We start from the raw sequence: 72,089 nt of genomic DNA on the forward strand, positions 1-72,089 counted from the left end.
CTGCTAGCCCCAGCACCTCGCAAGAGTATAGCGTGGTTTATCATTGCAAGTCTTCCACTAGCCAGCAGCGTCGCTCTCTACAGCACCTCAAGCGTCGGTTCTCCTTGACTACGGAAATGTGTGGCTTATGAGGAGCTGCTCGACCACTGCATCCCGTTCTTTTAAACTTACGCGGAGTCATTATGCTAGCTGGACTGGCGGTAGTAGTTTGGAACTCACGAAAGATTCCTTCCGCTGATTCAGTGCGATTTTCGACAACCACTCTTCACAATAGTAGAAGATTCCGTCCGTCAGTGTATGAGATGTATGAGATCTACCTGGTCTTGGTTCAGCTGTGGTTTTACAATGTTACTAATAATCCGTCTTGATAGCAAAAATCTTTATTCACATGACCGGTTTCGGTTCCTCTAGAACCATCTTCGGATCTTCAATTTAGGTCACAGGAGTTGTGAAGGTTGCTGTGTGTGGACGGGTTACTCCTGTAACAGAAATTGCATATCCGAAGATGATTCTAGAGGAACCGAAACCGGTCATGTGAGTAAACATTTTTGCAATCAAGACGGATTATAAATAACATTGTATAACCAGTGATTGCGGTATCCCATCAGACATTATGTCTGTTTCAGCAGCTGTGGTTTTTCCTTGGAGTTTCCACTTCACAACCGCAAGACTTTATAAGCGTTAAAATATCCCTGATGGGCTTGTTACTCGGGTGACATATGTGGCGAACCTTCGCCACATATGGGTCTTCGCAGCCCGGGCACACTCCGAATGTGCCTAGCCCGCTACGGGATTCTGATGATGCAGCGAGTTTCCTCCTTCGTGCACCCACTTCCGCCAAAAGCTCTAGATTCTGGCATGCAGGGGGAGGCCCATCTACTACGGTGGCTGACTGCTGGGACCTAGACAATATCTCCAGACATATCTAGGCTTCCTCAAGCCTAGCCTCGCCCTCACTTCTGATCTTCTTTTCACGCTGACAACATCGGATTTCCACCCTGCGCTCGCGCCGCGCAGGACACGGCACGTGACAACGCATTTCGTATCCGAGGCGATCGTCGCAATGTAGTGAAACGCAGCCCGGAATTTAAAACAGGGCTTCGCGCCGCGAGGCATTCCTCCGATCGGTAATCGAACGTGCCCAGGTAGACGCTAACCGAGTTTCAAGCTCCCGCCCGCCACGGCCGGTACGATTGCGTGACATTCGTGTTGTATTCCTTTGGATCTTGTTCTGACCACTTCTGTCACGAGAATCGTGCAGTTCCGCGCCTCGTGTCGACAAAAATCATGTTCGTGCTGGCGAATACTCGGCGAAAAGGTAGTGAATTTTTTCTATGTCTCATAATAAAGTGGACGTGTGTAGAACGTTTATTTTTGGGGCGAGTCAGCACTAACAACGCTAGCTTCACCGTCCATATTTTCTATTCAGTGCTATATCAGCAACTGGCTTTCGGTAAGAACTACGTTACTGGCCATTAAAATTGCTACACCAAGAAGAAATGCAGATGATAAACGGGTATTCATTGGACAAATATATTATACTAGAACTGCCATGTGATTACATTTTCACGCAATTTGGGTGCATAGATTGTGAGAAATCAGTACCCAGAACAACCACCTCTGGCCGTAATAACGGCCTTGATACCCCTGGGCATTGAGTCAAACAGAGCTTGGATGGAGTGTACAGGTACAGCTGCCCATACAGCTTCAACTCGATAAGTTCATCAAGAGTAGTGACTGGTGCATTGCGACGAGACAGTTGCTCGGTCACCATTGACCGGACGTTTTCAATTGGTGAGAGGTCTGGAGAATGTGCTGGCCAGGGCAGCAGTCGAACATTTTCTGTATCCAGAAAGGCCCGTACAAGACCTGCAAAATGCGGTCGTGCATTATCCTGCTGAAATGTATGGTTTCGCAGGGATCGAATGAAGGGTACAGCCACGGGCCGTAACACATCTGAAATGTAACGTCCACTGTTCAAAGTGCCGACAATGCGAACAAGAGGTGACCGAGACGTGTAACCAATGGCACCCCATACCATCACGCCGGGCGATACACCAGTATGGCGATGATGAGTACACGCTTCCAATGTGCGTTCATCGTGATGCCGCCAAACACGGATGCGACCGTCATGATGCTGCAAACAGGACCTGGATTCATCCGAAAAAATTACGTTTTGCCATTCGTCCACCCAGATTCGTCGCAGAGTACACCATCGCAGGCGCGCCTGTCTGTGATCCAGCGTCAAGGGTAAGCGCAGCCACGGTCTCCGAGCTGATAGTCCATCCTGCTGCAAACGTCATCGAACTCTTCGTGCAGATGGGTGTCTTGCAGACGTCCCCATCTGTTGACTCAGGGATCTAGACGTGGTTGCACGATCCGTTACACCTATGCGGATAAAATGTCTGCAATCTCGACTGCTAGTGATACGAGGCCTCTGGGATCCAGCACGGCGTTCCGTTTTACCCTCCTAACCCACCGATTCCAAATTCTGCTAAAAGTCATTGGATCTTGACCAACGCGAGCAGCAATGTCGCGATACGCTAAACTGCAATCGCGATAGGCTACAATGCGACCTTTATCGAAGTCGGAAACGGGATGGTACGCATTTCTCTTCCTTACGCGAAGAATCACAACAACGTTTCACCAAATAACGCCGGTAAAATGCTGTTTGTGTATGAGAAACCGGTTGGAATCTTCCCCCATGTCAGCACGTTGTGGGTGTCGCCAGCGACACCAACCATGCGTGAAAGGTCTGAAAAGCTAATCATTTGCATACACAGCATCTTCTTCCGGTCAGTTAAATTTCGCGTCTGTAGCACGTCATCTTCGTGGTGTAGCAATTTTAATGGCCAGTAGTAAAATTAACATACGCAATATCCAGTGCTCCTTGTTGTAGTTTACTTTGAATAAACCTCTTTTTTTTTCTTAACCACTTATGAACATTACTTGTGCAGTACCCATCACACCTATTCTCACGCCGTGAACATCAGCTAAAATTCTGTAACGATTTTAATAAGTTAGGCAAGGACACAGATAGTGTACTTTATTCGCTAATGAAGATAGAAACTTGGGTTGAATTTTAACTTATTAATCGAAACCAAAAGTTTACCTTGTCACTGTTTGTATGTTGCGGGTTCATACCTACCTGCTGCTGCCAGCTTGCTCGTTTCCTCAATAATCAGTTTAACTACACAGGCTTTTATTCTTCAGTAAATGTCAGTTATACCTGTCTGTCTATTTGACAGGACGCATAGTATAGATGTAAATAGCATCCCCTCCTTTTACCTCTCCATAATGTCAAAGACACACTGTGGAGTCTGCCCCACTGGTGATGCGTTTCACGTTCTGCACCTGATAAAAAGTGACCATCTGACGCTGGAAAGTACGAACCATGTGGGTTCTAACGCCCGTTCCACCATCCAGGTAGGGGTTTCCTGTGTTTTCCGCAAATCATGTAAGGCAAATTCTGGGATGGTTCCCTTGAGAAGGACACGGCCAATTTCCTTACTTCTGCTTCACCTATCAGAGGAAGTGCTACATATCTAATGACCTCGACATCGACGGTACGTCAGACTCTTTTCTATCCTACAAAGGTGGCTACGAAGCTATACTGGCAGTTGACTCGATTCATGGGAGATATGTAGTGATTTTCGAGTACCTTGATGGCAACTCACGAACAGTATTTAGTGTTTGTTTCCCACTTTCTAACCTAGGTCGTTTCTTTTGGCTAAATTATAGCGAACTGGCCATGAGGTAGAGGGTTTGCCAACTGGGAAACATCTAGTGGGGTAAACACTTCCGGTATTTGCCGCACACACGAAAGCTTGATCAGAAACTTGGGACTGGAAGCTGATATTGCTGTAACCAGTGACATCTATTATACTACGCTTACACTTTTTGTATATACTTTTAGCCAAATCTTAGCAGTTTGGTCGTGGGACAAACGGGTTTCCAAATGGGCAAAGTGGAAGAGGATTTCTATTTCTGGCCTTTGCTGGTACCCAAGGAAAAACAATGAGAAACTTTGGTCAGAAAAAGAATATTTAAAGTATTTTAATTTTTATCTAGGCCATGAGTGTAAAATGTGTGGGTTTGCTTGTGAATTTGAGGACCTAATTGGATACTCCATGTGGTGAATAAATTCACCTGAAATACATTCATGAACAACAGCAGTGCCCATGATGAATACGTTTGGACCAACTGTACATCTGAAAACATCTATATTCACATCCACATGGATACTTTGCAAATCACACTTAAGTGCCTGGCAGAGGGTTCTTCGAGCAACCTTCAGAATAATTCGCTATTATCCCACTCTCGATCTGCGTGCGGATAAAAACAGACACCTGTATCTTTCCTTCGGATCTTGTATTTCCATTATTTTGTTATGAAGATCGTTTCTCCCCATGTAGGTCGGCGTCAACAAAATATTTTCGCATTCGGAGGAGAAAGCTGTTGATTGAATTTTCGTGAGAATATCCCGCCGCAACGAGAAACGCCTTTGTTTTAATGATGTCCACCTCAAATCCTGTATCACTTCAGTGACACTCTCTCCTCTATTTCTCGATAATACAAAACGTGCTGCTCTTCTTTGATCTTTCTAGGTGTACTCCGTTAATCCAATCTGGTAAAGACCTCACACCGCCCACCAATACCTCAAAAGAGGACAGACAAACGTAGGAAGCAGTCTCTTTAGTATATCTGTTGCGTCTTCTAAGTGTTCTGCCAATAAATTGCAATCCTTGGTTCGCCTTCCCGAGAACATTTTCTATGTGTTATTGCCAATTTAACTTGTTCGTAATTATAATTCCTAGGTATTTCCAACTCCAACAAGAAATAGAAACTCTAACATTTACCGCAATAAACAATGGATATGATCCTTCATTAATTAATACCATGCCGCCACATGAAAAAAATGCTAAACAAACAACAACAAAATACACTCGAAACCGACAGTGTCCCAGCAGTCAAATATGTAAAAATGCCATATCTTGGAATAGTGTCCGACAAATTAGCAAGACTATTCAAAAACACAGATGAAATAATCAGCTTCAGCACCAACAACAATCTAAATAGGAAGCTTATTCACACCAGATACAAGTCTTGATGCATCTGGAAATTACAAAATTACCTGCAGCCAACGCAATAAATATTATATAGAACAAACAGGCAGAAATTTCAGAACTCGATTCAAAGAATATTTAGACTGCTACAGACTTGATAAATGTAACAAATCAACAGTAGCAACTCACATTAAAGACACAGGCCACCCTTTGAAAATAGAAGACAAACTAGAAATTTTACACAAAATAGGAAAAGTAAAAGAATGGGTATCGTGGAAGTAATAGAATTCTTCATTCACAATACAAACCATTGAGATAACATTCTTAATGAGGTAGACGAATTAAAAAACCCAAAATTCTTCAACAGTCTTAAGCCAGTACTAACTCAACAGATTCAAGATGTGTTGATGTAAATAAAGGACTACAAATCTGACAGTACCAAGAGTATCGATACAAAATGCCGGTAATCGATACTAACTCACATGCCACATGTCTGCCAACTTGAATTAAGTGCATAATGTTTACATGTATGTCGAAAAAATTTGTGCAGTGAATTACGTCGGGGAACAGTGACAAATTACAAAGTGCAATAGCTTAATGTTACTCAACAGCTCCGTCATTACACCAATGGTGCAAGTGAAGCTACAAGTCGATAAAATCGTAAGTGATCAACTTTCATACAAAAGCCTTTCACACGATTTCGCAACACACAACTGATGCAAAACTACCTGCATCCTATACAGGCTATGATGTCATACATAACCAACATCAAGAAAAACCAGTAGAAGACATCACTGACATCGATTTCTGGCCATCCACTGCTCCCCTCCCCCCCCCCCCCCCCCTAATGCCACACCAGCCACTACAGACCTTTTAGAAAAACTAGAACGGCGCTCTTTTATACGGAATATGAAAGTTAAAAAAAGTGATGTGGGTCTTTGTAGGCGAGGAGAGGAACGTGTCGAAAACATTTGACGAGAACGAGGGACAGCACGAAAGGACCCGTGTTATGACATCAAGCAGTATCTTTCACTTTACTTGATGGATCTTTACACGTAAAAGCTGTAGGAGAGAAGTCGGAGATCGGAAGATATCCAACAAATAATTGAGGACCTTCGGAGCAAGTAAGAGGAATTCGTGAGGTCTCATCAAACCAATCAGAAGACTCATGGAAAAATATAAAAGTACAGTCTGTTAAATAATATCATGGTCGAGTTAATCAGTGGAAAAATGTTTTTGACAACAAACTGAAACATATACATACATGATATAGGAACAAAAGAAAAACAGCATTTACATTTCAGAATGAGATTTTCACTCTACAGCGGAGTGTGCGCTGATATGAAACTTCCTGGCAGATTAAAACTGTGTGCCCGACCGAGACTCGAACTCGGGACTCGGGACCTTAATCTGCCAGGAAGTTTCATATCAGCGCACACTCCGCTGCAGAGTGAAAATCTCATCCTGGAAACATCCCCCAGGCTGTGGCTAAGCCATGTCTCCGCAATATCCTTTCTTTCAGGAGTGCTAGTTCTGCAAGGTTCGCAGGAGAGCTTCTGTAAAGTTTGGAAGGCAGGAGACGAGATACTGGCAGCAGTAAAGCTGTGAGTACCGGGCGTGAGTCGTGCTTCGGTAGCTCAGATGGTAGAGCACTTGCCCGCGAAAGGCAAAGGTCCCGAGTTCGAGTCTTGGTCGGGCACACAGTTTTAATCTGCCAGGAAGTTTCATATCAGCACACACTCCGCTGCAGAGTGAAAATCTCATTCTGGAAACATCCCCCAGGCTGTGGCTAAGCCATGTCTCCGCAATATCCTTTCTTTCAGGAGTGCTAGTTCTGCAAGGTTCGCAGGAGAGCTTCTGTAAAGTTTGGAAGGTAGGAGACGAGATACTGGCGGAAGTAAAGCTGTGAGGACCGGGCGTGAGTCGTGCTTCGGTAGCTCAGCTGGTAGAGCACTTGCCCGCGAAAGGCAAAGGTCCCGAGTTCGAGTCTCCGTCGGGCACACAGTTTTAATCTGTCAGGAAGTTTCAGCATTTACATTTAATGATACCCCCAGTGACCTCCAACGTCAATAACTGGATGCCAATTCCGAGGCATGCTTGAAACAAAGTTTTCCACGTATTCACGAATTCCAAATACGTCGAATCTATGTTGGTAGCTATTTCAAAATGTAAAAGAAATAAGGGGATATCTTTTACCATCTGTTTGTAATGCAGACCAGGCTCTTAACAGAGTTTTATAAAATGGCATGTAGAAAAGGTCTTTGAAAAAGTTCTTTTATAGTGTTATACGTATCTTAGGGCTGCTTTTCACCCATTTTTGGACTGTTGAGCTCTCTTTCTGCAACACGATATTCTAAGTAAGCACGTTATAGTCTTTCTGCATCAATATACGAAAAACTGATTTTGTACCACCGATATGTGCCATTGAGGCTCAAAATTTAATGTTGTTTCTCTTCATTTTGTCCTCAGATCCTCACAAATAAACCGAAATTATGAGTAAATCGATTACTCAAAGAGTCGCTTGTCGAATGCGACGAATTTAGTTAAATATGGACTCATAAGGTTCTGAGCACTATGGGACTCAACTGCTGAGGTCATTAGTCCCCTAGAACTTAGAACTAGTTAAACCTAACTAACCTAACGACATCACAAACAACCATGCCCGAGGCAGGATTCGAACCTGCGACCGTAGCGGTCTTGCGGTTCCAGACTGCAGCGGCTTTAACCGCACGGCCGGGCTCATAAGGCGTCATAAACAAAATACGAAAAACAGCTTTAGTTTTTAAAAAAAAAATGAGAAATGTTTTTACGATACACAATATTTATCGTGAGTACAAACGAATGTGTCAGTTTGGAAAAGCAGGAGTACCCCAGTAGTGCCTTGTACCCTGCGTCCAATGAAATCTGCGCTCAGAAAACGTCGACTACAGGTGCACTAATCCCCCAATCCGAACTCTTCAACTTGCCCCACAGCTACAAGAACCGAGGCCTCTTGCGTATTTACTGCACTGACCAAGGCCTTACAATATATAGTCCACAACCCACTAACAAACCACCGAACTACAAACAATCTACCAGACAAATACCATATCAGGTTTCCATAAACATTGCAACCAAAACCTGCCTTAATAAAGGTAACAGATGACGTGAAGCTTGCCATGGATGCACAAGAGCCAACCGCCATGTTCTTGTTAGACTTCAGCAAAGCATTTGACACTGTCGAATATGACATTTTATTTGACAAACTTAGCAACCTAAATTTCTCGTCATGTGTAGTGCAATGGACTGTCTATCTTAAAATGACTTACGTAATAACAAACAAGTTTCTAAAATGGTAATGGTTCAAATGGCTCTGAGCACTATGGGACTCAACTGCTGAGGTCATTAGTCCCCTAGAACTTAGAACTAGTTAAACCTAACTAACCTAAGGACATCACAAACATCCATGCCCGAGGCAGGATTCGAACCTGCGACCGTAGCGGTCTTGCGGTTCCAGACTGCAGCGCCTTTAACCGCACGGCCACTTCGGCCGGCTAAAATGGTAATGCATAATATGATTTTTCACATTAGGACATAAAGGAAGCAGAATATAAAAGTTTACTAAGACCAGTGCAATATGCTTATGTAACAGGGCACGTTGCACAAAATTGTGAAGTTGGTGTCGCTCTTCTTCTTGCAGTAAGGTGTCTACATTGCTGGTTATTTGCACAGAGGCATCGACACGATATGTATAGCTCGTCTCAGATCCTCACTGCGGGCATACAGAGGGCTCCTAGAGAGCAAGTGGGCTGTGATTTGGTGAGCACGTAGTTTCCAGGAGATTTTTATGTGCGGACAAATTTCACTAGGCACAGTTTTCATGCCAGTACGGGGTGTCACTGATCTGCGCAGCAGTACAACTCGAAGTAAAATGCGACAAAAAACAGGAGCCTAGACCAAGTTACAGTCACGGCCTATGTCATCCCACACTGGACCAATACTCCAGTACGCAGTCCAAGCGTGGCTAGAACATGAAGCACCAGTCAATCGAATCATGTCATCAGATAAAAGGATGCTACACATTGCAGATAAAGTAACTCTCCACACAGTGCCAGACGTAGAACCCATCCTGCTCGTAAAGCAGGCTGGGAAATATGAAATGAACAGACTAGTACACAAATAATAGCTGAGGTGCTAACACAAACCCCAGTAGTAATACCAGTACCCTGACTCAAAATCCAGTACCTGCCGCACATCATCACCCAAAATAGTCAAGATCGAGTAAATAGCAAAAGGCATTACAACACCAGAACACCTAAACATCAACAACAGCAACAAGAATAAATGAAAATTAAACAACAGTAGAAGGAGATGTACAATAGAAACATAAGAAGATGCTAACAGTGGAACAGTGCACCCAACGCCAGCTGAGGTTTTTGAGAGCGTTTCAAATTCAAATGGCTCTGAGCACTATGGGACTTAACTTCTGAGGTCATCAGTCCCCTAGAACTTAGAACTAATTAAACCTAACTAACATAAGGACATCACACACATCCATGCCCGAGGCAGGATTGGAACCTGCGACCGTAGCGGTCGCGCGGTTCCAGACTGTAGTGCCTAGAAGCGCTCGGGCACCCCTGAGAGCGTTTCCCTCAGCTGTAAGGCGGATACCGGGTTGTGAATTACCTCTCAAAACAATCTTCAAGGTAATCAAATGAAATTAGCCAACTGAATCAATGAATTACGTGAAGCCAGCGTAGCTAACGGATCCGTTCGTTGAAATGTTAGCTCCAATTCTATTATGAATTGAGTCTTCTCGCATGATTTTTATTACTGTGTTAAAGCAATAATATATAGCAGAATCGCTGGCTCATTTTCCGGGCAAAGATGGCACTCACAGCCGTGCGTTCACTGCAAACTTGGGTCGATCATTAGGGTGGTATGAGGGCGGACATTGACCTGTCTTTGTGAATGGTGAAAGCGCTGACCGGTCTTTGTGAATGCTGAATGCGCGCCAGTTCTCCCTTGGGAGCGTTGCTACCCTGCCGTGACAGCCTGAATTCTAACGGTACGAGTCGAGGGTAAAAGCGGTGCCTACAGAAAAGAAACACGCATAGCGTGGTCGAGCGAGACGGAACAAAGTGTGATGCTCGAGCCCTTTAACTGGAAGTTTGTGCTTGTAGATTTTTACTCTATTAAGAATGTGCAATTCTTAAAAGTCTACGGAACTGGTGGGACGACGATTTCAGTCTTCTGGTGTGGCACTTGGCTTGTGGAGTCAATAGTGTGTGGACGCACGATTTAACTTGCATATAGTGCAGGTAGAATGAGAAGATGATATTCTGTATAATCTCTGTTTGGGCTCTGTGAAACCTTATGCTGTGTCTTGCGGGTTCCTGAAGTTAACCACTAATCGGGGTTGATTATTACTGCGAACTTGTAATGGGTCCGTAGGCCCTTACTATAATTTTGCACTAGGCACAGGTCGATAGGGTGAACAATCGATTGTGACGTGTTGCGAGAGCGAGTGTCGAGATGCGCCAGAGTGGTTGGCGGGAATGGTGTGTGTGTGTGTGTGTGTGTGTGTGTGTGTGGAGGCCATTATTGGAATACAGGGTTTTTAACCGAGAGGAGTGTCACCATCGCCGTGGTTAGACCCCTAAATAATAAATGAATACCGCGAAAGTGATGAAGTATCTTTATAAAAGTGAGCAGTGACGTTACTAGTGCCGATATTAAGCTTCGCGTCTACCGCGTCGGCCTAACCTTGGATTGCAGTGTTTGATGCAGCGATGGATTAGCGTGTGACGATAATGGCAAATGAAGAAAGCCTGTGCTGAGATTAGCCGTAATTAGTTATGTGTGACGAAGGCAGTGGCTGTCTCCTTTTTGTGTTTTGAGAAAAACGTAAGCTCGTAATTACTAAAACTGTGTTGGTGTTCCTTATTACCATACATTCAGTATTATAGTATTGAACCGGACGAACTGGAAAGTAACAACTTCCGTAGCAGTCAATTCCGATTACCAACACCATTAGGTTCACACTCATGTTAATAATAAATATTGGGCTGCTATTCGATGAGATCAGGTCGGGATAAAAACGGAGGTGTTACAAACTCCTCATGTATAAAGAATAGGGTTGCCATGACCACACATGGAGAAAATACACTCAGCTTTATATTTAGCCAGACATTTTCTCCTAAAAACAGGGCTGCCTATTTTAAGTACAAAAAGAGTCAGTGCCTACTTTCAGTCATTTATTAATGATCAGTTACAGTCAGTTTTTTGCTAGCTAAACCTTAAAAGTGCTTAAACTAAGAAAAAAAAATCAGTGAAGAACCTTATAATGAGGCAATTATAATGCCAAATACGTTCTCAGTCTTAACTGCTCAGTGTTCTTCCTGAGATAATCTGACGTCAAAATAAAGTAAAAATACTCTAGTAAACAAAATAAATAGTAATGTGGGGCGGAAAATGAAAAGCTATCGAATAACTTTGGTCATTGGGTCATTTCAATTAGACTTTAAAGAATTAACAATAATTTGCAGTTTATTATTAATGTATCTTATTTGAAAAGACATTATCAAGAATTATATTTTTCCTAGAAATCGTTCATTTCAACTAGACTTTAAAGAATTAACAATAATTTGCAGTTTAGTATTAATGTCTCTTATTTGAAACGACATTATCAAGAATTTTATTTTTCCTAGAAATCAATTCGTGGAACTCTTGGGACGGTAACTTTAAATTTGTAGAAGAAGAGCATCATCACTGTTCACTTTGCAGTTTATAGCGTTCCTTTGTCCATTGGGCGTTGATGAAGAGAAATCGCTTTCGGCGTTGGCGTTATGACATGGAATCGCAAAATAATATTCGCCATCTTTCAGTAATTCCGAATAAAATTCTGTAATCATATTGTGATTTGAAATATGCTGTCCATTCCATTTGTCAAAAGGCTTTTAAATGGAGAGTTGCCTTTTTTTTGTTGCACGAACTTCGTGAAATTTTAGTGGTTCGGCGGGGCGGGTTGGTAACTGATCGACACATTCACTGTGCTTCGTCATGCTCGCTTTGCGCATATCGCGGTTGTGACCTTGTGTGTTACGCTTATAACCGAAAATGCAGATAAAATACCATCTGCACCATGCAAAAAAATGCCGTTTAATATACGTTGATAATTTGTACTGTACTTCTGATTCTGAATCTGCAAGCTTTATTACAGAAACTATATTTAATAAGTAATCGATGTAATAGTGTATTTATTTCTGACTGTATGTAATTGATTGTACTTGTAATGAAAATACTGTAAACTGCTGGTTAATAGCCAAGGGAACTTTTTTAAATGTATCGAGAGCAACGACGAAATGGCAGTAGCTGTGCCGTTGTTTATCTTTGCGTATGGAGACTGTCGCATTGCGAGCAGAAGTGTTTGTTGGGCGCCCCTGCAGCCGCGGGGTGCAGCTAAGATCGCGCAAGTGTGGGCCCGCCTAATTTGTTAGCACGCGAGTATTGAGAGCTCTGTAGGAGTGGGTGGGCAGCCAGAGGAAGCTGCAGTTCTAACTATTGTCTGACCCATAATTATCTGTGTCTCTGGAGACGACTCGGCGTTCTCATGCAGCACCAGCGGCAGCTCAACATTGTCGTCGGCTACATTATTCGTCGTCCGTACAGCTACAACATCGTAAGACTGTTATCTGACAGATACAGGAATGCACAGGCTTTACTCAGTTACATTTCTTTCACAAAGTATGATTAACTTGAATAATAGCTTCCAATAATTAAAACGTGCAGGGCAGCTGTGTTATCATTGTTCGCCGGCCGAAGTGGCCTTGCGGTTAAAGGCGCTGCAGTCTGGAACCGCAAGACCGCTACGGTCGCAGGTTCGAATCCTGCCTCGGGCATGGATGTTTGTGATGTCCTTAGGTTAGTTAGGTTTAACTAGTTCTAAGTTCTAGGGGACTAATGACCTCAGAAGTTGAGTCCCATAGTGCTCAGAGCCATTTGAACCATATCATTGTTCTCAGACATTACAGCCAGGCACTGTTCCTTCCCTTTCTATGCCATCACCGAGTGTCGTAAAAATATGAAAACTCATTAACTGTTTACTGCCAGGGTTGTGTGTTTTCTAATGACCAGCTTCAGTCTAAATTTTCTGCCTCATTTCTGTTCATTCTTGTACTGCATAACAGAGCCTTCACTAATTTGCAATTTTGCATAATAACTCTAGTCACTTAAAGTAACGTAAAATTTCACTGGGAAAACTAATAACTAAAGATAAGGCGCAAATTAAGAGTATGTATCTCATTTATTATGTATTTAGCTCAGTGAGTGACTTCTGCTGGTATGGTATATATCTTATTGTTTCCATATTAAAAGTGAAATTCAGATATGTGTGAAATCTTATGGGCCTTAACTGCTAAGGTCATCAGTCCCTAAGCTTACACACTACTTAACCTAAATTATCCTAAGGACAAACACACACATGCATGCCCGAGGGAGGACTCGAATCACCGCCGGGACCAGCCGAAAAGTGAAATCAGTTGCCTGTTTCTGTAAAGTAAATTCACTTCAATCTTTCAATAATCAAAAGTAAACTGCTTGCCTTTTTCTAAATTTTGCATTACGTTACACTGAGGTTCCTGAAATACTTTTTTTACTTTTTTTCCTTTGGTCTTATGTCAAAGCGGTAGGTAGATCAAAACAAAATGTGCAGACACTCTGTGACCAAAATGGTACTGAAACAGAGGATGACAGACTAAAGGCCGAAATACTAAATGTCTTTTTGCAAAGCTGTTTCACAGAGGAAGACTGCACTGTAGTTCCTTCTCTAGACTGCCGCACAGATGACAAAATGGTAGATGTCGAAATAGACGACAGAGGGATAGAGAAACAATTAAAATCGCTCAAAAGAAGAAAGACCGCTGGACCTGATGGGATACCAGTTCGATTTTACACAGAGTACGCGAAGGAACTTGCCCCCTTCTTGCAGCGGTGTACCGTAGGTCTCTAGAAGAGCGTAGCGTTCCAAAGGATTGGAAAAGGGCACAGGTCATCCCCGTTTTTAAAAAGGGACGTCGAACACATGTTCTGAATTATAGACCTATATCTCTAACGTCGATAAGTTGTAGAATTTTGGAACACGTATTACGTTCGAGTATAATGACTTTTCTGGAGACTAGAAATCTACTCTGTAGGAATCAGCATGGGTTTCGAAAAAGACGGTCGTGTGAAACCCAGCTCGCGCTATTCATCCACGAGACTCAGAGGGCCATAGACACGGGTTCCCAGGTAAATGCCGTGTTTCTTGACTTCCGCAAGGCGTTCGGTACAGTTCCCCACAGTCGTTTAATGAACAAAGTAAGAGCATATGGACTATCAGACCAATTGTGTGATCGGATTGAAGAGTTCCTTGATAACAGAACGCAGCATGTCATTCTCAATGGAGAGAAGTCTTCCGAAGTAGGAGTGATTTCGGGTGTGCCGCAGGGGAGTGTCATAGGACCGTTGCTATTCACAATATACATAAATGACCTTGTGGATGACATCGGAAGTTCACTGAGACTTTTTGCAGATGATGCTGTGGTGTATCGAGAGGTTGTAACAATGGAAAATTGTACGGAAATGCAGGAGGATCTGCAGCGAATTGACGCATTGTGCAGGGAATGGCAATTGAATCTCAATGTAGACAAGAGTAATGTGCTGCGAATACACAGAAAGAAAGATCCCTTATCATTTAGCTACAATATAGCAGGTCAGCAACTGGAAGCAGTTAATTCCATAAATTATCTGGGAGTATGCATTACGAGTGATTTAAAATGGAATGATCATATAAAGTTGATCGTTGGTAAAGCAGATGCTAGACTGAGATTTATTGGAAGAATCCTAAGGAAATGCAATGCGAAAACAAAGGAAGTAGGTTACAGAACACTTGTTTGCCCACTGCTTGAATACTGCTCAGCAGTGTGGGATCCGTACCAGATAGGGTTGATAGAAGAGATAGAGAAGATCCAACGGAGAGCAGCGCGCTTCGTTACAGGATCATTTAGTAATCACGAAAGCGTTTCGGAGATGATAGATAAACTCCAGTGGAAGATTCTGCAGGAGAGACGCTCAGTAGCTCGGTACGGGCTTTTGTTGAAGTTTCGAGAACATACCTTCACCGAGGAGTCAAGCAGTATATTGCTCCCTCCTACGTATATCTCGCGAAGAGACCATGAGGATAAAATCAGAGAGATTAGAGCCCACACAGAAGCATACCGACAACACTTCTTTCCATGAACAATACGAGACTGGAATAGAAGGGACAACCGATAGAGGTACTCAGGGTACCCTCCGCCACACACCGTCTGGTGCCTTTCTGAGTATGGATGTAGATGTAGACGTGATGAAAGCTGGTCACAACAATGTATAGGTTGTCAAATACGTATTACAGTTTGTTAATGTTTATTCACCACACACATTGTCAGCCTTATGTGTCTTTCATACGTACTCGTAACCTGTAACACGACGACTTCTACATAAGACCACATGACCGAGCGAGGTGGTGCAGTGGTAACACTCTGGACTCGCATTCGGAAGGACGACGGTTCAGTCCCTAATCCGGCGATCCTGATTTGAGTTTTCCGTGATTTCCCTAAATCACTCTAGGTAAATGCCGGAATGGTTCCCTTGAAAGGGCACGGCCAACTTCATTCCTGTCCTTCCGTAATCCGACGAGTCCGATGACCTCGCTGTCTGGCCTCCTCCCCCAAACAACCCAACCATAATACCACATGTATGTCATTTCGACGACGACATCCCATTTGGCGTATCGGACACATTGTGACATTAAAAATTTCGCTTGAGAATGGCTATAAAGCCAGATCATGACTGTGTAAAATAAATAAATAAAATGTCGTGTGACTGGGGCCTCCCGTCGGGTAGACCGTTCGCCGGGTGCAAGTCTTCAGATCTGACGCCACTTCGGTGACTTTCGCGTCCATGTGGATGAAATGATGATGATTAGGACAACACAACATCCAGTTCCTGAGCGGAGAAAATCTCCGACCCACCCGGGAATCGAACCCGGGCCCTTAGGATTGACATTCTGTCGCGCTGACCATGCAGTTACCGCGGGTGGGGTATGTACGAGGGCAGTTCAATAAGTAATGCAACACATTTTTTTCTGAAACAGGGGTTGTTTTATTCAGCATTGAAATACACCAGGTTATTCCCCAATCTTTTAGCTACACAACACTATTTTTCAACGTAATCTCCATTCAATGCTACGGCCTTACGCCACCTTGAAATGAGGGCCTGTATGCCTGCATGGTACCATTCCACTGGTCGATGTCGGAGCCAACGTCGTACTGCATCAATAACTTCTTCATCATCCGCGTAGTGCCTCCCACGGATTGCGTCCTTCATTGCGCCAAACATATGGAAATCCGACGGTGCGAGATCGGGGCTGTAGGGTGCATGAGGAAGAACAGTCCACTGAAGTTTTGTGAGCTCCTCTCGGGTGCGAAGACTTGTGTGAGGTCTTGCGTTGTCATGAAGAAGGAGAAGTTCGTTCAGATTTTTGTGCCTACGAACACGCTGAAGTCGTTTCTTCAATTTCTGAAGAGTAGCACAATACACTTCAGAGTTGATCGTTTGACCATGGGGAAGGACATCGAACAGAATAACCCCTTCAGCGTCTCAGAAGACCGTAACCATGACGTTACCGGCTGAGGGTATGGCTTTAAACTTTTTCTTGGTAGGGGAGTGGGTGTGGCGCCACTCCATTGATTGCCGTTTTGTTTCAGGTTCGAAGTGATGAACCCATGTTTCATCGCCTGTAACAATCTTTGACAAGAAATTGTCACCCTCAGCCACATGACGAGCAAGCAATTCCGCACAGATGGTTCTCCTTTGCTCTTTATGGTGTTCGGTTAGACAACGAGGGACCCAGCGGGAACAAACCTTTGAATATCCCAACTGGTGAACAATTGTGACAGCACTACCAACAGAGATGTCAAGTTGAGCACTGAGTTGTTTGATGGTGATCCGTCGATCATCTCGAACGAGTGTGTTCGCACGCTCCGCCATTGCAGGAGTCACAGCTGTGCACGGCCGGCCCGCACGCGGGAGATCAGACAGTCTTGCTTGACCTTGCGGCGATGATGACACACGCTTTGCCCAACGACTCACCGTGCCTTTGTCCACTGCCAGATCACCGTAGACATTCTGCAAGCGCCTATGAATATCTGAGATGCCCTGGTTTTCCGCCAAAAGAAACTCGATCACTGCCCGTTGTTTGCAACGCACATCCGTTACAGACGCCATTTTAACAGCTCCGTACAGCGCTGCCACCTGTCGGAAGTCAATGAAACTATACGAGAAGAAGTGGGAATGTTTGAAAATATTCCACAAGAAATTTCCGGTTTTTTCAACCAAAATTGGCCGAGAAAAAAAATGTGTTGCATTACTTATTGAACTGCCCTCGTAAAATAAATCGACAGTGTCTGGTTTTTAAATAACTTCGTAACGGTTTTCCCTAAGTTTAATAAACACTACAGATACACATGACACTTAAGTCATCAATGGTATGTTCTTCTTCACTATTTACAACAGTCTGCCAACGCTGAGGAAAGTTCTCGACTTCGCGACTGTAGAAATCGAGTAGTTCTGAGGTGAAGAACTCGCCGCGCCATATTCGGAGCTCATTTTCATCCTTGAAGGCTGTTCGATAGAAAGCGGAGAAGGTGAAAATCTGAGGGCGCAGATCAGATGAATAAGGTGGGTGCGGAATGACTTCTCAACCGAACTCCTGTATAGTGTGTTTTGTCAGTCAAGCAGAATGTGGGCGGGCGCTACCGCGGAGCAGCTTCACTTGACGCAGTCTTCCTGGACGTTGTTTTTGGACTGCGTCTGCAAGACGCCTCAGTTGTTGAGAACGGATGTCATCAGTGATGGTTACACCTCGGGGAAGCAATTTGTAGTACAGCACACCGTCACTGTTCCACCAGATACATGACATTACCTTTTGTGTATGCGCACAGTCCTTATATTGGGATTTGCTGCTTTGTTTTGGCTCAAACATTCCTTTCTTTTGTTATGCTAGCGTAAAGACACCATTTGTCGTTTCCAGTAAAGATAGGAATGGTCGGTGTTGTTTACGAGCCAATTGACGACGACCAAGCAGAGATACACGTATGGACTAAAAACTGAAACTAAACTCTGTCCGAATAGGCGTCGGAAGGCCCAACGACACTGACCGACCGCCGCGTCATCCTCTGCCAATAGGTGTCACTGGATGCGGATATGGAGGGGCATGTGGTCAGCACACCGCTCTCCTGGGCCTTGTCACACACGATGGTTTTTGCAAGTTTGCTTAGAGCGTGAACTTTTCACACTGCATACAAATGCCACACGATGGTGCCATGATCGCAGTTCATCACATCTGCCAGTTCTCGAGTACACCGACGAGGATGATTGTGGGTTTTTAAATCTGTTTAAACGACCTTCATCAAACCCAGTAGGTTTTCCTGAATATGGAGTCACTGATGTCAAAATGATCCTCCTTAAAACAAGAAGATCATTTTCTTGTCGTGCTCTGTCCAATGGCATTATTCCAATAGGGGGCGCAAACGTTTTTGGCTACCTCCGCTGCTGTCACACAGGTGTGCGAACTTTTGCCACGCTCGACATTTGCCACGCCGGACATTTGCCACGCCGGACATTTGCCACGCCGTACATTTGCAATTTGCCACGCAGGACATTTGCCACGATTTTACCTGCTCCGAAGGGTTGGGTTCCTCGTCTCTCCCCCCCTCCCCCCCTCCTCCTCCTCCTCACTCGTCACCTGACCCGCAGTAAAGGTACCTACTGAGCCTTTCCGCTGGTTTTCTTAACATAGGACCAGAATCTCTATGGATTTTCCGCCACATTTCTAGAGAGAGTTTCGTTGTGGATACTATTAAATGCATCTCGCATTGTAATCTGCACTAAATTTCGAGCCTCAGTAAAACTTCGCCAATCTTGGAGATTTTGCATTCGTCTGAATTATACGTGCCTTTTTCGGTGCTCCTGCAGCAGCTTTCTGTCGTGTATTGTGTACCATGGGGGATCAGTTCCGTCTGATATTAATTTATTTGGTATGAATCTCTCGAGTGCTGTTGATACTATTTCTTTGAACTTAAGCCACATATGGTCTTCACTTACATAGTTTGGAAGGATTGGACAATTTTTAGTTGCTTTTATAAATAGACATATTTCGTGTTTAGGTTTAGTGAATTTCTTTGTTACGGAATTGAGCCTCGCCGCGACTATGTGTTCACTAATCCCTGTATCCGTCGTGATGCTCACGATTATTTGTGGCTAAGAGGTCAAGTGTGTTTTCGTAACCATTTACAATTTGAATGGCCTCGTGAACTACTTGTTCAAAATAATTATAAAAAAGCATTTATAACAATTACGGAAGTTGTTTTCTATCTACAATAGGGCCTGAAAATGTATTTTTGTCAACATACGGAAGGTAGATTGAAGTCACTGCCAACTGTAATTGTATGAGTAGGGTACCTATTTGCGATGAGACTCGTGTTTTCTTTGAAATGTTGAGCAACTGTTTCATCTGAGATCGGGGGTCGGTAAAAGGAGCCAGTTATTAATTTATTCCGGTTGTCGAATATAACCTCTGCCCATACTAAGTCACAGGAACTATCTGCTTCAATGTCGCTTGTGAGCTGGAAAACACATTACATTATTTTTCCTTAAGTTGTGCCTCTTGTTTCTGTTGTACTCCAGATGATTACAATTACGGCTTTTCCTTCAAAAATCGGATGCTCTCTCTGTGACCCTGTCAATACTAGAGCTAAACAATGTAGAACAACAACGTACGTTCCAAGCATAGCATTCTGTATTACTTCATTTCCTTATCTGTAACATTTTAAAATTGTACGTCGACTTTAGATGACACGTCAATCATAGATGTTCTTATCTCTGTTTATGAACGTACTTTCAATCATGTTTTGAACATTGCCTCGCTGCACTTTATTAACTAATGTTTCGCCGCAAGGGATATCGGATTTTAGAGAGTAAATTAATATGGAGTATGTCGTTCTTCTTTTCACACATTCACATACCCATTTCTTCTTTCCTCATTGTCTTTTGGGCATGCAGTTGTGGTAATTAAAGTAGGCACAAATACAGTGATAAAAAAGAAATGATTAGCGTACATTCGCATTCTCTTTACATCGTTCCTTTCTTGTTGCTCTCATGGCGATGGACTGTTTCTATCGCAATCAGTAAGCGTGAAAGGAAGCTACCGTACAGACAGAGGGATCTATAATTATACTTCACAGAACTAATTACAAACTGACATAATCGTCGGAATTTACTTCGTTTCCCAAAAGCTATAAATACACTCCTGGAAATTGAAATAAGAACACCGTGAATTCATTGTCCCAGGAAGGGGAAACTTTATTGACACATTCCTGGGGTCAGATACATCACATGATCACACTGACAGAACCACAGGCACATAGACACAGGCAACAGAGCATGCACAATGTCGGCACTAGTACAGTGTATATCCACCTTTCGCAGCAATTCAGGCTGCTATTCTCCCATGGAGACGATCGTAGAGATGCTGGATGTAGTCCTGTGGAACGGCTTGCCATGCCATTTCCACCTGGCGCCTCAGTTGGACCAGCGTTCGTGCTGGACGTGCAGACTGCGTGAGACGACGCTTCATCCAATCCCAAACATGCTCAATGGGGGACAGATCCGGAGATCTTGCTGGCCAGGGTAGTTGACTTACACCTTCTAGAGCACTTTGGGTGGCACGGGATACATGCGGACGTGCACTGTCCTGTTGGAACAACAAGTTCCCTTGCCGGTCTAGGAATGGTAGAACGATGGGTTCGATGACGGTTTGGATGTACCGTGCACTATTCAGTGTCCCCTCGACGATCACCAGTGGTGTACGGCCAGTGTAGGAGATCGCTCCCCACACCATGATGCCGGGTGTTGGCCCTGTGTGCCTCGGTCGTATGCAGTCCTGATTGTGGCGCTCACCTGCACGGCGCCAAACACGCATACGACCATCATTGGCACCAAGGCAGAAGCGACTCTCATCGCTGAAGACGACACGTCTCCATTCGTCCCTCCATTCACGCCTGTCGCGACACCACTGGAGGCGGGCTGCACGATGTTGGGGCGTGAGCGGAAGACGGCCTAACGGTGTGCGGGACCGTAGCCCAGCTTCATGGAGACGGTTGCGAATGGTCCTCGCCGATACCCCAGGAGCAACAGTGTCCCTAATTTGCTGGGAGGTGGCGGTGCGGTCCCCTACGGCACTGCGTAGGATCCTACGGTCTTGGCGTGCATCCGTGTTTCGCTGCGGTCCGGTCCTAGGTCGACGGGCACGTGCACCTTCCGCCGACCACTGGCGACAACATCGATGTACTGTGGAGACCTCACGCCCCACGTGTTGAGCAATTCGGCGGTACGTCCACCCGGCCTCCCGCGTGCCCACTATATGCCCTCGCTCAAAGTCCGTCAACTGCACGTACGGTTCACGTCCACGCTGTCGCGGCATGCTACCAGTGTTAAAGACTGCGATGGAGCTCCGTATGCCACGGCAAACTGGCTGACACTGACGGCGGCGGTGCACAAATGCTGCGCAGCTAGCGCCATTCGACGGCCAACACCGCGGTTCCTGGTGTGTCCGCTGTGCCGTGCGTGTGATCATTGCTTGTACAGCCCTCTCGCAGTGTCCGGAGCAAGTATGGTGGGTCTGACACACCGGTGTCAATGTGTTCTGTTTTCCATTTCCAGGAGTGTATTTCGACTTCGGAAAAGAAGCTCTGTATTTCGCCAAGATGTCGAAGAAGAAGGTCCCTTACGTACTGGTTGTATCGAGTAAGATGTGGAGACGGCGGTTTGAAAGCGGACGGAAGTAGTACGAGGAAGGGCGACCCTTACCTGAGGGATCGCTACTCAAGCTACCTGACGAAGGGGCAAGTGTGGCAGATGTCCGGCGTGGCAAATGTCCGGCATTCGTCACACCTCTACTGAACTCAAACAGAAAAGTTTGTCGGAAATGATCCGGTTTCTCCACTTAGCACTTCATCTTCTAGCGTCCACCGCTCCACTCATTATCTCCAAATGACGAAATGACGCAGTGTCAAACTCAACAGTGAACAAAAAATTAAAAGAAGTGGCAATCGACTCCTAAATACACCGTAGCAACCGGAATACCAACATGCAGTATAAGAACGGTACGAACTTTTACATCAATCTAATAATTTGAAGTCAAATGACAGAAATGTCTTTAAGAAAAGTCTCTTATCTTTCCTTCATAGTCTTTCTGCGAAATACGTGTAGGAGGAAGCAATATACTGATTGATTTTTCTAGGAACGTATGTTCTTGGAACGCTAATAGCAAATAACGTAATCATGCACAAACGCCGCTATTGTAGCGCCTACCACAACAGCTAGATAAGCATTTCCGTGACGCTTTCACTCTTACTATACGAATTTGTTGCAAAATGCACTGCTCTTCTTTGTTTGGTCTCTATTTAACCTATGTGTGAAATCTGGTAAGGGGCCCAGACCGACGATCAGTACTCACTCATCGACCAAACGAGGCTTTCGTAAGGTACCTTATCGGGGATAGACCACATTTCATGGCCGGCCGGGGTGACCGAGCGGTTCTAGTCGCTACAGTCTGGAACCGCGCTGCCGCTACGGTCGCAAGTTCGAACCCTGCCTCGGGCATGGATGTGTGTGATGTCCTTAGGTTAGTTAGGTTTAAGTAGTTCTAAGTTCTAGGGGACTGCTGACCTTAGAAGTTAAGTCCCATACTGCTCAGAGCCATTTGAACCACCACATTTCCTAAGAACTCTTCTTGGATCAACATTTACTATGATTAATTTTATGTGTTCTTTCTACTTTAAATCCATCCGTACACCCACTGCCAGCTATTTAAATGATATGGCTGCTCGCAAATTGGGAAACCATACATCAACGGGTCTTTCTGTCTAATATGCGCAGTTTGTTTGTTTATAATAAATGAAAAGCACCAATTTGCGTTTGTTCTACAATATTAATTTTATTGTTAACCGGTTTTTCGGCTTACAAGGCCATCTTCAGACATTTACTGAGTATTATCACCAAAGAAGTTTGTTTATGTTGAGGATCAAATGCCAATTCCCATACCACATCGTCGATGCTCTGCAGGTCTTCCTTCATTTCGCTTCAGTTGCGTTGCGACTTCACTGTACAGGATGTTAACTAATATGTGGGAAGCCTCTGAAGATTAGATATCTTACTTAAAAAGAAACAAAAGAGTTCATATACAAGGTGTTCAAAAAAAGTGCCGAATACTTTTAAAGACGGTACTACTCATCGAAACAAGAAAAATAACTTCAGTAAACATGGGCCCGGAAACTCATACTTTCCGAGATAAGCCAGTTTTTATACGATAGGCTACGCGACTCTTGGTTGTGGAAATTAGCACATTCGTTGCACTGGCGACCAGTCACCGAGCGAGGTGGCGCAGTGGTTAGCACACTGGACTCGCATTCGGGAGGACGACGGTTCAATCCCGTTTCCGGCCATCCTGATTTAGGTTTTCCGTGATTTCCCTAAATCGTTTCAGGCAAATGCCGGGATGGTTCCTTTGAAAGGGCACGGCCGATTTCCTTCCCAATCCTTCCCTAACCCGAGCTTGCGCTCCGTCTCTAATGACCTCGTTGTCGATGGGACGTTAAACACTAACCACCACCACCACCACCAGTCAAATTTGTCGGCAGGGTATTGTGATGTCTTACTCACAGTACTCTACATACCATTAAGTGGTGTGCCGTCAGTTGTGTGGTTCGAGTCGTTTTGTAGGCTACGTCAGTTTTCGTCGTGTTTGTGTGCCTTATTGTATAGTACTGTCAAACCTGAGTACGCATCATGGTCATTTACGTTCTTCCAAACGCGGATTCATTTATGTGTTTACTGTCATTGCTCTGTTTTTATGTACAAATGGCCTAGTACATTTACACTTTCTCTTTTCCACCACTTGTTAACAATGGAAGCCTACAACTCGACAATAGAAATTGCTGATATGATATTCTGCTATGGTTTAGCAAATGGACGTAGGCTGCCAGTCCGTGCCCTTTACGCTGAAATATATGCACAGCGCAGATTTCCCTCTCCTCTGATAAGCTGTCCGAGATACTTTTAGAGCGTCTGAGAGACACAGATAACCTTGCTGACAGTGGAAGGCCCCACACAGTAAGCTACATTCAGTTGAAGAAACTTCTGGGCCATCGTGTGAAGATTAGCAGAAGGCATGTCCCACTCTCTTACCTGACGAGGGTACTTCATGAACAGTTGCTGTACCCTTATCGTCTACAGCGTGATCAGGCCCTAAGACCACAGGATTATCATGGCAGACGGCGGATCTGTCAATGGCGCTGTTACAGAAGTGTGCGACAGATCCACTGTCCACATCCAAGATTTTATTTACCGATGAGGCAGGTCACACAAGAAACGGTGTTGCGAGTTTCCACAGCCAGCATGTATGGGCAGACGTAAATACCCAAGCAGTTCAGTAAAGAAGGCATCAGCATCGATTCTCATCAACGTATGGACGGGCATACTTTGCGATAGATTAATAGGGCCATACATGTTACCACGAAGATTAACTGGGGCTCATTATCTGGACTTTTTCTCATTAAGTTATTGTTTACCTTGCTGGGGGCCTTGCCACTGCACCAACGAGTAGAAATGTGATCCAAACACGATGACGCTCCAGCACACTTTCGTCACAATGTGCGCAAACTCTGACGCAGAAGATTTCAGGACCATTGGATTAGTCGGAGAGGGAGAGGAGGGGGGCAATCTTGGCCTCCTCGTTCCCTGGACCCCCATCCCCTACAATTTTGGTTATGGGGACACTTGAAGGAATTGATCTGTGCCACGCCAATCAACGATGTGCGGACATTACAGGGTCGCATCTTCAGTGCGTGCCAGCAGGTATAATAACTGGGTGTGCTTCAAAGGGTAGGTCATGCCTTAAGATGGAGGGCAGAGGGGTGCATTGCCGTGAATGGACGCCACTTTAAACACCTGTAAATACGTTTCTACCGCAGAAAGTATGCATTTCTGGACCAAAGTTTATTGGACTTATCTAAGAAAGTATGCGTTTCTGGACCCAAGTTTATTGAACTTATTTTTCTTGTTTCGATGAGTACTATCACCTCTCAAATATTCGACACATTTTTTGAACAGCATGTGTATACATATGGAATGGATATGAAGTCCCATGCTTCTTGACAGAGCGTAGTGGAACGATGCGGGAGACCCGCACAGCCGCACTAGGTGAGGTCCTAATAGAGGTGATTTGCGGTTGCTTTTCTCCGACCGCAATGGGGATGAATGATGATGATGAAGACGACACAACAACTCCCAGTCATCGCGGTGCAGGAGAAAATCCCTGATCCCGCCGGGAATCGAAACCGGGACCCCGGGCTCGGAAAGCGAGAACGCTACCACGAGACCACGAGCGGGGGACTATATACAGGGTGTTACAAAAAGATGCGCCCAAACTTTCAGGAAACATTCCTCACACACAAATAAAGAAAAGATGTTATGTGGACATGTGTCCGGAAACGCTTAATTTCCATGTCAGAGCTCATTTTAGTTTCGTCAGTATGTACTGTACTTCCTGGATTCACCGCCAGTTGGCCCAATTGAAGGAAGGTAATGTTGACTTCGGTGCTTGTGTTGACATGCGACTCATTGCTCTACAGTACTAGCATCAAGCACATCATTACGTAGCATCAACAGGTTAGTGTTCATCACGAACGTGGTTTTGCAGTCAGTGCAATGTTTACAAATGCGGAGTAATGGGCAGATGCCCATTTGATGTATGGATTAGCACGGGGCAATAGCCGTGGCGTGGTACGTTTGTATCGAGACAGATTTCCAGAACGAAGGTGTCCCGACAGGAAGACGTTCGAAGCAATTGATCGGCGTCTTAGGGAGCACGGAACATTCCAGCCTATGACTCGTGACTGGGGAAGACCTAGAACGACGAGGACACCTGCAATGGACGAGGCAATTCTTCGTGCAGTTGACGATAACCCTAATGTCAGCGTCAGAGAAGTTGCTGCTGTACAAGGTAACGTTGACCACGTCACTGTATGGAGAGTACTATGGGAGAACCAGTTGCTTCCGTACCATGTACAGCGTGTGCAGGCACTATCAGCAGCTGATTGGCCTCGACGGGTACACTTTTGCGAATGGTTCATCCAACAATGTGTCAATCCTCATTTCAGTGCAAATGTTCTCTTTGCGGACGAGGCTTCATTCCAACGTGATCAAATTGTAAATTTTCACAATCAACATGTGTGGGCTGGCGAGAATCCGCACGCAATTGTGCAATCACGTCATCAACACAGATTTTCTGTGAACGTTTGGGCAGGCATTGCTGGTGATGTCTTGATTGGGCCCCATGTTCTTCGATCTACGCTCAATGGCGCACGTTATCACGATTTCATACGGGATACTCTACCTGTGCTGCTAGAACATGTGCCTTTACAAGTACGACACAACATGTGGTTCATGCACGATGGAGCTCCTGCACATTTCAGTCGAAGTGTTCGTACGCTTCTCAACAACAGATTCGGTGACCGATGGATTGGTAGAAGCGGACCAATTCCATGGCCTCCACGCTCTCCTGACCTAAACCCTCTTGACTTTCATTTATGGGGGCGTTTGAAAGCTCTTGTCTACACAACTCCGGTACCAAATGTAGAGACTCTTCGTGCTCGTATTGTGGACTGCTGTGATACAATACGCCATTCTCCAGGGCTGCATCAGCGCATCAGGGATTCCATGCGACGGAGGGTGGATGCATGTATCCTCGCTAACGGAGGACATTTTGAACATTTCCTGTAACAAAGTGTTGGTACGTTCTGTTGCTGTGTGTTTCCATTCCATGATTAATGTGATTTGAAGAGAAGTAATAAAATGAGCTCTAACATGGAAAGTAAGCGTTTCATGACTGGTTGCCTCATTCACCGAGTACCATTACTGTTGAAAGTTCCTGGCAGATTAAAACTGTGTGCCGGACCGAGACTCGAACTCGGGACCTTTGCCTTTCTCGGGGAAGTGCTCTACCAACTGAGCTACCCAAGCACGACTCACGCCCCATCCTCACAGCTTCACTTCTGCCAGTACCTCGTCTCCTACCTTCCAAACTTGACAGAAGCTCTCCTGTGCAGGAGGTACTGGCAGAAGTGAAGCTTTGAGGACGGGGCGCGAGTCGTGCTTGGGTAGCTCAGTTGGTAGAGCACTTGCCCGCGAAAGGCAAAGGTCCCGAGTTCGAGTCTCGGTCCGGCACACAGTTTTAATCTGCCAGGAAGTTTCATATCACGCACACTCCGCTGCAGAGTGAAAATCTCAGTCTGGTATCCTTACTGTTGTTTTCATACAAACACGGACCAATGGAAGAGTTTCAAGATAAAACGAATTTTCTTCTCTTTACGTCTTCCATCCCGTCTTTAGAGGCTTCTCACGTATTAGGTAACACCGTGTACACAACGGCATCGTCCACTAACAGCGTGAAGTAGTTTCCGACGTTATCGATACCATAAAAACTGGGTGGGTTTGACGCGCGAGAGAGAGTCGTGGAGTCAACATTCCGACGGCCCTGTTCCACAATGCGCGGTTGCATTGAAGAAGTCCCTTATTGTTGTCCGGGATGGCCATGGTGAAGAGGGGAGGCGGGGTGGGGGAGGGTCTGTAACTTTACGGAAGACGACCGGCGGGGCCCGCAGGCTGGATAAACAGCGGGCACCCCGCGGCGGCCCCTGGGACCACCCTGGCTGTCGGGCAAGGGTGCGCTTTCCTTCCAGCGACCACCCCTGGTCCCGCCCGGTCCGGTGCTGCTGTGACCACCCAGCGGTCGCGCCGCGCCCTTTGTTTGTCACTCAGACCGCCGGCCTGTCCCTCCTTCTTTGTACTGTGACTTCTCCACTGTGACGTTCCCTACCCGGAACTCTCAATAGAGTGGTCGGCGAAATTCTTCACAGCGGTAGGAACAAGTTGTTCGGAATGAGCCGCTAGATTTAAAGAACTCGGGAAGTCAGGTAGACACAACACGTGGCACTTCTCAAGAGCTGACAGCTTTCCACGAAACCGTAGGGAAGCTCAGTAGGAACACTATAGGACGTTCCTTTCCGGTTCATATTCTCTGTGTGGTTCTCCTTCCCTGCAGAGCTAACAAAGGACAATATTACACTACTGGCCATTAAAATTGCCACACCAAGAAGAAATGCAGATGATAAACGGGTATTCATTGGACAAACATCTTATACTAGAACTGACATGTGATTACATTTTCACGCAATTTGGTTACATAGATCCTGAGAAATCAGTAACCAGAACAACCACCTCTGGCCGTAATAACGGCCTTGATACGCCTGAGCATTGAGTCAAACAGAGCTCCGATGGCGTGTACAGGTGCAGCTGCCCATGCAGCTTCGACACGATACCACAGTTCATCAAGAGTAGTGACTGGCGTATTGTGACGAGCCAGTTGCTCGGCCACTATTGACCAGACGTTTTCAATTGGTGAGAGATCTGGAGAATGTGCTGGCCAGGGCAGCAGTCGAACATTTTCTGTATCCAGAAAGGCCCATACAGGACCTGCAACATGGGGTCGTGCATTATCCTCCTGAAATGTAGGGTTTTGCAGGGATCGAATGAAGGGTAGAGCCACGGGTCGTAACACATCTGAAATGTAACGTCCACTGTTCAAAGTGCCGTCAATGCAAACAAGAGGTGACCGAGACGTGTAACCAATGGCACCCAATACCATCACGCCGGGTGATACGCCAGTATGGAGATGACGAATACACGCTTCCAATGTGCGTTCACCGCGATGTCGCCAAACACGGATGCGACCATCATGATGCTGTAAACAGAACCTGGATTCATCCGAAAAAATGACGTTTTGCCATTCGTGCACCCAGGTTCGTCGTTGAGTACACCATCGCAGGCGCTCCTGTCTGTGATGCAGCGTCAAAGGTAACCGCAGCCATGGTCTCCGAGCTGATAGTCCATGCTGCTCCAAACGCCGTCGAACTGTTTGTGTAGATGGTTGTTGTCTTGCAAACATCCCCATCTGTTGCCTCAGGGATTGAGACGTGGCTGCACGATCCGTTACAGCCATGCGGATAAGATGCCTGTTATCTCGACTGCTAGTGATACGAGGCTGTTCGGATTCAGCACGGCGTTCCGTATTACCCTCCAGAACCCACCTATTGCATATTCTGTTAACATTGGATCTCGACCAACGCGAGCAGCAAATGTCGCGTTACGATAAACCGCAATCGCGATAGGCTTCATTCCGACCTTTATCAAAATGATGGTAGGCATTTCTCCTCCTTACACGAGGCATCACAACAACGTTTCACCGGGCAACGCCGGTCAACAGCTGTTTATGTATGAGAAACCGGTTGGAAACTTTCCTCGTCTCAGCACGTTGTAAGTGTGGCCACCGGCGCCAACCTTGTGTGAATGCTCTGAAAACCTAATCATTTGCATATCACAGCATCTTCTTCCTGTCGGTTAAATTTCGCATCTGTAGCACGTCATCTTCGTGGTGCAGCGATTTTAATGGCCAATAGTGTATTACTTTTCTTCTTTTCAATAGTTGTTCCAAATCCAGTTATGAAAAGTGTTTAGCTTTCTCTCACCACCATCTTCATCAATAGCAGCAGCTGCATCATCATCAGCCAATTGATATTCACTCCTGCTAGAGGCCACCTCAAGATTGCTCCATGCCTGACGGTCTTCAGATATTAACATCCATGTTGCTACTAAATGTTTTCTAATGTCACTTAAGTGTCTTACATTCGGTTGTCACCTAGGTCTTTACTTGTCTATTGGAATATAGCATGCAACTTTCTTCGTCCACTTACCATACATTCCCCTGGCTACATCACCTAATCCATTCATTTGTTTTCCATGTTCTAGTTTCTTCACATCAGGCATCACCTCGTGGTCCTCCGAGATTACGTCTATTTTTAAAAGATTTTCGCAGAATAACAATAATAATAATAATAATAATAATAACAACAATAATAATAATGTCTCTTCCAAATGCTGAGAGAACAAGGTCTGGATCTCAAAACAACTTCACTTATTAGTGAAACACTAGATGGTACATAATCTAAAGCAAAATTAAGGTGAGAAAATTAGGAAACTTTTGAAATCGAAACATGAGTCACTAAAGGTGATGGAGTGTCTATTACTTTTCAACTGTGACTTGGGGAAAGTAGACTAAAAGTGGCGAAAACTGAAATCGGAGCTTAAGATTGAGGAACATATCAAATCAGGAAGAACCTGTATTGAGACACACCCCTTACGTTTTGCCGACGACGTGGCGATTCTATATCAGGACACTGAAAAATCGCGAAGACAAATAGAAGTTCTTAAGGAAACAGTAGAAAGTGCAGAGCATCAAATATCATTTGAAAAAACAAAACTCATGTCTAGCAACTACCTGGGACCCAAAACTGTAAATACTAAACGCAGAAAAATCAAGAGAGTGTACAAGTTCAAATACTTAGACGAAAATATTAAGGAAAATAGCCTAGGAAAGATTGGTTACGAATGTTTTTGTCATAAAATGCAATTAACTTTCACGCTTACAAAATACAACCATAAAAAGAGCATCTCTCAACATACAACACTGCTATCAAACTAGAATGTCTAAATGGCTCTGAAACACTCATTTCGAACAGAAACAGAGGTACTGAAGAAGACCAGAAATGAGAACGAAAGAAGTAATCGGAAAAATTTTAGGTCCAAATCGTACTGAGGAAGGAAAATATAGACTAATAGCAGATAAAGAAATTGGAATGTGCACCAACTGTTATGCGGATATGAAACAATGCAGGATAAAATTCTATGGGTTGTTACTATGAAATAGATTGGTGCAATTAAAGCTGTTTTTCACAACGTAAATATTGCGACTCCATTACATTGTGAAAAACAGTGTACGACGAAATAGTTGTATCGAGTGGCAAAAGAACAATAATCCACCACAAAAAAGAGTGAGAAACGTGGCGAACAGTGTGTGGGAGGCGAGAACACAAAGAGGTGATTATACGGCAGTGATAAAAGTGGTAGTGCGACCTCCAGACCACATGTGAGGAAACGCAGATCAGCAAATCGTAAGTACTTTTTTTTACAAAAAAATCGGGAAAGTGAACTGTTTGATAATCTATAACTAACAAAACTGTATCATTATAGATCCCAATGATGATGCCTTAGAACAGGAGAAGGTGAAACGTGTATGGGGTAAATAAAGTAACTAGCAGCAGGAAAAGGCAGCTTTATTTACAAAACAAGTATTTATATGTTTGCTGCGGAGGATGGCCACACAAGCAAACTTGTCACATTTAGTGTATCTGTTGTTCCATGTGATGTAAACATGACAAGAAAATGAGTTTGTGGTTACTGAAAGAGAGTGCCATAGGTTACCCTACGCGTAAATGAAATACATACATACCATATTAAACTACGTGACTCCATCTAATGATGAGGTTTCACGCTCGGAAACACATAATAGAAATAAAAATAAATCGTGATTGGTTACAGTAGCGTTAAGTTTCAGCTAATAAAAATACAGTTGGTTTACTATTTTAGACCACATTTTGGTTCCTAAAGAAGCAAAATGGTAAAAGTGAAAAGGATCTGCGTTCTGTCTTCTAAATACAGGGTGAAGAAAGATTCATGCACTCTGACTTCGCAGCGCGATTCCTAACGCACTAGCAACGCGTAAATGTATGTCACAAAATTTTGTCATGCTCATATTTCGGGCAGTAAATGGACGTTAAAGATTGGCATTCTGGTAACATTGTAATCACATGTACGGTAACTATTTCTGTCTATTAAGTAGTCTGTGTTGTAGGGTATCTGATGTCTTCGTCGTCACATAGCGATTACAGTGGGTCTTCTACAAAACATTTGCATTTACGTACTGCGAACACAGAAATGGAAATACAATTGTTTTCATTGGTCAGCCTTTAAAGAAGGCTTTCGCACGTCGTGGGACGGGAAGTGTTTTGCACCACTGCATCTACAGGATTCCAAACTTGTTTTGTATGTACCCTCCCACAATGGTCCCATCGATTAATGCCAGCTATTATTCTTGCGACGTTCAGGTCCATTACAATTCGTTAGGGGCCTTACGTCACCAGGAGGGCTAGAAACATGATTTTTAAATAATTTCGACGGGACCGTTGAGGGAGGTTACACAGAAAATCTAGTAGACGCAGTGGTGGGGAGCAATTCGCGTCCACAACGTGCAGTAGCCTTCTTTAAAAGCTGACCAATGTAAACGATTGTTTTTCATTTCTCTGTTCGTAGTACGCAATTGCAAATATTTTGTAGAAGACCCACTGTAATCGCTGTGTGACACTGAAGACGCCAGATACCCTACAACGCAGCGTACTTTAAGAAAATAAAAACAAATTAGCTTCGAGTCAGAACCGACCCCACAACGTCTTGCCTGCTAAACCAGATCCGCTGCACCAACTGCTACATGCTTGTTAAAAGAGGTAATTACCGTACACGTGATTACAGTGTTGTCAGATGGCCGAAATATGCGCCGACGAAATTTTATGAGAGACGTTTTTGTATCGCTAGTATGTGAGGAATCGTGCAGCGAAATCCGTGTGTGCGAATTCTTCTTCACTCTGTATATCTTATCTTCTAAGTATATATAGGTGTGTCTGTGTGCATATATTTTCTGCAGTAAATAAATGTCAAAATGACGAAATGTTTGGGCGACACTTGTCCTCTTCTGTCACTCTTCAGCAGTTTGGAAGATTTTCCACACAACATTTGTCCAAAACGTCTGTTATGAATTTTGCTTTGGCTATTAACACGTTACTGAGACAAAACTTTATGACAACGTGTTTGATCCCTTACTAGCCCATCTTTTGAACGGAATACAACAGAGATTCAGCGACGAGTCCTGTTTGGAAGTACAGGCCACCAGTTGTCCACACGCAGATCACGTAGTTCCCGTAAATTAAAGGCCGGTGGTTTGTGGGTGCGGAGATGACGCCCGATAGCGTTGAAGAGGCGTTCCATAGAGTTCAGATCAGGCAATTTGTTGGCTAAGACATCAACGTGAGTTTACTTTCATGCTCCTCAAAACAGTGTAGCGCGATTCTAACAGTGTGGGTCGGCCCCTGTGGCCGAGCGGATCTAGGCGCTTCAATCCGGAACCGCGCTGCTGCTACGGTCGCAGGTTCGAATCCTGCCTCGGGCATGGCTGTGTGTGATGTCCTTAGGTTAGTTAGATTTAAGTAGTTCTAAGTTCTAGGGGACTGACGACCTCAGAAGTTAAGTCCCATAGTGCTCAGAGCCATTTGAACCATTTTCTAAGATTGTGACACTGATAGCTATTCTGCTGGAAGCATAGATTGTTGCTGAGGAAGATATCAATCATGCTGGTGGTCCACATAACTGTTCAAGTAGTCTACAGCTGTCACGGTGTCTTCTGTTACTACCATGGGTCGTATGGAATCTCATGTGAATGTCATCCATTGCGTAATACATTTTTTTTTAAACTGGCCTACCCATGTGGCGCAGTGCATGTTTTGAGCAGTCGTTTGTCTGGATGAGAGCAAATCCGGACACGACCATCGACCTGGTATAACAAGAGACGTGATTCATTCCGCAAGGCAACACCTTCCATTGATTCACTTTCCACACTCGATGAACCCCTAAGCACTTCATGCATAATTGACGAAGTCCTTTGCTCAGAATAGAAACGGGTAGGGGATGTCTTCCGCAGACCCCATGTTCAGCGATATCTGCGGAGCGGGGTACGCTGGAACACTCGCCACATTCACCAGCAACGTACTCTGTCATCATATCTGCCCCAGGTCGCCGCCTACCCTGCTTTACAGAGCGCGCAAGCCTCCGACTTCATGTTCTGTGAGGAGGCGTGGGCGTCCAACATCCTGCGCGCCTTCTCGTGGTTTCACCATACCCCTGCCAGTCCATAGATGCCGGCGACAGCAGCCGGTGAACAGCTGACCAGCTTTGCAATTTCGCAGATGCGCGTTCCCAGCCGCGGCGCCATAACTGTCTGCTCTTTTTCAGAGTCGCTTATGTCAGTTTCACATTTCTTCTCGAATGATTTTCCCCTTTCGTCTCTCCTCCGCTTTCCGCTTTACTTTCCTTACCACAGCACGTGCCGGCAACGGCCAGGAGACCATTTAATCTCGCTGTGGGCAGTGGTCATAATGTTTTCTACATCTACATCTACATGATAACTCAGATATTCACACTTAAGTGCCTGGTAATGGCTCCTTCGAACCACAATCAGACCAACTCTCTGTCGCTCCACTATCTAGCAGCACGTGGGAATAATGAACACTAAAATCTTTATATAGGTGCTCTGATTTCTCTTTTTTTTTATTGTGATGATCGTTTCTCCCTATATAGGCTAGCGACAATAAAATATTTTCACATTCACAAGAGCAATACGACGATTGAAACTTCGTGAAAATATCTCACCGCAACGAAAAAGGATTTTGGTTCAAATGGCTCTGAGCACTATGGGACTTAACATCTGAGGTCATCAGTCCCCTAGAACTTAGAACTACTTAAACCTAACTAACCTAAGGACATCACACACATCCATGCCCGAGGCAGGATTCGAATCTGTGACCGTAGCGGTCGCGCGGTTCCGGACTCAAGCGCCTAGAGCAGTTCAGCCACAACGGGAAAAAGGATTTTGTTTTAACGATTTCCACCGAACCCACTTATAATATCCACTACACTCTCTCCCCTATTTCGCGATAATACAAAACGAGCTGCCCTTGTTTGGGCTTTTTTTATGTCCACCGTCAATCTTATCTGGTAAGGATCCTATACTGCACAGCAGTACACCAGAACAGGATGGACAAGCGTAGCGTAGGCAATCTCTTTAGCATTTTTAAGTGTTCTGCCAATAAAACGCAGTCTTTGGTTTGCCTTCCCGAGAACATTATCTATGTGATCAATAGGTTTGTTTATAAATAAATAAATCTTCTGCTACCAGTCACGATTTTCTTTATTTTACTATTCGCACAACGCGTTTCGAGAAATAATTCCCATTTTCAAGTGCGTTTTTTTGATGTGTGTTAAGCCATTTCTTTTGATGATGTCAGTGTGTGTGAGTCTGCTTCATTTTGTTGACTTTTACTGTAATACATAAGAAACGCGATTTTTAGTTGGGTAGCAATTCTTTCTGTGAGGTTAGTGGCTAAAGTTTGAGAACAATTTGTACTACCAGTTTTCTAGTGGTCCATTTGTGTAGAGAGTCACACACACTTAACATCACACACAACTTGTACATTTTACACATGGAAAATATCTTATATAAACAAAACAGTTACAAATATCTTCTTATAGGTAGTTCACAGAGATAACATTATAGGTCTTCCACAGATTATGATATGCTTTTGTACAGAGGTTAATTTATCTTTACAATTTGGCTCATGAATTATTTATACTGATTTTACAATTGTGCTTATTTCTATGTTTTACTACTTTTATTTAAGTATATTATCGAAACATCTGAAGAAATTCACTGATTCACTTTCAAGTTTTTCATTTAATATTTTATCTTCATATTTTCTGTAATGTGAATATATCTCCAGTTATTCGAGTAAATCCATTTTATGTCCTTTATTTAGTTGGTGGAGTACTTTGACATTTTGCTCTATTTTTCCAAATGGGTGTCCTGTATTATGTATGTGTCGCAGGCTTTCAAAAACCATTTATAATGGATCAAATCAGATCTATGTGATCGTTCCAGCTTAAGTTGTTCGTAATTGTAATTCCTAGATATTTAGTCTAATCGGCAGCTTTTAAATTTGTGAGATTTATCGTATAACCGAAATTTAACGAATTTCTTTTCGTGCAGATGTGGATGACCTCAAACTTTTCCGTATTCAAAGATAATTATCCCTTCTTGCACAATACAGATATTTTGTCTGTCATTTTGCTATTGGTTTTGATCTTCTGATGACTTTACTGTGTGGTGAACGGCAGCATCACATGCAAAATATTCTAAGACGGATGCTCAGATTACTAGTTGAAGAGCCCTATAAGACTTCCTAGTGGTACGCCGGATATCACTTCTGTTTTACTCGATGACTTTCCGTCGATTACTGCGTACTGTGACCTTCCTGACAGGAATCATGAATCCAGTCCCACAACTGATGCGGTACTCCACAGGAACGCAATTCGATTAAAAGGCTCTTGTGAGGAACTGCGTGAAAAGCCTTCTGGAATCTCGAAATATGGAATCGATATGAGATCCCCTATTGATAGCACTCATTACTTCGTGAGAATAAAGAGCTAATCGTGTTTCGCAAGAATGATATTTCCTGAGTCCGTGCTGACTGTGTGTCAACACGCCGTTTTCTTCAAGGTAATTCATAACGTGCGAACATAGTATATGTTCCGTAATAATACTGCAAATTGACGTGGTACGGGTCTTTAATTCATCAGTTTACTGATATTTCGTTTCTTTTGAATACTAGTGTGACCTGTGCAACTGCTCCGGTCGCAGGTTCGAATCCTGCCTCGGGCATGGATGTGTGTGGTGTCCTTAGGTTAGTTAGGTTTAATTAGTTCTAAGTTCTAGGCGACTGATGACCTCGGAAGTTAAGTCGCCTAGTGCTCAGAGCCATTTGAACCTGTGCAACTTTCCAATCTTTTGGTACCGATCTTTTGTCGGGTGGCCGGTTCTATACGATTTCAAAGCATGGAACTATTGTATCAGCATTCCCTGAAAGGGACCCAATTTGTACGCGATCTCGACCGGAAGGCTTGCCTCTATTAAGCGATTTAAGTTGCTTCGCTACGCCGAGGATATCTACTTATAAGTTACTCATGTTGGAAGCTGTTCTTGATTCGAATTCTGGATTACTTACTTCACCTTCTTCGGTGAAGGAATTTCGGAAAACTAACTTTAATAACTTCGCTTTAGTGACGCTGTCATCGGTAGTATTAGACTTGCTATCGTGCAGTGAAGGTATTGATAGGTTCTTGCCGCTGGCGCACTTTACATACGGCCAGAACATCTTCGAATTTTCTGTCAAATTTCGCGACAAAATTTCTTTGTAGAAACTGTTAAAAGGACCTGGCACTGAAGTCCTTGCCAAGTTTCGAACTTCAGTAAAACATCGACAGTCTTGGAGATTTTGTGTTCCTTTAAAATTTGCATTAGTTTTTCGTTGCTTCTGCAGTAGTGTTCTAAACTACACAATAGGGGATAAGTACCATCTTTTATTAATTTATTCGGTATAAATCTCTCAATTGCCGCAGATAATATTTCCCTGAATTTAAGCCACATCTAGTCTGCACTTACATACACGGTCTAGAGGGATTGGAGACTGTTTCTTCGGAAGGTGTCAAGCGAATTTTATCCGCTTTTTAAAGTAGATTTGTTTTTTGTTTACTTTTGGTAGGTTTGGAAGTTACGGTGGTCAGTCTCGTTGCAACGATATTGTAGTCACTAATCCTTGTATCCGTCATTATACTACCCATTTGCTCAATATTATTTATTGCTCAGAGGTCAAATATGTTTTCACAACCATTTACACTTCGAGTGGACTCCTGTGCAAACTGCTCAAAATAGTTTACAAAGAAAGCATTTAATACAATTTCTGACGATGTTTTACACTTACCAGCTGATCTGAATACGTATTTTCGCCAACATATCGAGAGTAGATGGAATTATATCAGTGGGATATCTATTTGAGATGATACCCAAGTTTTCTTTGAACTGTACAGCATCTGAGTCGAGGGTTTGGTAAATGAAACCAGTTATTAATTTATTTTGGTTGTCAAGTATAATCCATACAAGCTCACAGGAACCATCTACTTCAATTTCGCTACAAGATAAACTACTTCTAACAGCGACAACATGCCTCCACCAACCGTATTTAATCCATCCTTTCTAAACACCTGTAGGCCCTTAATAAAAATTTCGGCTTATTTCCAGCTTTTGCCAGCTCTCAGTCCCTGCATCAATTTCAGTTTCAATGGTTTCTGTTACCGCTTTCAACACTGGTTCTTTCCCAACACAGCTATGATAGTTTACAACTACAGTACTGATCGTTGTTGTGTCTACCCTCTTCCTGTGTTCGTAGTGTACCGTTTGAGGACGAAGCCATATCTATACTTTCTTGAGACCCTATAATTCAATAAATAAATAAAATAAAAAAATAAAAAGCTTAGTCCGTGCCACACAGCCCTCCACTACCCGTGTAGCCACCTCCTGTGTCTAGTGGACCCCCAAACTATTAAGGGGAACCAGAAACCTCACCATCCTATGGAGTAAATAGAGAAATCTGAAACATAAGTGGTCGCAGAACCGTCCGAGCCTCTGATTCAGATCCTCGACTTGGCTTTGTACCAGAGGTACGCAATCGGTCCTGTCGACGATGCTACAGATGGTGAGCTTTGTCTTCTTCTCGCAAGCAGACTTTAAATCTTTACCGCTTCAGCTAGCCACCCGAAATCAGAGAGAATCTCTTCCGATCGAGCGTACATTCTATTACTAGCAGAGGAACCAGGCGTTTCCGAGGTATTTATTTACGGCAGTGCTCCCAGGCCCATACAACTCAGCGTTTGGCCTTGTGCCTACTTTTATAAGGTGGTATCTCCCGAACAATGTCTCGTCTGATTAAGTAATTCTGTAGGTACATTTAGCGACATATGTGGATACTGTTTGCGAAATGTATTGCGAATGGAATTGGTAGCAACGAAGTACAAAGTTTAAACGTCATGCTCGATGAGGCAGTTATAACGCATCTCACTGTTTATGACATCACACCTCCTCAAGTATATGTCGTACTATGGTGTAATACTGTAAGTATTTTCAGCGGCATAATTGGATACTGTCTGCGAAATTCATTGCGAATAAAGTCAGTAGCAAAGAAATAATAAATTCAAACGTCATGCATGAGGCAGCAGTTTTTCACGCAATTCATTGTTTACGACGGTATATCTCCTGAGCTGTGTGTCGTAAAAAAAAAAAAAAAAATGTCTCTGAGCACTATGGTACTTAACATCTATGGTCATCAGTCCCCTAGAACTTAGAACTACTTAAACCTAACTAACCTAAGGACATCATACACACCCATGCCCGAGTCATCACGAGGCAGAGAAAATCCCCGACCCCGCCGGGAATCGAACCTGGGAACCAGGGCGTGGGAAGCGAGAACACTACCGCACGACCACGAGCTGCGGACTGTGTGTCGTAGAATGATATACTTTCGCACTTATATTCACTGATACGTGTGCATAGTGTCTGCAAAATTTGTCGCGAGTACAGTTAGTAGTAAAGACGCAATAAGTTATAACGTCATCCCTCATGCGGCACTTTTACTGCATGGACAGCGGAAAGTAGTAAGCGATAAATATTTTTCCTTTCATCATTTTGTAAGGACTTTCACCAAAAAAATTTTTAAAGGGTTTGAAATTATGTGTAAAGCGCGTTGCAAGTCGGTAATTCCTTCAATGCTGGGTGCATAACGTCTGGGAATACAGGCGTCGCGGGCTGCGTTTCTTTTTCACTGTCAGCCCCATCTCTTTGATAGGTAGATAGTGCTAACACTACAGCAATTCTTGCCTGACAGTAAAGTACACTTGTACCAGGAAGCGCCAGAGAAACTGGTGTAGGTATGCGTATTCATATACAGAGATATGTAAAGAGGCAGAATACGGCGCTGCGATCGGCAATGCACGTACACACATCAAACAGAGTTTTCCATCACTTCGGTTCCGAGAGTTCCGGAACCTGTACAGAAAATTGGAATAGAGGTCAACGTAAACATCATTTCCGCCTTTTTTATTGCTCACGAAAACCACACATCGCATGTTGTACCATCATACAGCGAGACCTCCAGAGGTGGTGGTCCAGACTGCTGTACACACCGGTACCTCTAATACCCAGTAGCACGTCCTCTTGCACTGATGCATACCTGTATTCGTTGTTGCATACTAATCCACAAGTTCATCAAGGCACTGTTGGTCCAGATTGTCCCACTCCTCAAAGGCGATTCGGTGTAGAGCCCTCAGAGTGGTTGCTGGGTTACGTCGTCCATAAACAGCCCTTTTCAATCTATCCCAGGCATTTTCGGTAGGGTTCATGTCTGAAGAACATGCTGGCCACTCTAGTCGAGAGATGTCGTTAACCTGAAGGAAGTCATTCACAAGATGTACACGATGGGGGCGCGAACTGTCGTCCTTGAAGACGAATGCCTTGCCAATATGCTGCCGATATGGTTGCACAATCGGTCGGAAGATGTCATTCACGTATCATACAGCCGTTACGGCGCCTTTCGTGACGACCAGCGGCATACGTCGGCCCCACATAATGCCACACCAAAACAGCAGGGAACCTCCACCTTGCTGCACTCGTTGGACAATGTGTCTAAGGCGTTCAGCCTGACCGGGTTGCTTCAAAACACGTCTCCGACGATTGTCTGGTTGAAGGCATATGCGACACTCATCGGTGAAGAGAACGTGATGCCAGTCCTGAGCGGTCCATTCGGCATGTTGTTGGGCCCATCTGTACCGCGTTGCATGGTGTCGTGGTTGCAAAGATGGACCCGACTTGGACGTCGGGAGTAAAGTTGCGCATCATGCGGCCTATTGCACATAGTTTGAGTCGTAACACGACGTCGTGTGGCTGCACGAAAAGCATTATTCAACATGGTGGCGTTGCTGTCAGAGTTCCTCCGAGCCGTAATCTGTTCGGTAGCTGTCATCCACTACAGTAGTAGTCCTTGGGCAGCCTGAGCGAGGCATGTCGTCGACAGTTTCTGTCTCTCTTTATCTCCTCCATGTCCGTACAACATCGCTTTGGTTCACTCGGAGACGCCTGGACACTTCCCTTGTTGAGAACCCTTCCTGGCACAAAGTAACAAAGCGTACGCGACCGAACCGCAGTATTGACCGTCTCGGAATGGTTGAAATACGCACAAAACGAGCTATGTACCTCCTTCCTGGTGGAATGACTGGAACTGATCGGCTGTGGGAGGTCCTCCGTCTTATAGGCGCTGCTCATGCATGGTTGTTTACGTCTTTGGGCGGGTTTAGTGACATATCTGAACAGTCAAAGGGACTCTGTCTGTGATACGATACCCACAGTCAACGTCTATCTTCAGGAGTTCTAGGAATCACGGTGATGCAAAACTTTTTTTGATGTGTGTTTAGGACAAGTGTGTGGCGCGGTTGTTAGATCGGTCAGCTACTGCTGATACAATTGCAGGTTATCAAGATTTAAGTGAGTTTCAACGTGGTGCAATAATTTTCGCACAAGCGATGGGACACAGCATCTCAGATAAAATGGGGATTTCCCCGTACGACCATTTCACGTTTCTACTGTGAATATCAGGAATCCGGTAAAATCTCAAATCTCCGACACCGCTGCGGCCGAAAAAAGATCCTGCAAGAACGGGACCAACGACGACTGAGGAGAATCGTTCAACGCCCCAGAAGTGCAACCCTTCAGCAAATTGCTGCAGATTTCAGTCCTGGGCCATCAACAAGTGTGAGTTTGCGAACCATTCAACATCGTCGATATGGGCTTTCGGGGCCGAAGACCCACTCGTTGATGACTGCACGACACAAAGCTTTATGCCTCACCTGGGCCCGTCAACACCGACACTGGACTGCTGATGACTGGAAACATGTAGTCTGGTCGGACGAGTCTCGTTTCGGATTATATCGAGTGGATGAACGTGACGGGTATGGAGAGAACCTCATGAATCCATGGACCCTGCTTTTCAGCAGGGCACTGTTCAAGCTGGCGAAGGCTCTGTAATGGTGAAGGGCTTGTGCAGTTGAAGTGATATGGGACCCCTGATACGTCTAGATACGACTCTGACAGGTGACACGTACGTAAGCATCCTGTCTGGTGTCCTGCATCCACTCATGTCCATTGGACAATTCCAGCAGTACAGTGGGACACCCCACACGTCCAGAATTGCTATACAGTGGCTCCAGGAACACTCTTGTGAGTTTAAACACTTCCACTGGCCACCAAATTCACCATACATGGACATTATGAGCATATTTAGATGCCTTACAACATGCTGTTCAGAAGAGACCTTCACCCCCTCGTCCTTAACGGAGAGCGCTGAAGAATTCATGGTGTCATTTCCTTCCAGCACTACTGCAGATATTAGTCGAGTCCATGTCACATCTTTTTGCGGCACTTCTGCGTGTTCGTTGGAGCCCTATGCGATATTAGGCAGGTGTACCAGTTTCATTGCCTCTTCAGTGTACAACTTCTAGTATGATAAAAGAAAACAAATAAGTTAAATACATTTCAATTTTTTTCAATTTTAATCTGATAATTATGTATATATATTGTGTTTCATACTAGAACGTGGTGTTCCCAGTTTGGCACAGCTTTGCCACAGGAAACACGAAAGCGGTCGAAGACGTCCGTCTTCTGGTGTCGGCTCCTGGTCGTTGTCAAATGGAGGCTAGTTTTTGATTACGGAAAGGATTCTATTATTTGGAAGAGAACAACCCGGATTTCTTTACGTAACCAGTATGAGTTTTATAATTACGTAAGCGACCTTTAACAATGAACAATAAAAAAATTGTATTTGTAAATGAAATCATTAATAATTGGGTCAGCAATGACTTGTATAGAAGATAAGGAGCGGCCTTCTGTCAACAACGAGGATGCCGCAGTATTCTCTGCTGTAGTAAAAGCTGTTTGACATTTATAAAAATAATGTGACGTGGAGGTAAAAAAAAGAAAAATAAAGGAAAAGAATAGAATAAGAAATCTGGTAAACACTAAATGTATTCAAACAATTCTCAAAAGCAATTAGGGCTTATTTACAAACAGTATAACTTACTTAAGAAATTTTCTGACTGTATGGTGCGATCAGATTTCAGCCTGTCCTGTGATAGCTTCTTGGTTCACTTTTTTGTCACAAATTACAGTCATTACTTTTCTCCTTCCTTCGAGACAATTCTGGCACCGTTCAACACCTTGATAACAATAACTTGCTGGTTTATAGCATCGAACATAAATTACTTGAATTTTATTAATTAATAATGTTATCTGCACGGTGGCAAGACTGCTCACTTTTATGGCCTAAAGACGACCTTTTTTGCGCTTTCACATTACAAGCAGAAGTACGATAAAATCTGAAGATCTACAAAGGTTTTTACTATCATCTTTTATTTAGATCGAAGCGGAACGCTCAGTTCAGCTTCTGTTAGAATGTTTCTTTGACTGCGCAGTCGATGTACTAGCGGCCGCGCTGAATGCACATCTTTACAGTTACGTAAATTGTATAAAACAAATGCCTTTCAAAGAATAGGTCTCATCTCATAAGTTGATCGTTTAATACCCAGATAGGTGAATGCCTTTCCAAGGGTGCTCACAGCTTTCAAAAAAATGGCTCTGAGCACTATGGGACTCAAGTGCTGAGGTCATTAGTCCCCTAGAACTTAGAACTAGTTAAACCTAACTAACCTAAGGACATCACAAACATCCATGCCCGAGGCAGGATTCGAACCTGCGACCGTAGCGGTCTTGCGGTTCCAGACTGCAGCGCCTTTAACCGCACGGCCACTTCGGCCGGCTCACAGCTTTCATAAGACGGAAATCCCAATAATGTTACAAACTGTTTTTATAAAATTTATGGATTGCTAATTTTTTGATTCGTATACGAATTCAGTTCTTTTGTGGCACGATTAGTATTTCATAGTCTCCCATTCACCACACGGTATTCGCCCATGCGAAGTGGCGCTTTGTTGACGTTCCATCTAGTATGAACACACCTTCGTTTGACCACGACCTTGCCTTCCGTTCCGTTGACACCTAATGTGAGTTCTTACCGAGTTTCGCGTCCTGCCACACGGAGAATCGTCACTTGCTGTGAGCTGCCCGCCCCGTGGGCGGCTGTGGAAGCTGCACGGCGTCCGGCAACCCGAGAGACCTGCCTCTGGGCTCCGCTGGAGGCAGACGTCTCCGGTTTCTCCGGACCGCCCGGCTGGTGTTACCGCCGGATGAGCTTACGCAGACCTACTACTGCTTGTCTTGCCTGCCCCGCCTTCGTTTCTTGCTCTCCTACCACATCTGCGACAAGTGCTGCGCTGGGCTTCCTCGTTATACCGAGGGCGCAAAAAAATTTTACATCGTTCACTTGGCTTCACTCCCAGCGGTTAACCAGTCTCGCAGATATATGACGGACATTTGAAGCTTATATTACGCGGTTACTGAGGTGTTCCCACACAATTTATGACCACAGTTATGTGTCACTGTTTGAGCGTAACGAAACCAAAAGACACTTTACATGCTTCAAAGACTGTAAAATAAGAAAACAAAAGTTGCTCTGTCAAATGATGAGATATATCCTACTTTGAAGTATTTTCCTTTAAAACACAAATAACAGAGGAGCTTCAAATGAGGGACTTATTGTAATTCTATCACAGTTGCGTTTAATTACGTTTGCGACTAGCTTCAAACTACAAATCTCATTTTCAAGCCAGGGCAATTAAAGATGCACTAACATTGCTTGGCTAGGCGACAGTGAAGAACTGTTAGTGCGGCTTTAACAGGAATGGTCTGAAAATGGACTTCACAACTAGTCGCCACGACAACAAAATGCTGCTGTGGCGGAATGACAATAAAGAATTTGTTGTCCAAGTTACTGGTCTTGTCCTGACATCATGTTGAAATATCTAAAGAACTTAAGTCTAAGGATTCTAGAATACTTTTGCGAGTACGTTTTTATTACTGCGTCTGTATTTGTTCATGTTAGTATTTCTCACTTTAAGTTTGTATCAAAATTTTGGATTCTCCAGTGCTGCCGGCCGCGTAGGCCGAGCGGTTCTAGGCGCTACAGTCTGGAACCGCGTGACCGCTACGGTCGCAGGTTCGAATCCAGCCTCGGGCATCGATGTGTGTGCTGTCCTTAGGTTAGTTAGGTTTAAGTAGTTCTAGGGGACTGATGACCTCAGAAGTTAAGTCCCATAGTGCTCAGAGCCATTTTTCTCCAGTTCTCTGATCAGCTGACAGTAGACTTGTGAAATGACACATTTATTTCCTTTTGTCACATGTTATTATCTGACATCTCTAAATACATCTGTAAAGTTATAAGCTGTATTACAAACGAATACGGGTAAAAGTAGGGTAACATATCCAAAGGCTAATTGTGTAACTCCAGACAGGACATCGGATATTTTGCCTCCTGACACAATAAATAAGTTTGACCTATGGCAGTATTCTCCATGAAATTTACTAGAAATCAAAGCGAAACTCCGCCTCTCTGGCCTCAGACGAGAGAGTCGGGACCAACCGACCGCCGTGTCACCCCCACTCAATGGCGTCATTCGGTTGCAGAATTGAGGGTCATCGGGTCAGCACACCGCTCTCCCGGCTGTTGTCGCCTTTCTAGACTCACGTAGCGCTTCAGTTGGCACTAAGGGACTGAGTGAGTTGTTAGGTGGACATTTTCACGCCCAGCGCCCCCTACGGCATTGTAGACTACGCAGTCTCTCACACTTTTTTCTTTATGGCTTGCTTGCAACTGATTTTCAGTGTTTTAAACTTTTTTTACATTTTTAAGATATATTCTAAGGTAGCGTATATAAAGCAGCTGTCACACGCAATAAACTGCCACTCCTCTTGTAGCAGACATTTTCACAGGTATTAACTCCAAATAATGGTGCCGTGTTGGGCACAGAGAAGACATTTAATTATTTTTGTTGTATCTACTGACAAACGCTTGACCAATTGTTGACACATTTGGATTTTAGTAAGTATCTTTTGCTATATATTGGACACATGCTGGTTTTTAACCTGTCGGAAGCGGAAACCTGCAGATCTATTCTCTAAAATACAGTAATTTTAACGATTAAATAAAAAAGCTCGTACATGTGCTCATCCTGTTGTGATAATTATACGAGGAGACCTCAGAAACTAAGTTACACCTTAGCAAGACAGGCCAGGTAGCTCTTATTCGGTGATCCACCACATTTCAAAATGACACAGATATATGACTATTTTTCATCGTAGTGACTAAGCCTCTGCAAACCACGGTCGTAGCTATTCGAAAACCACATTATGAAAGTCCTCACCATTGCAAACTCTGTTTCAACCCAGATGTTCATTCAGCTTGCTTGCAGATGGTAGTCGTATGGTACAACATATGGGCTATACTGGGGTTCCCCTTCACCGACGTCTTTGCAGCGTTGGTCAAATTATTGGCACCACTTTGCTAAGTTCCGACATGTCATTACTTTTGGCCTATATACCGCCAGAATTTCACGGTAAATCTGTATGCATTCAGGTGCTCCGCCCACAAGAGTAGTACTGTACCGAGTACTTCAGCTTTGGAGTACATTTCCAGTTGCCGTGCCATTTCACTTGCATACTACAATGCACCTGGTATTTGTTCCGCAGAAGAAGTGACATAAATCAACTTTTACTGTGTAATGGTCCTAGCACGGGACATGTTTTATATAACATCTCAAGTCCCTTCATAAGATCTTAGAAGGTTTCCACTAAACAAAGACACATGCCCTAGTAACGCGGCAGGAAATAATTTATTATAAATTTGATTGAGAACTTGTTAATCGTAGGATCGTACATATTCAGTCGGTAGATTCACCAATATGAGCTGCTGTGCTGTTATTAAAGTAAGCGGTATCTGTTAAAAAGCCTGAAATTGTATTTACTGTAGAGTTAAGGATGATCACACGATTGTTCCCTCGATCGATCTTCCCCACCTCTGAAAAACCGCACTTTTGCACCTTCTGGGGAGTCCTTACGTTGTGTTAAACTCTAGCGAAAAATCGAGGTATCAAATCGAAAGAAGTCTAACAATCATCATAGTTTCTGACCCAAGGCGTGTAATAAAACTATCAAGCTTATGAAAACAGAAAACAACATGACTTACTGGTCATTATTGTAACAATTTTATAAGGGCTGTAGCGGGTGTGTTGCTTAAGAATGGTAGGAACTCCAATTTGTATGACAATTATGCTCTCTGTACTACTTACGTTAAGCCCACCGGTTTCCTCTGACACGATTCGTTAATGAGACTGCGGTGTCCGAGAAGCTGCGCGTGTCGTAGTCATTTGTTCCGTTACACATCCTGTAACATGCAAGACGCTTTCTTTTCTTCGTGCTTTTGGAATTCTTCGCATCCAACATCCACCGAAGTAGTTACTGCAAATAACGGGATCCAAAGTGCTGTTGTGAATTTGATTTTTGACATTCGTTTTTCAGCAACGTCTAGTTCTTCCAACAAGGGAACCTCCCCATCGCACCCCCCTCAGATTTAGTTATAAGTTGCCACAGTGGATAGGCCTTGAAAACCTGAACACAGATCAACCGAGAAAACAGGAAGAAGTTGTGTGGAACTATGAAAAAAAAAAATAAGCAAAATATACAAACTGAGTAGTCCATGCGCAAGATAGGCAACATCAAGGATACAGTGGACTCAGGAGCGCCGTGGTCCCGTGGTTGGCGTGAGCAGCTGCCGAACGAGACAGTCGGCTCTCAGCCGTGGCAGCGTGCTCCGCTGCAGGCGTTGTTTACTTCCGCGTCGTAGCTTTAAGGCTTGTGTCCGTCCACCGTGAAAAACATGTCGAGCGCTTACCGCCGTGCGACCCTTAAAGTTTCCTTCCCAGCTGAACATGCGCGACCTCGTGCTCATGAAGTTGAAACGTTCATACGTGAAGAAGTTCGTTTAGATCCTAACCACGTTATCGGAATCCATTTTTCGATCACGAGTAGTGTCGTTCATATTAAAATGACAAACACCGAGGTGTGTGAAGATGTTATTCGCCGCCATGCCAATGGACTTAAGTTCAAATACTCTGATGGTCACGTCGGAGCTGTAACACTTGAACTCGCAGAGTACGGCCAACGCACGATTAGGGTGTTTGAACTACCTTTTGAAGTGCCGAAGGACGAAGTTGTCTCTGCGTTACAACCATACGGTAACGTCATCGGTTACGTAGAAGAAAAATGGCAAACCTTCACGACCTACCATGTCCTTAATGGTGTGCGTCAGGTCAAAATTGAACTGAAAAAACATATACCATCATACCTGACAATTGGCGGGGTGCGAGCCATTGTCATGTACGACGGCCAACCCCGAACATGTGCGGGTTGTGGACAAGAAGGCCACGTCAGATCCGCCTGCATGCGACGCCGCCTGATCCAGACGCCGGTCGGCGAGGAAGCGTCCCCAGCGGTGATGACTCAGATTCCTGTCACATACGCCAAGGTTGCCCAGGAAGATAGCACGTCTACACAGAGTCTTCCTGCTCCGTTGACGTCGTCTGATCAGGTAGATGCAACCGCTCCTGAAATTCCTTCTGAGGTGCCACAGACGCCGGATCCTGACCTACCGAATCATCGCAGCACTGTGACTGAAAATGCTACTGAGATGGACGTTGATCTTAAACACGTTGCCCGATATGTTGTGTCGCCAGACCAAGCATCTTTGGGAGGGGATAATAATATCCGCATGGCTTTATGCCGCTACAGGGATATGATCGCCGATACCCAGGCACAACGCCTCTCTGGGGCACTTGCGTCTTTGGACTTTAGTCAAGCTTTTGATAGGGTTGACCATTCGTTCGTTACGGCCGTTCTCCACCATATGGGTTTCCCAGTCGCCGTTATCACGGTAGTGATGCGCCTTCTGCGGGGTGCCTCATCCAGGATTATGTACAATGGCAGACTCACTCCTCCGATAATAATAGGTCGATCCGTACGTCAAGGTTGCCCTCTATCAGCAATTTTGTACGCCTTTACCTTGGAATCCTTGCTATGTGGACTAAGACAACGTTTGGTAGGGTTGTCCATAGATCGCTATCGATTCTGTTGCACGGCCTATGCTGACGATGTAGTCGTAATGCCGACGAGGTTCGAGCTGTTTTGACGTGGGTAGCGACTTATGGTGAGGCGTCGGGTAGCTCTTTAAACGTACGTAAGTCACAAGTTACGTTCATTGGCACGGGACTTCCCGTGGAGTGCGTTACACCTCTCACCACCGTTGATACCATTCGCTGTTTGGGAATAGATTTTTCATCTGATCTCCGGCGTTCAGCCACCATCAACTGCCGACGCCTCCTTTTAATGATCAGAGCAGGTCTTATGGACCATCGCCTTCGATCCCTAGATATTCTCCAACGAGCTCGATATGTCAATATATATATCGCATCCCGAGTTCCCCATGTAGCACAAGTTCTACCTTTCCCGCTTACTATGGCACGTCGCATGTTGGCAGCGATGGCATCTTTCGTCAGCTCTGGACTGTTGTTCAAAGTTAACTATGCGACCCTTACTCTTCCCCGTGAACGAGGTGGGATAGGTCTGTTTCACGTGCCGGATAGAGCTCGCGCCCTATTTGTCAGCTCCCAGATGACGGTATGGACCCGTTGCCCAACGAGCCTCACTGGTCTCCTCCTGTCGGCATATTCGCCGGTCTCACTGTCAGCCCCAGTGATGATCTCGGATGTTCCGGCCCAGTTCCATTATATACGGTACTTCTTTCTGGAACTCAGTTATCTACGCCTCACCTTACCAAGACAGCTTTTACTCAACACAAAGGCAGTATACAATGTCCTCCAATTAGGTCGTCCACCTAACCCGATTGAACAAAAGTTCCCCCAGGTTGACTGGCGTCATGTATGGCGCGCGGTGTTCGCCTGTTACCTTGACACGAATGTTCAATCTGTCTGGTACCTAACTGTCAATGGTAAGCAAATCAACCAATTTCGCCTTCATCGTATCCACCTCGCCCAATCACCTCTATGTTCCACGTGTGGAGTGCCACACAATGATGAACATCGGTTTGTTTGCGGACCGGCGGCGGAGGTTTGGCACTTGGTTCGACGTATTGTGGCTTTTCTAACGCGGGACATTCCGGATCGGATTACTCCCCTTTCATTATTATTTCCGGAACGTGACTATTTCCTCGGACAAAGACCAATGCTGTGAATTGGATTCACGGACATGCCATTAACTACTTGTTTCGACACACTGTAAACTCTGTACTCGATTTTTGGACATACCTCAATGACCGTCATTATGTCGTTGTCCGTCACCCAAAATACAGACAATTTTTCTCGAACTCCCTTGGGAGTGCTTTCCACGAGCCGCCTCGCAGCTGGAATGTGTTAAGCCAAGAGAGAAGGTTTCCTGTTTGAACCAATGAACATTTCTGAACAATTGAACGGAACACATCAATTTCGAGAAGACGTGACTCAACATATTACCAGCGGGGCGCAGAAGGCCTCTGATCAATTACACAACAAAACTAAACAAAAAAAAAAAAAAACCATAAAAACAATAAAAATAAAATTCAGACAAACGAAGCTTTTGTTTTGTTTGTAAGGATAGCCCTAACTTTGATTTCCCATATTTCCCCTGGTATATAGGCAGCTCTCTGGGGTAGGTTTAGTCAGGAGCCAACGCCTGAAGTGGACCAGGTTTTTTTGTTATATGATGAAAAGTGGCGGTGGCTCTTTTTTTGTAGTCCCATTTTATTAAAGGGTTTTCAAATATATAAAAAAACAAAAAAAAATAAAAAAACAGAAAAAAGTGGTTAAGGAAAAAAAACGAGAGGTCCTTCGTTCAAATCTTCCTTCGAGCGAAAAGTTTAATTTTTTCTTTTCAGACAATTACCAAAGTTCAGGCACTCACACATAATCAACTTCGCTCTCCAAAATTCCAGGACATGTTCAGATTTGCTTGCACATATGCAGGATTTGACGGTCTACACACGGAAAATTTTGAAAACGTTAAAAACATGTTTTGACAGAGCGCAGGGAAAAGTGCGCGACTGTGAAACTGTTGGATTCATTTGTTGCAGTTTATGTGACAAACTCTTATGTTTTCATCACGTTTTTGGGAGTAATTATCACATCCACAAGAAAACCTAAATCGGGCAACGTAGAAGAATCTTTTTACCCATTCGCCAAGTGTACAAGTTAGGTGGGTCGACAACATATTCCTGTCATGTGACGCACATGCCGTCACCAGTGTCGTATAGAATATATCAGACGTGTTTTAGTGTTGAGGAATCGATTGACCTACGACCTTGCGATCAAATGTTTTCGGTTTCCATTGGAGAGGCACGTCCTTTCGTCTACTAATCGCAAAACACAGACACTAAACTTATTACAGTGAACAGAGACGTCAATGAACGAACGGACAGATCATAACTTTGCGAAAATAAAGAAAAACTTTTCGCTCGAGGGTCGACTTGAACCAGGGACCTCTCGCTTTGCAGCTGCTCACGCTAACCACAGGACCACGGCGCTCCTGACCTCCGATTGTCCTTGATGCTGCCTTTCTTCGCATGGACTACTCAGTTTGTATATTTTGCTTATTTTTTCATAGTTCCACACAACTTTTTCCTGTTTTCTCGATTGATCTGTGTTCAGTTTTTCAAGGCCTATCCACTGTGCCAACTTACAACTAAATCTGAGGTGGGTGCGATGGGGAGGTTCCCTTGTAAGAAATGTTCGAATCGTATATGCAAGCTGAACCAAAGTTCCATCGACAAACTTCCACAGGTATGGACAAAACTAACAAAAAATGTTTAGTAAACACGGGCTCTAAAATGCATACCTTAACAGCTATGAGCACTTATTCATCCACACTGTTGTGAAACACATCTCTTCTGCTGAATAAATGCTCATAATTCTTAAGGCACGCATTTTAGAACCCATGTTTATCGAACTTTTTTTTCTTATTTTCGTCCAAACTACCTCATCCAAAAATATGGAAAGAATATAGTTCACAGTAGAAGACGTGTGTTCAATAGTATCGAAGGAGAACAGATGCAGATAGCTCTTGAGGAATATTTTTTGGAGCCGGTGTTTAGTAGATATTCTTTTCTCGTTTTGGTCCATACCTCCGAAATTTTGTCGTTGGCGGTCTGTGTCAACTTGTATATCTTGTCTGCGAAAGATATAGCATAAAACTATGATTTTAGATTAGTCAGAACGAGCTAGTATTTCGTACAATCATGCTGTATTGCATTCAGTGTATACTCAAAGCTTGCGTTAAACTTAAAGAAACATTGATTGCATACCTATCTATATAGTAAATCCGCATTTTTGGTAGTCGTAACCTCTTCAGACCATGTGCTAACGTGTTCATGTTTGTGCAGTTCTAACGTTTAACTAAGAATTAAATTGATAAGTCACAAACTGTTGTTTTGCCTATGTTATTTACGAATAAACTGCAACAGCCTTTGTATTTTAATTACTTACGAAATTTAACACAGGCTTACAAACTTTAATAACTAAAGCCAGCGTTACACGAGACGTGTTTCTCATCGCGAAGCCTGTCAGACGTGGTGTCCGTCGTGTTTTCTGCACGCTCTGTTACGACCTGCCACATCTCACAGAACATAAAGTGCCTCCTCATCGTGGTTTGCGACCGCAGCGCTCTCCAGCGGCAGTCTGTGGCAACTGGCGTGCTAATCACACACTTTGTTTGCGAAAGTGGACGCGCATAGAACAGCAGTTAGCTATTGTCGAAAACGAAGAGAAAAAATAGCGAAGAAGTTTCTGGACTCGTCGATGCCTTGAAGAGCGTGTTGCAAGAGGGGCACTACGTAATGCTATACAACGATCTAAGATACCTAGTAGCAGACGTTATTCATTAATGCAGTTGAATCTCGATCCCATTTTGGATTCGAAAAGTGAATATTGTTAAATTTTAGGGTGTAATGACCGCCTGCGCATGTATAATGCCCATATTCTAGACGTTGTGTTGACCACAATCTCTGTGGAGTACCACACAGGTCTTCATATCGGGATTGGTTTCGTAATTTCTTTCGAATAGGAGAGGAGATTTTTTCGAAGTTGTTTGTCATGACTGAAAAAGATACAGATCAGACAGAAACATGTCGCAGTCCCTAAAGCCAAGAGCCAGGTATAACTTACATATTTTACAGACACATTTTCATAGTGGCAAAAACTTCTTGTGTGTAACTTGTGTTAATTTTGTGACATAGACTGACAGTCATGTTAAGGTTTCTGACCTCTGGGGAAACGTTGAAGTCGTTGGCCTTTGCATCAAGAATTGCAGCAAATAGACTATTTATATAATAAATAACAGCGAGCGTAGCGGATAATATTTCCATTAAACTAATAAGAAATAATATAATTTTTTAGAAAACAAAAGTGAAAAAGGATTTTGAAGTAGCTAGACACAAACCTGCCACCTTCAAGTCTTTAGCTTACAACGCTACCAACTACCCTAGAGCTTTGAGATGGCACCCACATCTCCATGTATGATACAATTACAAATGTTATTATTTGATATTTAATTATGACACATTGCATGGAAACGACGCACTTTAGATACATCATCATTTTGCCGTAGCATTGAAACAGTATACATATGTAGGGCACAAGTGATAACGCTAGAATCATGAAATATGGGTAAACAATAACTGCCAATACGTAGTTTCCTGTCACTTTAATATAATAATCCGTATCTAAAACGACGCGTTTTCGAAAGATCCTCAATCTGCTGCTACTTACTCTGAAATAGCTGTAATAAAAAACCCCAACAAATGGTTCAAATGGCTCTGAGCACTATGCGACTTAACTTCTGAGGTCATCAGTCCCCTAGAACTTAGAACTAATTAAACGTAACTAACCTAAGGACATCACAGACATCCATGCCCGAGGCAGGATTCGAACCTGCGTCCGTAGCGGTCGCCCGGTTCCAGACTGTAGGGCCTAGAACCACACTGCCACTCCGGAAAAAAAAAAAAAAAAAAAAAAAAAAAAAAAAAAAAAAATTTAAAAAAATAAATAAATACGGAGGTAAACTCCATACAATATGGGGTCCAGAGTTCTGATTTTGAAGTAAGACTGACGCCGCATATCATTGGCCACGTGCTTCTCCACGAGACATTGACACATTCTTCTTTTTACGCTTCACAGTGTCGTGTGAGGTGGAATACCATGCTGCGACGTCCACGTTCGTCTTCACGTCTCGTGAGAGGACATCTTAAGGGATGTATACACCGTGGAACGTCGTCAGTAAATGAGACAGTCTTTTAAAATATCGACAGCACATTTATCATATTGTTCAATTATTACATTCCAGTATGGGACCAGAAGCGTGTGAGTTGGCTGGGTGTGGGGGATTGGGGAGGGGGAAAGAGGAGCGAGAATGTAAGAGGCTTCTGATGTCGAACCATCTGCGCGGGATCGGCTGCCGTCTCAGACCTGTGTCGCTACTGGCAGCCAACGACGACGCCTTGACTCCACCCGGGGTTCCGGCGGAAGTGGGAGCCTGTACATGGAAGGCTGGGCAGTAACATGAGTGTGTAGACGGACGTAGGTGTCGAAGAGAGTACGCTGTCTGTGACCGTCCATTACTTTGGCCAGACTACGTTCTTTGATAGGACAGAAGTAATATGTTGCGAGATTGCCAGTGAGTGCTTCCCAGGCGTGATTATTGTCATACTTTTCTTATTTTAGATCCCCTGACCAGCTGATCCACTCCGGAATTCGACGTTGGATGGGGTGTAGTGGTTGTTCTGCCACTTTGCGTGTAATGAATTCTTGGAGCACAAATGCCGTAACGTGAGAACCATTGTCAAAGACTATTGTGGTAGTTGTCCCCTGTATTACAAACATGGAGGCTAGGGCACGGATGCTAGACGATGTCTTCGTATTTGCCATCCGAGCTAGATACGGTAATTTAGATTGGACATCGACAACTAGCAAACACACTGTCCTAGGATGCGTTCAGCGAAGTCGACATGGAATTATCGCCAGAAGTGCTCAGGAGGGGCCCGCGGTTAAAGCGCTATTCTGGGCTGAGTGGTTGCGGACAGAGGACTGACAGATGCAGAAACTATGTTCGAGGGCGGCATTGAGCACCGTGCTGACACGTATGACGTTGCACTGAAGTCTTCCTTCTGCACGTATCCCAGTTTGGTCGCTCGGAAACATGAATATATGGGGACAGAGCGTGAGCAGGATCACAACCTGGCATTTAGACAGAAGACACCGTGGGTGACAGGAATGCTGAGTAACAATGAAAATCATGTGCATCAGTCCTGTTTTCTTTTTTCTCATCTGTCTTCTGAGTCGTTTCAGTGGAAGGCAACGGGAAACCACCACTGGACCTCTCTGTCGAAGTTTCCCCCATGACAACACCTGCCGTAAGGCAGAACACAATGTTAGTTTTGAGTCGTTTGATGCGGCCCGTCACGAATCCCCATCTGTGCCACCCTCTTCATCTCAGTGTAGGACTTGCAACCTACATCCTCAATTATTTGCTGGATGTACTCCAATCTCTCTGCCTTTCTCTACAATTTTCATCCTCTACAGCTCCCTCTAGTACCATAAAAGTTATTCCGTGATATCTTAACCGATGTCCTACCATCCTATCCCTCCTTCTTGTCAGTGTTTTCCATGTATCCCTCTCCTCGTCGATACTCCACAGAAACTCTTCATTCCTTGCCTTATAAGCCCAGCTAATTTTTAACATTTATCTGTAGCGTCACAACTCAAATGCTTTGATTCCCTTCTTTTCCTATTTCCCCATAGGCCATGTTTCACTACCATGCAGTGCTGTGCTACAAACGATGTAGGTAGATATGTAGAAATGTACATTCTCAGAAATTTCTTCCACAAAATAAGGCCTATGTTTGATACAAGTAGACTTCTCTTGGCCAGGTATGCCCTTTTTGCCAGCGCTAGTTTGCTTTTTATGTCCTCCTTGCTCCGTCTGTCAAGGGTTGTCTCACTGCCTACGCAGCATAATGCCTTAACTTCGTCTACTTCGTGATCACCAATACTGATGTTTAGTTTCTCACTGTTCTCATTTCTGCTACCTCTCATTACTTGGTATTTCTTTGATTTACCCTCAATCCATATTTTGAACTCATTAGACTGATAATTCCATTCAGCAGATCCTGTAATTCTACTTCACTTTCACTGAGGACAGCAATGTCATCGGCGAATCTTATCATGATATCCTTTCACCTTGAATTTTAATTCCACTCTCGAACCTTCCTTTTATTTCCGTCATTGCTTCTTCAATGCACAGATTGAACAGTAGGGGTGGAAGACTACATCCCTGTGTTACACCCTTTTCAATGCGAGCACTTAGTTTTTGGTCCTCCACTCTCACTATGCCCTCTTGGCTCTTCTACATTCTGTGTGTTACCCGTCTCTCCCTATACCTTACCCCTATTTTTCTCAGTATTTCGAACATCTTGCACCAGTTGACACTGTCGAACGATTTTTCCAGGTCAACAAATCCTCTAAGCGTGTCTGTACATTTTAGCCTTGTTTTCATTATTAACCGCAAAGCCAGAATTGCCTCTTCGATGCCTTCGCCTTTCCGAAAGCCAAACTGATCGTCATCTAACACATTCTCAATTTTCTTTTCCATTCTTCGGAATATTATTCTCGTCAGCGACTTGGATTCATGAGCTGTTAAGCTGCTTGTGTAATATTTGCCGCACTTGTTGGCTCTTGCAACCTTCGGAATTGTGTGGATGATGTTTTTCCGAAAGTCAGATGGTATATAGCCATACATTCTGGTCAACAACATGAATAGCCGTTTTGTTGCCACTTCCCTCACATTTAAACTCTAATTTTAGTATTGGATCCCATATCTCTTCTATACCGACTCCCATTTCTTCTTCTATCACGTCATCAGACAAGTCTCCCCCCTCATAGAGGCCTTCAATGTACTCTTTCCACCTATTTCTTCTGTCCTGTGTATTTAACAGTGGAATTACAATTGCACTCAAGGTACCTTCCAAATACCACACGAGTGTTTGTAAAGCACAAAAAACTAAGATGTTAATCTGCACAAGTCGAATCACTTACTATAATTTTCTTTATTCTTTTATAGACACAGCTGTAAATAAGTGTCAACAAGATCTGTTTTAAATAATGGCCCCCGTCAAAATTAGTAACAAGTGCCTCATGCCCCCTCCCCTCCCACCGGTTTCTTTACAGAATTTCTTATAGCAAAGTTTAGTACAAATACTCTGTCCCATTTTGATACAAAAGAAATAGCCACAAATGCTAACAAAGCACATATAACATTTTTGACAGCAGAGAAGAGAATAATATCCGACAGGCTAAGACTGTACAGATGCTTTACAGACACGTTTACCAACAAGACAACGAAAAATAGAGCGATTGAAACTAATACAGCCGACGAAATTACAGAATTCCTGTTGCTAACACACCTCGTACAACATGGCTTTGTGCTTGGTAAATGTGTTAAGCTGGCGGATCATGAAGACAACTTCACGGAAAACTATTAAAGAAAGGAAGCCATTTCGATTTATTCGGAACATGCGACACTAAAATTTTAACATCTACACACTTATTCAGTAATCCACTGTGCGGCGCGTGGTGGAGTGTAACCTGTACCACTACTAGTCATTTCGTTTCCTGTTCCACTCTCAAAAAGAACGAGGGGAAAAAGACTATCTATATACCTCCATGCAAGCTCTAATCTCTCTAATCTTATCTTCATGGCCATTAAGCGAAATGTGAATTGGCGGCAGTAGAATCGTTCTTCAGTCACCCTCAAATACCGGTTCTCTAAATTTTCTCAATAGTGCTCTTCGAAAAGAACGTCACCTTTCCTCTAGTGATTCTCATTTGAGTTCCTGAAGCATCTCCGTCGATATTTGCGTGTTGCTCGGACTTACCTGTAAAATCTAGTAGCCGGTCTCTAAATTGCTTTGATGTCTTCATTTAATCCGAGCTGATTCGGGTACCAAACACTCTAAGAGTGCTCAAAAGTGGGTCGCACTAGTGTCCTATATGCGGTCTCCTTTACAGATGAATCACAATTTTTTAAAATTCTCCAGATAAACCGAAGTCGACCATTCGCCTTCCCTACCACAATCCTTACATTCTAATTGCCTTCATATTGCTTTGCAAGGTTGCAACGTTTGGTTTTCATCTAATTATTTGAAGTCTGCGACCTTCTTCAGTTCTTTAACCCAGTGGTCATGTGGTCTTCATATTTTTGTAGATCCCAATTCTGGTACTGCCTTCGTTCATCTTCCGTCGTATCTTCGTGCGATATGTCGTCCCAATTTCCTCTGCCCTTTTCCACGGCATTCTAAACTTCTGTTACTGCTCTTATGTCTTAACGTCTTTTCCCATCTTTTTTAGTGAGTCCTAGGAGTGACCTTTCCGTAGCTCTCTCAGGAAGTCTAAGTTTGCTTTTGAAAAACATGTTTAAAATCCAAATTTCACAGTCGTATGTTAGTACCGCAACAGAACACTGTTCGAAAAAAACTTTACTAAACTTACTTGAGATACTAGATTTAAAAATGGTTGCATTTCTTCAGCAACTCTTCCAGTCTAGATTGACTCGGCGGAAAATTTCACGTTTTAATTCTCCTCAGATATCAAACAACTGTCCCAGATAAAAATATTGGTAAATATTTTTGACTCATCGGGCGCATCGACATGAACTCAAAACCGTGATACAATCTCTTTTTGTGTGTAAGGGACCGCTTCCTTGCCCTGAGAAGAGCTGTACAAACACTTGGCATTTTGTAGATAAGAGTTTGCAATGTTTTTGCAGATATATAGTCCAACACATGTGTAAATTATTCCATAGATCTTTAACATTAGATAACCTCACCTTTCCGACCTTTTAGGTCAGGTGAATGACGTGGCACCATCATATTCTTCTGTTCCGCGTATTTCTCTTTTCTGTTGACAAACGGTTTGTATCATTGTCCTGGTGCAGAACAAAACCACGACTAACAGGTCTCTAATCTGATGGAAATGCATTGTTGTTCACTATACTGTGATATCCTTTCATTTTTAACGATCCATTAATTCTCACTAGATCACAGACTTTATCATCCGCGAAACATTCCCACATATGACCGACACTCCACCGTGATTCACACAATGCAGACGGTCTCCACTAAGTCGACGGACAAACAATCGACAGTAGATTTCAGATGCTTCGAACTTGGCTTCGCCCATGAGTGAACATTCCTACACGCACCAGCTTCTGCGTTAATGTGCCCCCTGTAATCTTTTCACCTTATTTTGTTTGCGTAATTAAGGTGTTTTGACTGCTGTGCACCCCTTTGAACCGTGTCCACGAAGGCGGAGTTACACTGTTGAGTAGGGAACTGAAGCTGTTCGCACACTATTTACTTCCTCTCGAATTTCAGACGTCGCAGAAGTTCTTAGACTTTTACTCTGTACACACATCTAGTGATCGTCCCTGTATGATGTTATTCGGGGTCTTCCAGATGGTGGAGCACTTGCATTGGCACCAGTTTGCTTGATCCTCTGCAATGTGTACACCACTGTAGATAGGGCAACGCCAACTTTTGATGCTATCGTCCGTCTAGAATAGTCTTCCAGATGCAGGACTACAATCACAACACTTTTTCAGTTTCATAAACCTGATTAGATATACAAACACACTGCTAGATACACACAATGTACTACAAACCGGTGCTGCATAGACAGCTGAAGGAATAAGGCCTATTTAAATGGAACTGTCGTAGGTAAAGGCACGTCAGTGTTTTGGATACTCATCAGTGCCTCTCTGTGCGAACAACCAGTCAATTGCTCTACGGAGGCGCTTGTTCTTTGCAAGTTTACACTTATTTTATTATCAGAAAGGAGATATGACAGAATATTCAAACAGAAATCCCTGTTTTAACGACAAATCCATAGTTGTGACAGGTGAGCGAAAACTTTCGACCAGGAGTGTAGAATGTATGAACAGTTATCCGGAACTTCCGCTGTATCGTAATGTTTTTTTAAAATATGCATGTTATATTGTTTTAGATATAAATGAAACCGATTTTATTTGAAGAGTTTACCAGTTCCAACTTGGCTATCTTACATTTTTTTAAACCTGTTCATGCCACACTTATTTGGGGTGGGTTCTCAAGTTTCTTACTGTCGATTTTTGCCCTGATAGTTCATGAATATTATTTGTTTTGGGTGTGTGTGATTTATTTGGTACTCAACATTAATGTAAGTTCAATTTCACTACTTGCTGCTTTAGTTTAAGCCAGGTGAATGTTGTTTTTCAAAATTTTATGACCACGTTGTTTTATAAAACAATCCTGAGCTAAAAGCAAGGTACGTACATTGGAACATTCTTTCTTGACTGATATTTTCATTCTACATAATTCAATGTTTGTCTGTCAGTTCCTAATCTTGGGCTCTTTAAAGAGGCAATCGACACCTATTTACGAGACTTCAAATAATCGTCCTCTGATTTACATAAAGGTTATATTTCCAGTTTTTATTGTTGGTCGTTGCCTATTGTGTTCTGATGTGTTAGCCATATGTTTATTCATGCTTTAAGTATTATGCTGTAACATTTGTTAAGTGAAGTGGTTTTCTGTCTGTCGAGTAGTACCTGGATTCATGCTGTGTTTCATTAAATTGATTTTGAGAAACAATCACTTTAGTGAACTCTATGCAAGATTCCAATTTGAAATTTCAAGTTAATATTCACCAAATTTGAAATTCTGAAGGTTTATTGCTAATTTTTCGGAATATTATAAACATCTGCATTCTTTGGAACTTGCTGAATTTCAACTTCTGAAAAAAATTCGTCCCAACAGTCCGCACAATTTGTTAAATAAAATTAATTTATCTTTTTTTGGGTGATGTGTTAGGTTTTTTTGTAGGCTGGCACCTTGTCACTCGTTGCTTCTCGGTTGCTAACGTTTTCAATTTCGTTGACAGTTTCTGTTCAGTATTATTTGTCTAGCTGTTACCCACTTGTCGCACATAATATTTGTTTTGGACAGATTTATCTCGAGGCCCATTTCTTCACAGTTATCTTGTAGGTCCTTTATAAAGGATTGCGTCTCTGTCGCATTGCTGTTTAGAACTGCTATATGGTCTGCACATGAATCTTTTCCCATTTATTCTAATACCCCTTCCTTTCCAAATAATTTTGGACGTACCCAACTCAAGCACTGTTCTAAATATACTGACGAAAATGAAAAAAAAAGAAACAACTACGCCAACAAGGAGTTGTGCGACATAAATGAATGTTGGCAGGTGTTTTCCTGCGTCTGAAAGCTGCCGTCTATAAAGATTTCACTCCAGTCGCATAGTAACGTCCGTGTGAGGATGCAAATTAAGTTCATTGTAAATACACGGAGTAACGGTCGTGGATGTTATTCACGTTTGAGATTGGACGTGGTGGGTTGATGTCAGTCAAGAATGCTTTTAAGGTGACAAAGACGCAGTTATCAGTATCTCACTTAGTTTGAACGAGGTCACATTATAGGGGTACGAGAAGCTAGGTGTCCCTTCTGCGATACTAGAGGAATGTAGGCACTGTAAATGATTGGTTGCAGCGGTGATCACTAGAATGAACGGTCGCAAGAAGACAGGGGTCCACCGGCCGCTGTGACCGAGCGGTTCTAGGCGCTTCAGTCCGGAACCGCGCTGCTGCTACGGTCGCAGATTCGAATCCTGCCTCTGGCATGGATGTTGAAACGTCCCTTTAGAAAAATTATAAAAATGAGTGTGGTAGTAAACTTCTTACGTTATATGATTTTCAACCAGCCGAGCAAAACTGAACGTACTCAGACATTTCTCTCTTTACTTACTCTGATCATCATTAAACTGACATAGAATATTTTTAGCGCAACGAAAGCTGACTTTCAATAATCCCTACAAAAGAATGGCCCTGACTAACAATAACCTGTACCTTTCATGAATCACTTACGTTACAAAAATCTTCGTTACTCGAACTACTGCAATACAGCGAGCGCCAATACTGCCAGCTAAATAAAGGATTCTAACTACTGAAGGCACTAACTACTGATAGGCATACTTAGCAAATGAAAGATTTTGATAGATAACAAACAATGTTTTACCTTAATAGTGTTCAAAAGTCATAATATATATATCAGTTCATGACATCCAGTCTTACAAATTTCCTTTTTCTGACGGACACACGTCCAGATCGTCCTCTCAAAACTCTGGCATCTCTGTCTCCACATTCACCACTGCTGGCGGCTCACCTCCAACTGCGCAACGCTACGCGCTGTTCACATCCAACTGCCAAACACTACAATAGCGAATATTCCAACAATATCAACCAGCCACAGACTGCACACAGCACAGTCAGTGATTTTCATGCACAGCGTTACGTGGCGTTACCAACATAAAAACCCAAACAGCCTACTTACAATGTGTGTGATGTCCTTAGGTTACCGAGCGAGGTGGCGCAGTGGTTGGCACACTGGACTCGCATTAGGGAGGACGACGGTTCAATCCCGTCTCCGGCCATCCTGATTTAGGTTTTCTGTGATTTCCCTAAATCGCTTCAGGCAAATGCCGGGATGGTTCCTTTGAAAGGGCACGGCCGATTTCCTTCCCCATCCTTCCCTCACCCGAGCTTGCGCTCCGTCTCTAATGACCTCGTTGTCGACGGGACGTTAAACACTAATCTCGTCCTCCTCCTTAGGTTAGTTAGATTTAAGTAGTGCTAAGTTCTAGGGGACTGATGACCTCAGATGTTAAGTCCCATAGTGCTCAGAGCCATTTGAACCATTTTTGACGGGGGTCCGGACGGTCATGTCGCACTACCGACGCGTGATGTTCGGTGTATGGCGCTGGCACATCTTACTGCATCTGTAGCAGCAATCTGAGCAACAGGTGGCGCCACAGTGACACAACGAACTGTTACGAATTGGTTGCTTCAAGGACAGCTCCGAGCCAGACTCCCTATAGTGTTGATTCCATTGGCCGCAAACCACCGCTATTTGTGACTTCAGGGGTGTCAAGCGAGAGCTCATAGGAGGGCAGGGTGGAGGTCTGTTGTGATTTCACATGAAATCTGGTTCTGTCTCTGTGGCAGTGGTGGTCGTGTATTGATTACAAGGATGCCAGTTGAGGATCTGAAATCAACCTGCCTGCTGCTAAACACACTGGGGCTACACTTGGAATTATGGCCTGGGGAGCTATTTCGTATGACAGCTGGAGCACTCTCGTAGCTATACCATGCACCCTGACTGCAAATTTGTACGTCCAGTCTGGTGATTCAACCGTTTGTGCTGCCATTCTTGAACAACATTCCAGTGGCTGTTTTCCAACAGGTTAACGATCGCCCAAATGCTGCTGTTGTAACCCAACGTGCTGTACAGAGGTTGACATGTCTATCACCAGATCTGTCTCCAGTCGAGCACATATGGGACATCACCGGACAACTCCTGCGTTATCCACAAGCAGCATTAATCGTCCCCATATTGATCGACCACGTGCAGTAACCATGGAACTCTATCCCACAGACATCCGTCACCTGTAAAACACAATGCGTGCACATTTAAATGCGTGCTTTCAACATTCTGTTGGTTACATTGATTGGCTACGTGCAGCAACCATGGAACTATATCCCACAGACATCCGTCACCTGTACAACACAATGCGTGCACATTTGCATGCGTGCTTTCAACATTCTGCTGGTTACAGCGGTTATTACTGTACCAGCATTTCACACTTGGAATGGCTTATCTCGCACTTACATGAACCTTTAACCTTGTAATGTTAATCACTTAAATATATTACCTAGATGAATGTTTTCACAAAATTTCGTTACTCTACATTATTTACTTTTTGGTGTTGCGATTTTTTCCATGAGTGTACTTTTCGGTATGCTATCAAACATACCTGAAAATGAAGTTTTCCAGGCTGTTGCTGATTCTGGCCCGGAGCAAGCACTCAAACTGTGTAATGTTGATGCTTTAAGTTGTTCTGAAAGCAGTGCTGATATTCAAGACAATAAAAGCTAGTTAAAAGGCGTGAGCTATCTGGGGAAGTTAACCTTGCATTACTGAGCAAATGTTTCACCAGGTATCCAGTCCAGCTTACCAAATTCCCAACCAGACTAACATTAATTATAATCTTTTAATAGTCATCTTACGACAACCGGTGATATATATATATATATATATATATATATATATATAAGAATTTAAATAAAAAGAAATAAATCAGTTTATATTTGGACATTTATTTTAACATTGATCATTGTTCTGTTAAAATTTCACCATATTAAACTTGATTCATAACCAAACTGGTGCCTTATTTCGGATTGCGAAAATGTGAGTTTGTAATCTTACAGACCACATCAAATATGGAGCCAAGATTTGGAGACTGCATATAACATTGCATTCATAAAATAACACACGAAGAACGTTGAAATATATGCAAGAGGAAATTGACCACAACCAACCGATTCAATTTTCACCCAAAGAAGTTACGTTTGTAGCGCAATCCTGTCCGTCATGAAATTACCACACACTGGTATACTAAATTCATACTAACCCTCTGTGAAATCTTCCCGAAAAGAATATCCGAGGGCTACTTTGATGATTACACCACATGCTTCACGTGGTCAACTTGGCTTACACAAAGAGTGTAACTCCACAATAATTTTGATAATTGAAATAAATTACATCGAAAAGCAATTTACAAAAGAAAAGCCTCGAACTGGTTACTATCGTCTTACTATTAACCTGATGGATCAAACAATTGTATAAGCACGTGGTACTGGTCTCACAAAGTACACCCCACGTGGGTTAAACATAAAAAAAAGTTGCTACATTGAAACATATTGTCAAGACGAGACGTTATAATCTCATGCACATCCGCATTTAAGATTGATGATCTTAGAGCTACGGATCCTAAACACGTGGTTCCACTTTACTCACAAAGTAGTGACAAAGCTACTACTGGAAGATATTCTTAACTTCACTCTCGAATTACACTGTGTTGCAATTTAAGATAACATATTTTAGTTGTAAACCTGAAACAAAGGTGATTAAATTTCCAGTTAGGCTGAATGTAAGAAATCCATTTTCCTACAGACTTAGCAGAGACATGCTTAGCAGGAGATCTTACCACTTCAGACACTCCTCGGGGACCGACTGGCGTGGGCCCCTACCGAGGGTGCTTCACAGATACAAATGGATGTGACCAGAGAGGCAGCTTCCTATACCAACATGACAAGGGACGGACAGGACAATACCAAGAATAGAAACCTCTGTGCTTTTAGAAAGCGTAGCTACCTGTTCCGACGTTGGTCCTACTGTTCTCTGGCAGACAGGCTTGTCTGCTACCATCAAGCATGCAGCTAGATATACTTTTGCTCAGGGGGATGACAATATCTTATCATATACAGTACATAAAAGAAAGCGGATGTAGGTTCTGTATGAGACTGTGTGACATGAGTTACATATAAACTGTGTTTTAAAGTGTAGTAGTGTGAGAGATTGTTCTTGATTATGTGTAAAAGTAACACGTTCCACTGCTCAGTCTCCCCCGAGATAGAGTCAGAAACACCACAGTAAATTTAGAAGTGGAATGTATGTCGTAAATGACAACAGATTTAAGAAATTAACATGAGTGGAATCCAACAGAGACCTTTCAACTGGTTACGGATAATAGTAAACGAATCTGGCAACGGCGACGTGGAAACTGCAAGCGTAAAAAGCGCATTCTCGTATTTTGCTTGTTGCTAGGTTCCGTGTTACGCCGAGTGACTCGCCGTAGGAAGTCATACTTGGGCTTCGTCTGACCGCGGCAGTAATGTGCAGCGGTTGCGTCACGGCCGCCTCCGCGCTGCGGCGAACAATGGCACGCAGCGGCGCGCCGCCGCTCGCACGCACACCGCAGAACGACGCCCACGGCGCCCACGCGGTCGCCGGAGTCCTGGGAGCGCAGCGCGGCGTTAATCACATAGGCGTGGCCGGCGCGGCGTCGCGACGGCGGGCCAGCTGCCCAGGGGCGGCGCGGCGCGGCGAAGCCTCGGCCACTACTGCCTGCTTCCAGCGCCTTCTCAGCAAAATGCTTTAACTGTTTCCCGAAGTACTGCTCATTTCACCACGACGTATTCCAGCTGGTACCTTCACGTACGTTCGTGTCTTTTCAAGAAAAAAAAGCAAAGCACGTAGAAGATACGGTCGGGTGTCAACGTAACTTCCTAAACAACCAAAACGTCGGTGGGAGTGTAAACGATTAGAGTTGCAGTTCCCTGTGACAGGCAGAACAGCCACCAAAGTGCATTAGTGTTGTTCGTGTTTAGTGTTGTCACCATACATGATTTTTCATTTATTTACTCGTGTCCAGAACATAACATAAATACACAACTGGCTATTAAAATTGCTACATTAAGAAGAAATGTAGATGATAAACGGGTATTCATTGGACAAAATATATTATACTAGAACTGACATGTGATTACATTTTTACGCAATTTGGGTGCATAGATCCTGAGAAATAAGTGCCGAGAACAACGTGCTCTGGCTATAATAACGGCCTTGATACGCCTGGGCATTGAGTGAAACAGAGCTTGGATGGCGTGTACAGGTACAGATGCCCATGCAGCTTCAACACGATACCACAGTTCATCAAGAGTAGTCACTGGTGTATGATGACGAGCCAGTTTCTCGGCCACCATTGACCAGACGTTTTCAATTGGTGAGAGATCTGGAGAATGTGCTGGCCAGGGCAGCAGTCGAACATTCTCTGTATCCAGAAAGGCCCGTACAGGGCGGTCGTGCATTATCCTGCTGAAATGTAGGGCTTCGGAGGGATCGAATGAAGAGTAGAGCCACGGGTCGTAACACATCTGAAATGTAACGTCCACTGTTCTAAGTGCCGTCAATGCGAACAAGAGGTGACCGAGACGTGTAACCAATGGCACCCCATACCATCACGCCGAGTGATACGCCAGTATGGCGATGACGAATACACGCTTCCAATGTGCGTTCACCGCGATGTCGCCAAACACGGATGCGACCATCATAATGCTGTAAACAGAACCTGGATTCATCCGAACAAATGACGTTTTGCCATTCGTGCACCCAGGTTCGTCGTTGAGTACAACATCGCAGGCGCTCCTGTCTGTGATGCAGCGTCAAGGGTAACCCCAGCCATGGTCTCCGAGCTGATAGTCCATGCTGCTGCAAACGTCGTCGAACTGTTCGTGCGGATGGTTGTTGTCTTGCAAACGTCCCCATCTGTTGACTCAGGGATAGAGACGTGGCTGCACAATCCGTTACAGCCATGCGGATAAGATGCCTGTCATCTTGACTGCTAGTGATACGAGGCCGTTGGGATCCAGCACGGCGTTCCGTATTACCCTCCTGAAACCACCGATTCCATATTCTGGTAACAGTCATTGGATCTCGACCAACGAGAGCAGCAATGTCGCGATACGATAAACCGACCTTTATCAAAGCCGGAAACGTGATGGTACGCGTTTCTCCTCCTTACACGAGGCATCACAATAACGTTTCACCAGGCAACGCCGGTCAACGGCTGTTTGTGTATGAGAAATCGGTTGGAAACTTTCCTCAGGTGTCGCCACCGGCGCCAACCTTGTGCGAATGCTCTGAAAAGCTAATCATTTGCATATCACAGCATCTTCTACCTGTCGGTTAAATTTCGCGTCTGTAGCATGTAATCTTCGTGGTGTAGTAATTTCAATGGCCAGTAGTGTAGATAGCCGATAGACAGCAAATTTACAAACAATATAAGTACATGATTAAATTCCATATGACATCAATTTACAAACAGTGTACGTACATGATTAAATTCCATATGACATCCTAAATTCCGCCGTTTGAACTGCTGTATCATTGGCGATAACCAGATGGGCTATCGGGCATGGGTCTGGGAGGTTACTACAGTTGAGCAGGTATTTATGATCTTGCTGTTCGCCACATTCGCATGTTTCATCTCCTGGAGAGAAGCCCCATTTCATCAAATTGTCCTTGCATCTGGATACACCAGTTCTCAGCCTGTTGAGGACCTTCCATGTTTTAAATGGGAGGTGACGTCCTTTATCAAGCTTTTCTTTAGGGTTGTTCCAGTACCTCTCTGATGGTGAGTTACGCCAAAGCTGTATTCGACGATTTGTAGGTGACGTTAAAAGTGGTTCTGTTGAACGGAGGAAACCCTTCCTTGATCTCAGTCTTGGATGTTGGTATTTACATCCAAACAAGCGGTGTCTTGGATCTGTCTACTGTTTCCGCTTCTCTTTTTCAGCTGCTGTTCTTCTGCTGATATGTGGAGGTGCTATGCCCGTGACATCATATATTTTATTAAAAGGCGTTGCCCGCAAGCAGGCAGTGGCAATGCGTCCTGTTTCATTAAGGGCAATGTCCACTTTTTTGGCATGGTTGGAGCTCTGCTAAATGGTGATGTATATTCAACAGCGGAGAAGCATAAGGACAATGCAGACGTGAGAAGAACATCTAGGGTACACAGAAAGAGCCTCCCCGCAGATCGCTCAGTCAATGTCATGGAAAACCAAAAGATCGGTCGTACCCCGGGCAAAGCTGGAAGATATTCCAGCGGCAAATCTTTCCACCACCAGAACATTACATCTGATAGGTTTTTTTTTTTTTTTTTTTTTTTTTTATAAACAAGCCCTTACAGTAATTTCCATCAATAAGAAGGAATATCAACAGTGAAAGAAATATTGTTAGGTAATATGTGTAAAACAAAGAACTGTGACATCCTCCTTATAGACGAAACTCGTAGATGTCCCAATGACAGAAGACCGTACATGGTAGGGTGTATGAAATGATCGTGTGGTATTACATCATCTACATCTACATTTATACTTTGCAGGCCACCCAACGGTGTGTGGCGGAGGGCACTTTACGTGCCACTGTCACTACCTCCCTTTACTGTTCTAGTCGCGTATGGTTCGCGGGAAGAACGACTGCCGAAAAGGCTCCGTGTGCTCTCGAATCTCTCTAATTTTACATTCGTGATCTCCTCGGGAGGTATAAGTAGGGGGAACCAATATATTCGATACCTCATCCAGAAACGCACCCTCTCGAAACCTGGACAGGAAGCTACATCGCGATGCAGAGCGCCTCTCTTGCAGAGTCTGCCACTTGAGTTTGCTGAACATCTCCGTAACGCTATCACGCTTACCAAATAACCCTTTGACGAAACGCGGCGCTCTTCTTTGTATCTTCTCTATGTCCTCCGTCAACCCGACCTGGTACGGAGCCCACACTGATGAGCAATACCCAAGTATAGGTCGAACGAGTGTTTTGTAAGCCACCTCCTTTGTTGATGGACTACATTTTCTAAGGGCTCTCCCAATGAGTCTCAACCTGGCACCCGCCTTACCAACAATTAATTTTATATGATCACTCCACTTCAAATCGTTCCGCACCCATACTCCCAGATATTTTACAGAAGTAACTGCTACCAATGTTTGCTCCGCTATCATATAATCATACAATAAAGGATCCTTCTTTCTATGTATTCGCAATACGTTACATTTGTCTATGTTAAGGGTCAGTTGCCACTTCCTGCACCAAGTGCCTATTCGCTGCAGATCTTCCTGCATTTCGCTACAATTTTCTGATGTTGCAACTTCTCTGTATACTACAGCATCATCCGCGAAAAGCCGCATGGAACTTCCGACACTATCTGCAGGGTCATTTATACATATTGTGAAAAGCAATGGTCCCGTAACACTCCCCTGTGGCACGCCAGAGGTTACTTTAACGTCTGTAGACGTCTCTCCATTGAGAGCAACATGCTGTGTTCTGTTCGCTAAAAACTCTTCAATCCAGCCACACAGCTGGTCTGATATTCCGTAGGCTCCTAGTTTGTTTATCAGGCGACAGTGCGGATACTAATGGCGGGGTGGTCCCGTCCAGCGAAGTTCCAGGTGACGCCAGTGTGGGCGACATCCGAATCGGTGATGATGAGGACAGCGGAGAAAATCTCCAACCCGGCCGGGAATCGAACCCGGGCCCCCTGCACGTTTGGCAATCACGTTACCACTTAGCTAAGCAGGCTGACGGTAGGGCGTATAAGGGGCGTGAACAGCGTCGCATGTTGAGTGATCAATGTGGAGGACACAGAAATGTCACGAGACAGTGTTATCAGCACCTGAAAGAGTTTTAAGGGGGTCTCATTATGGCTCTCCATTTCGCTGGCTTGTCGAAACGAGCAGTATCCAGATTTTTGGCGTATTCACATTTGATACTGACCTGATGTTGGACTGCACGGCAACATGAGGGCAGGCATACTCATCGTCAAGGGTCTGGTCGACCACGCGTGAACCCAACAAGGGAAAGCATACTGTAAGCCCTTCAAATCTGCATCTGCCATCCAAGAACAAGTACCGGACCCTCTGCAGTTCTATGTCCTATGGTTCAAAATGGTTCAAATGGCTCTGACCACTATGTGACTTAACATGGGACGTCATCAGTCCCCTAGAACTTAGAACTACTTAAACCTAACTAACCTAAGGACATCACACACATCCATACCCGAGGCAGGGATTCGAAACTGCGACAGTAGCAGTCGCGTGTTTCCGGACTGAAGCGCCTAGAACCTGTGGCGGTTTTGCGTATCGTCAACATGGACAAATGCAATGAATATGGATGGTATGATACTGTATGGTATTCTGCGGCAGGGTACGATTTGTGCTTTTACCAGTGGGGGGGGGGGGGGGGGGGGATGTCTTAGGGGGTTAGTAGAATTATATATGTTACTAGCTTGGACCGTGGCATTACGCATGGTTAAACAACTATTTATAAATAGATGTTAATGCCGAAACTCACTATTCACGCGTATGCACTGTCAGAAAAGCCATCCCTTGTTATATCTTTAAAAGTACATTATAGGTAAAGCTTATTTACAAAATCATCTACATACAGGTATGCGAGGGGAATTAAAAAAGTAGAGGCACATTTGTGAAAAGCTGTACTTCTTCTGATGATAGAAAACTGAAACATATTAATAGTATTAATAGTAAGACTTATTAAAAACTTTCAGTGTTCGGCTCCACAAATTTAAATTATATGTAAAGTTTTACGCCAGTGCGTGGGAAATAAACATCCCAGGTTGGGATGCATAAACTAAAACCAGAGGAGGGAATGGTCTGAGGCAGAGGGGGGGGGGAAATCCCCCCCCCACCATCCCCCCTGCAAATCGCACACGGCTCTGCGGTTTGAATTCACTCTGATATTTAGCAGTTTCCTTGATTTCATTTTGTAAATGATACTGACAATATTATACACATGTATAATGCAATATTCATACTACAACTTCTCCCGGATAATTATTTTGTTCAAATTGCACAAGAATTCCATCTGAAGTTCCGTAATGATGTGGACTGTAAGTTGTGCTCATATCACTAAAATTACAGATCGTACATCAGAGCTTTTATAATTTTTGTCTTCGATGGATTTAATTATTCTTAGCAAATTGATCATGAAGAGGAACCACAGAATACCATCCGCACACAACACTGACGTATGCTACCAGAAATATTCTTCTCCGTGATTCGTGCGTGGTTTAATTTTGGCCTGTCAGCAATGAAATCTTGTTCAATAATAAATACCATCAGCACTGTTCTTAGAAGATGCAGTATGATTTGATTAATTTTTTTTTTATATATAAATAGAGTTCAGTACCACCGGTGCACATTTATTTCTAACACACTGGAATATTGTTTGCAGTTTATAGTAATTTAAATTTGCCGCTGAGATAAAAGTTAAGATGGCGGCCAACAAAAGATAGAGGATTTCTTTTTTAATTAAGATTTTCCTTTGCTCAATAAATAATCATTTAAATTGATGCCACCAAAAAAATTATTAACACTGTTTTGCAAATTAGTTTAACACAAACCCTTGATATTTCGACCAGAAGTACAGACGAAGTTGCTATATAATTGCAACTAACAATGGCTGCGCTTCTTGCAGCTATGATAAAACAATTAATACAAAATTATAATTAAAAGAGGAAGTGATTCTTCAATAATTAATCATAAATAGTTTTAACGCATTTGGCTCTATTTGTTTTTTACCAGCAAATGAACATAAAACTACAATAATTTTACGTTAAATGTTTTTCATTCAAGAGAACTCAAATCGATTCGCGTTTTGTCGGCGACGTACATCAGAAGAAGACGAG

The sequence above is a fragment of the Schistocerca americana genome, chromosome 5 (genome assembly GCF_021461395.2).
Source record: "Schistocerca americana isolate TAMUIC-IGC-003095 chromosome 5, iqSchAmer2.1, whole genome shotgun sequence".
NCBI classification, from domain to species: domain Eukaryota; kingdom Metazoa; phylum Arthropoda; class Insecta; order Orthoptera; family Acrididae; genus Schistocerca; species Schistocerca americana.